Source organism: Sphaeramia orbicularis, chromosome 3 (genome assembly GCF_902148855.1).
Source record: "Sphaeramia orbicularis chromosome 3, fSphaOr1.1, whole genome shotgun sequence".
Classification (NCBI taxonomy): domain Eukaryota; kingdom Metazoa; phylum Chordata; class Actinopteri; order Kurtiformes; family Apogonidae; genus Sphaeramia; species Sphaeramia orbicularis.
The window spans coordinates 17391794-17463882 of NC_043959.1; the positions used below are offsets into that span (position 1 = coordinate 17391794).

A 72089-nucleotide genomic window follows, 5' to 3' on the forward strand; every position below is an offset into this window, starting at 1 on the left:
ATCCACTGTTAGTACTTGTATTTGTAGTAGTAGTATATCCACTGTTAGTACTTGTATTTGTAGTAGTAGTATTTCCACTGTTAGTACTTGTATTTGTAGTTGTAGTATATCCACTGTTAGTACTTGTTTTTGTAGTAGTAGTATATCCACTGTTAGTACTTGTATTTGTAGTAGTAGTATATCCACTGTTAATACTTATATTTGTAGTAGTAGTATATCCACTGTTAGTACTTGTATTTGTAGTAGTAGTATATCCACTGTTAATACTTGTTTTTGTAGTTGTAGTATATCCACTGTTAGTACTTGTATTTGTAGTAGTAGTATATCCACTGTTAGTACTTGTATTTGTAGTAGTAGTATATCCACTGTTAATACTTGTTTTTGTAGTAGTAGTATATCCACTGTTAATACTTATATTTGTAGTAGTAGTATATCCACTGTTAGTACTTGTATTTGTGGTAGTAGTATATCCACTGTTAGTACTCGTATTTGTAGTAGTAGTATATCCACTGTTAATACTTGTATTTGTAGTAGTAGTATATCCACTGTTAGTACTAGTATTTGTAGTAGTAGTATATCCACTCTTAATACTAGTATTTGTAGTAGTAGTATATCCACTGTTAGTACTTGTATTTGTAGTAGTAGTATATCCACTGTTAATGCTAGTATTTGTAGTAGTAGTATATCCACTGTTAGTACTTGTATTTGTAGGAGTAGTATATCCACTGTTAGTACTTGTATTTGTAGTAGTAGTATATCCACTGTTAGTACTTGTATTTGTAGTAGTAGTATATCCACTGTTTGTACTAGTATTTGTAGTAGTAGTATATCCACTGTTAATGCTAGTATTTGTAGTAGTAGTATATCCACTGTTAATACTTGTATTTGTAGTAGTAGTATATCCACTGTTAATGCTAGTATTTGTAGTAGTAGTATATCCACTGTTTGTACTTGTATTTGTAGTAGTAGTATATCCACTGTTAGTACTTGTATTTGTAGTAGTAGTATATCCACTGTTAGTACTTGTATTTGTAGTAGTAGTATATCCACTGTTAGTACTTGTATTTGTAGTAGTAGTATATCCACTGTTAGTACTTGTATTTGTAGTAGTAGTATATCCACTGTTAATACTTGTTTTTGTAGGAGTAGTATATCCACTGTTAGTACTTGTATTTGTAGTAGTAGTATATCCACTGTTAGTACTTGTATTTGTAGTAGTAGTATATCCACTGTTAGTACTTGTATTTGTAGTAGTAGTATATCCACTGTTAATACTTGTTTTTGTAGTAGTAGTATATCCACTGTTAATACTTATATTTGTAGTAGTAGTATATCCACTGTTAGTACTTGTATTTGTAGTAGTAGTATATCCACTGTTAGTACTTGTATTTGTAGTAGTAGTATATCCACTGTTAATACTTGTATTTGTAGTAGTAGTATATCCACTGTTAGTACTTGTATTTGTAGTAGTAGTATATCCACTGTTAGTACTTGTATTTGTAGTAGTAGTATATCCACTGTTAGTACTTGTATTTGTAGTAGTAGTATTAACAGTCATGGACCTTTGTTCTGGTTTTTAGTACTTACACTAACACCATCTACTTCTGACAGTTCTAGTTCAGTTTTCTGTGCATCAGCTGCATCCATGTGTCTCCCCCTACTTCCCCCTTTCTCCCCCACTCTCTCTCTCTCTCTCCTCCTTTGCTCTCTCTCTTTAACTCTCTCTCTGCTCCTGTCAGTCGTCCATCCTCCTCAGTCTGGGTCTGCTCCAGGTTTCTGCTGTTAAAGGTACTTTTTCCTTCCACTGTCTCCACTCACTAGTGTTTACTCCTGGAGGATTCGGTTGGTTTCTGTAAATTGTAAATTGAGTGTGAATGTGAGAGCGAATGAATAATGGGTCAATAATGTGAAGCGCTTTGGGTGTCTAGAAAAGCGCTATATAAATCCAATCCATTAAATTGGCTTTAAACCAGTGGTTCCAACCTTTTTTGGTAAATTGACCCCATTTTAACATCACAAATTTCTGGCAACCCCCAGACATTCAAAGCAGAGACTTTTTTTTTTTTTTTGCCAAATTAACTTGTTTTTGATCATGTTATACTTTTCTATACTGTGTTGCAAATAAACACTAATTTTAGATGACATTTAGTCTATATAATGTATATTATTCTGGACGGAGGCAGAAAAGCCAGGTGTAGATTACTGCACAAAGGGAGCATTAGATTTTCCTTGGTCAGGATATGTACAGTCAGTCCAGCTGTGATTTACAAGGCTGACAATTAATACTGAACAAACAAGAACTCACACTATGAATTATGAAAGAGCTGCAGCATCTGAAACTGACCACAATGAACATTTGACAGATAAACAGAACCACAGTGCTTCAGTTTCAGGCTCAGTTTGTCATGTCTTTTATGCTTGTGATTGTCTCTTTCAAGTCACCATATATTTTGTATTAGTAAGTTGGTTTTTTTTTGTTTTTATTTTAATCAATCAGTAGAAATTTCAGGCGACCCCACGTGGGGTCCTGACCCCTAGGTTGAAAAACACTGGCTTAGAGTCTAGTTTTGACCAACCTGATATGTAAAGTGTCATGAGATAACTTTTGTTATGATTTGGCGCTATATAAATAAATAAATTTGATTGATTGTTAAAGGTTTAACAACTGTGGAATAATCTTGATCAAAACTTTAAAATGTCTTCTTCAATGTGTGCATTTAAAAGGATGTACAGGGTGGGGAAGCAAAATTTACAATGTTTTGAGGCAGGGATTGAAAGACAGTGTATGACCAATTAGTTTATTGAAAGTCATGAGAATTTAAATCTTCAAATCCTATTTTACTGCATTTCTAACGGTCTTGTTGTCTACCTCAAGTTCAATTGCCATTTTTCTCATGGATTTGGTTGGATCCTTTAGGATTTTGGATTTGAGAACTTTAATAAAAGCTTTGATACGTTTTTTGTTGCTTCCTCCACTTCCAGACTTTCTCGTAATAGTTTTGCTCATAGTCATTCTCTTCTTTCCATTATAAACAGTCTTTATGGACACTCCAACTATTTTTGAAATCTCCTTTGGTGTGACGAGTGCATTCAGCAAATCACACACTCTTTGACGTTTGCTTTCCTGATTACTCATATGGGCAAAAGTTTCAGAAAAGGTATGGATAACAGTGTTAGGTATGATTATGACATCAGTATATGTTTGGTTTCAAAACAATTGACGTAGTGTCTGCTGAGAAAAAAAACAACTAAATGTTCATTGTAAATTTTGCTTCCCCACCCTGTATAAATCCAGTACAATAACAAAATATAGAACATTATCCGAATAAGTGAAAATCTAGTTAATGGAGAATGCATAAAATAAGATATTATCCTGTATTGGCTACTTGGAATTAATTAATGAACACAATAATTAATAATTTGTGTCTTTTCTTGCTATAATACTGTCTTTTCCCACAGTGAACTGAAGCCCTGAACTGTCTTAAACCACTGTGCAGTTGTTGTATCTACGGTTCTAAATGGTTCATATGTTACTGCAGCTGTTTTTCTTCTGCCCACACATGAGTCTGGAGGAAACGTCTTCAGTTCGACCTCATCAGGAAATGAATGAGTCTGGGCAGATTCTAACTGAAGGACAGGTCGACTCAACACGTCCAGTCACAGACATTAACACCGACTGAGTTTCATGACGTAAACTGGTGCTAAATACTCATCATCAGGTGAGACCGTTCCAAAAAGATTCCCAAACAGGAAGTGGTGAGTTGAGCTGTTTCCACCAATCAAATGCAGCTTTTACATAATTGTCTATTTTTATGAGAATTATCAACATTATTGATGCGTTTCATCATTGAACTGATGCAGAATCACTGCGCCACCGTACTGCTACATTCCATTTCTCTGTACAATTAACTCCTGCCTGATGTTTAAACCCAGTCATAAACCTAATTCCATTATGCACTTTTCTGTTATTTATCCAACGGGAAAATCACATTTTAATTTGCACAGTTTATTATCACACCTTATTGATAAATTACACAGCTTTCTTACCCAGTTCTGTTTGTACTTACTTCTAATTTATCGTGCATAGTGTGTTTGCTCTTGTGTACTATGTTTGTTTGTTTTCTTTAATCTTGTATCCTGTTTATACTGTGTCACATGTTGCTACTGCACTGGGATTAAGTTCAATAAAGTCTGTTTTCTTCCATTATTTTGACCAATTGTATTAATTTTGTTGATTATTTTGTTGTTTCTGTTATTTCTATATATTTTTGTTCATTTTCCCTATTTTTCTATTTTCATCTATCTATCTATCTATCTATCTATCTATCTATCTATCTATCTATCTATCTATCTATCTATCTATCTATCTATCTATCTATCTATCTATCTATCTATCTATCTATCTATCTATCTATCTATCTATCATTGTGCTACTTATTTATGTTTATTTTTCTTGCCTATATTTTTCTCTTTTTTTGTCTGATTTTGTTAATTTTATCATAGTTTTTGTTGCATTTTTGTCTTCATTCATTTTGATGCTTATGTTTATCCATTTTGTTCCTCATTTTGTTCTTTTTTTCCACTCCTTTTGTTGCTTATACTTGCAATTTTTATTCATTTGGTTCATTATCTATCAAGCTGACATTTTTTTTCCCTATTACTTTGTCCATTTCTATTAATTTTGTTGATTACACTGGTCTACAAGGAAAATGCTTCCAGAATAAAAGTAACGAAATTTTACCACATGAGAGTCACTGATAAAAAAAAATCAAGTCAAAAATGCTGGTTGGCTGAACTTTCCAAGATACAGCCTTGGATCAAAATGTGAAATTCAAGAATTAACGAGAGAATGGGTTTGACTCAAAAAGGAATATTTGTCTCAGAGCTACAAGATCTACTTCAAAACACTGTCTGCACATTAGAATACATTCACTTTACAGGTTCTATTTAGTGGAAGATTTATAAAACTATTATATAAATGTACATAAACCAATATATACGTGGAATAACACTTAATCATATACCTTGAAAACATCAGCAAACCGGCACTTTTGTCATTTATTTTCCAATTAATCTTATTAAAATATGTAACATTTAGCACATTTAATCTCTGAAGCAAATCATTTCAAAAAAATTGTAGACCAGTGTTACTATGCTCATTTTGTTGCCTATTTCTGTTCATTTTTGTTCATTTTGTTGCTTATTTTGTTCAATTTTTGCTTTTTTTTTTTTTTTTTTTAAATTATCTATCTATGAAGAGTCTGAATTTTGACAAAAAATAATACAATTTCTATAAACTGGAGCACGAACTAAATTGAAAATTGAATAAACCTGAAGTTCAAAAAGTGATATTAATTTTAACTCATAAACTTTATCATTTCAAATTAACGTTCAGTCTTTGTCAGACATTTTGCTTTGAAGTGCACAGGTGTGGGTGTGTAGAGGTCAAAGGTCAGCAGTGGGAATGTGGATCATTCAGTCGAACAAAACTACGAACGACTACGACCTGTTCAACAACAACAACAACAACAACAACAACACACACCCTCCTGTCAGACAACGTCCACCTGAACAGAGCCGCTGAATGTCATCAGGACGGGATTTGAACCTGAAACCCTTCATGCCCTGCTCGTGTGCGTGTGTGTGTGTGTGTGTTCCCTGCGGCTCAGCTGGGCCTTTTTTCCATTCATAACTCTGTGAGAGTCTGGAAAGTGTCAGACGGGAGGACAGATGAGCGCTGTGTTTGAGGGAAACATTCCTTTAACAGTCAGTTCTCCCCTGAGGCGGCAGAGAAGTTCATCTGCCCTCAGATCTTATCTACGTCTGCTGCACAGCACAACAGATGATGACCTCTGACAGAAAGGGGATTTCTCTGCTCCCTAAATCCAAACATATTTTTAAACATCTTATTATTTTCTTATTTATATTTGACTGTTACTCATCGTCATGTTGTTGCAGCTATCCAAACTGTTCGGTCCACAGTAGTCGCTTTTCTATTTGACCCTAAAATTGGATGAATATAACTCGCGCATAAGAATTTGCCTGATTGAAAATGACAATTTCACCCAAACTCTCGTTTTTCGATGAAAATTTTTTGCGCTTGCACGATGTGGCTTATCGGGTGAAGTGAAATGGGTGTATAGTGCAAAACTGCAATGGAAAGTAGTCACATAAAAAAAAAAAAACAAAACAATGATGTTAATGGTTGTTTCCAGGGTGTGATTTGTCCAAAAAACAGAGGGGGTGGGGGTGTGGGGTGATGTTTTTTTGTTTGTTTTTTTTTTGTCACAAGAACATGAAGTAATCAATAAAATGAACAAAAATGAAGAAAACATAAGAAAAAAGGCAAGAAAATGAACAAAAACAAACAAAATCTTAATTAAAAATGAACAAAAATTAAATTCATCAAATAATAAACAAGGAGAAAATCAGCACAAAAATGAACAAAAATAGAGGAAAAATAATTAAATAGCCACCAAAATGAACAATAGTAAAACCCACGGAGTTGGATCAATGACAGTGGATGAACACACTGGGTTTATGTTCAGTTAATGAGAGATGTTACTGAAAAAGACACTTTTTCTTCAGTTTTCTCTCTTTTCATTATAACAACCCTCAAATGTCATCTCAGCATGATGATTAAGTACATGATCAGTAAATTAAATATAGGAAAATACCTGATTTTCACTGAAAAAAAAGCAAAATACAGAAAATAATATTACAATAAATGGCGATAAAACACTTAACCCTTAAGGGTCTAAGCCTATTTTGGCCATTTTTGAGTACTTTTGATTTTGCCTTTATATACTATATAAAGAAATGTATACTATACCCATGTTTGGTATCTATTTTTTCAGCACAACTTCTATTATTTTTTTCACTTTAACCTACTATATCGACACAAAAAGACAAAAACACACAAAATATATAAAATCGATTTGAAAAATGTGTATAATTTATTGCATAAATAACACAAAGATGCTTAATGAACCTTTTCAAAGACTTTAAAAATGAATATTGGTTCCAAATATTAAGTATATAAAATCAAAATTGTAATAAATTAAAACTATACTCAAATATTTGACATAAAAGCAGATCTTTACAAAGGTGTGTTCTCTTTTGTATTTGCTCTATCAACATCAAATAAAAGGGGCTGTGACCGTAGAGAGAAACATTCATTTGGGAACTGAAACCAAAGTATCGCTGGTTCTTTATGGGTTAATGCATCTTCTCTTATACCTGTCTTATATCTTGTTTTGTTTTTTTTTTTTTTTAAATTTATACTTCATTCAGAACAGCACAGTTTACATTACAAATATAGACTTATACTTACACCTGTCTTGGATGTACGTCTGATCGTCTCCTTCACTGTGACACAAATACAAGAAAAAGTCTCTAAACTTGTGTCTGTGAGTGTGACCTTCTTCTGTCATGTTTGGTTAATTACATGAGCATCGCTGCGTTCTGAGCATCGCGACGCTCAGAATGCCGCGGGGGTTCATGGGTTTGGCTGAGGTCTGGGAGCAGACGTTCCCTGGTGACGCTCTCACAGGTTCCACTGCCAACACTTTCAGGCCTTCAGCTTCAGCTGAAGCTAAGACTTGTCACTTCAATGTACTATTTAGGATGCAGACTATAGGCTATATTTCTTTACCTACGTTCAACGATGCTATATATTCAGCAGCGACACATTCTGCCACGTAGACTGAAGCCTCCACAGATGGTAAAAAGTCTGAGTTACGCTAGTGTTTCATGAAGAAGTGCAGAGACAGAATGGAGCTGGACACAGATATGGACAATACGCTGTAGGATGAATTCACTGCTGATGTTGGATATTCTGGCAGGGCCGTCTAAACAGCATTATGGGCCCCTGGGCAAAGCAGTGAACTGGGGCCCCTCCCACATTTACTACAGGAATTATTATTGGCTGGAAGTCAGTGGTCTTCAGGATGTCATTTTCCATGAACATATGTCAAAGTCAGTTCAAACCCACTGTTTTTTATAAGTTTCAGTGTGTTGGTCACCATCACACACATGAACACTATGAGTGACATTTCAACATTCAGGAATACAGATTTAAAATGGTTAGAAATTAGTTTTCTGTGCAAATTCTAGTACAAAATTTAAAAAATTATGGAACATTTTTAGAATATAAAAAAAAAAAAAAAATGTGTGTGAAATGATTAAAAAAAGTCCCAGTACAAAATTTAAAAGCACAATCTATTTAAAAATAATGGAAAAATTCAAGTACAAAATATAAAAAAAATACTTACAAACAGTTCAGGACCTCACATGTTCACTTCATCGTGAATTTGAAACCCCCCCTAATGAAGACGATAAAGGGTACCCTCAGACAGCCCTGTGTTCTCTGACTGCGTTCTGTGACTACGTTCTCTGACTGCATTCTATGACTATGTTCTTTGCGTTCTGTGACTGCATTCTGTAAATACGTTCTCTGCCTGCATTCTGTGACTATGTTCTGTGACATTTTGTGACTGCGTTCTCTGACTGCGTTTATGTAACTGCGTTCTGTGACTGTGTTCTGTGACTACGTTGTGTGACTGCATTGTGTGACTGCGTTCTTTGACTGCGTTCTCTGACTGCGTTCTCCGACTGCATTCTGTGACTACGTTCTCTGACTGTGTTATGTAACTGCGTTCTGTGATTACGTTATCTAACTGCATTCTATGACTATGTTCTTTGCGCTCTGTGACTGCGTTCTGTAAATACTTTCTCTGCCTGCATTCTGTGACTATGTTCTGTGACATTTTGTGACTGCGTTCTCTGACTGCGTTTATGTAACTGCGTTCTGTGACTGTGTTCTGTGACTGCGTTGTGTGACTGCGTTCTCTGACAACGTTCTTTGACTGCGTTCTCTGACTGCGTTCTCTGACTGTGTTCTCTGACTGTGTTCTCTGACTGCGTTCTTTGACTGCGTTCTTTGACTGCTTTCTCTGACTGTGTTCTCTGACTGTGTTCTCTGACTGCGTTCTTTGACTGCGTTCTTTGACTGCTTTCTCTGACTGTGTTCTCTGACTACGTTCTTTGACTGCGTTCTTTGACTGCTTTCTCTGACTGTGTTCTCTGACTACGTTCTTTGACTGCGTTCTTTGACTGCTTTCTCTGACTGCGTTCTTTGACTGCTTTCTCTGACTGTGTTCTCTGACTGCGTTCTTTGACTGCTTTCTCTGACTGTGTTCTCTGACTGCGTTCTTTGACTGCGTTCTCTGACTGTGTTCTCTGACTACGTTCTTTGACTACGTTCTTTGACTGCGTTCTCTGACTGTGTTCTCTGACTACGTTCTTTGACTGTGTTCTGCAACTGTGTTCTACGGCTGTGTTCTCTGACTGCATTATGTAACTGCGTTTTCTGACAGCGTTCTGCGACTGCATTCTCTGACTACGTTCTCTGACTACGTTTTGCGATGGCGTTCTGTGCGACTTTTTGACACTGATGTGACTGACGTGTGATTTGAAAATCATCAGACTTGTTCTGTTTTGGGGGTTTGGGTTCTGTAGGGTTCATCTGATCCGTTTGTGGTCTGATGTTTTCCTCTTTATAAAATCTGACCCTCTGACTTGACATTTCACACACACTGTGAATAAGTGTGTTCTTGTCTTTGCTCAGATGAGGTCGGTGTGCGTTGGTGAGGTCAGGATGATGAATGAGGAGGAGGCCAAGCTCTGCGTGAGCTCAGTCTCATGATGCTCAGCTCCACATTCACTGGATTCCCTCCAATATTCTACCCCCCCGCCCTGCCTCCATCTATGACTCCAGAATTACACCCCCCAAACAGAATGACCCAGAGGCAGGGCTGTCTTAACGCATGAGCCTGATGGGCCCCACGAGCACAGGGGCCCCATGTGTATGTTAACCCTTCAATGACCCTTGTGTCATATATGATACATACCCATTAAAGGACTATGGTTACTTCACTTATTACTAATCTAAGTTATTTTCTGTGTTTTCCATTTCTTTTCAAATTTTTTTTTTTATTTTTTATTTTGTACTCTAATTTTTCTATTACTTTTTGTATATATTTGCTTTATTTTGTACTTGAATGTTTCCTCTTTTTTTTTTTTTTTTAATAGATTTTGTAATTTTGTGCTGGAATTCTTCAATCGTTTTATAAAGACTGTATTATTTTGTACTGGAATTTTTGGATAATTTTACAGATTTTTTTTTTCAAATTCAAGTCAAAGTCAACTTTATTGTCAGTTTTTGTCATATGTGCATTGCATACAGAAAACCACAAGACTCTAAGGCCCCACAGTGTAAAGGTAACATAGTAGAAAAAAATTTAAAATATAACCGTAACCTATAAACACTAAACAATTTAACTATAAACATAGTATATATCAATAAACATTTTATTTTGTACTAAAAATTTTCAATCATTTTTCACAGATTTTTTCGATTTTGTACAACAATTTCTGTCATTATATGTAAATTTTATTTTGTACTGAAATGTTTTAATTATTTTACAGATTTTATTTTTAGATTGTACTGAAAATGTCCCATCATTTTTTCATTCTGTACAGGAATTTGTACAGGAAAATAATATCTGACTATTTGAAATTGGTATTCCTGAATGTTCAAATGTTGCTCACAGTGTTCATGTTTGTAATGCTGACCAACTGTACAGGAGAACGTTGTTTTTCAAGACTGAAACTTTTTTTAAATATATTTTTTATTTATTTTATTTTTATTTAATGAATATTTAAAATCAAAAATCCAAAACCAGCTTCATAGCACAATGGGGCAGCATGCTTTAAACTGACTTTGACTTATTTGACATCCTGAAGACCACTGACTTCCATCCAATAATAATTCCTGTGAGTAGCTGTGGGAGGGGCCCCAGTTCACTGCTTTACCCATAATACTGTTAACACGGCCCTGTCCAGAGTTGGTCATGTGTCTGTTGAGTCACTGCAGGTCTTTCATGTGTCGTACCTGAGTATGTCTGACTCTGATCACATGATGCACAACCACTATCAGGTTGTTCCAGGGAGGAGGAGGAGGAGGAGGAGGAGGAAGAGGGAGGGAGAAGGTAAGATACAAAACAGACCCTCCACATGATTATAGAGTTTATCTAAAGCCTCTGGAAACTTGGCTTAAAATAGAAAAAATTCATAAATATTAGTAGGTTTGTTAAAGTTGAGCGCCTCATTAAACCTGTAAAGTCTGAACCATTAAAACATTGACAGAAAATTCCAGTTCTTTGAAACTGGAGCCTTTATTGGTCCTTCTGAACAACTCCCCAAATTTATTTATTTATTTATTTTCAAATTTCAATTTCGTATCATATTTGATCCATCAGGTCTCAATGTTCAAATATTATTATTTTTGAACAAACTAAAAGATAATATAACGCAAACATGTCTAACAAATTGTTGATTCCTCTTCTAAGTGGTCAGAGTTCTTCGTCTTTCCTCATTAATGACAGTCTTGTAGTAAACTGACTTTCTTCTGTGACGTCCATCAGTACTCCACACACCAGTCAGGGGACAGACGTTTCCTGTTGCCTGCCTGTAGGACGAATCAAATACAGGGAAGCGTGCAATATAGGGCAATGGTGGCATGGAATACACCGCCACAAGTTTTAATTTCAGAAATTCAAGCAGTTCGTTTTTCTAAAAGGTTGAGAATTTTCCTCTTTACCTAAGAGTGACTGAGCTATTGCACATCCTATAGTGACATCATCTAGACCAGGGGTGTCAAACTCATTTTCTTTTGGGGGCCACATTCAACCCAATTTGATCTAAAGTGGGCCAGACCAGTAAAATAATAGCATAATAGCCAATAAATAATGACAACTCCAAATTGTTTTAGTGCAAAAAATGACATTCAATTATGCCAATCATTATTTTTACAAACTATCCAAAAAAAAGGGTGTGAATAACCTGAAAAAAAAAAAAAGAAATTTGTTAAGAAATATAAGTACAATTTTATCAATATTATGCCTCGACTTATCATTTATACATATGCATTCCAGATCAGATCTACAAAGGCACAAAACACTTAGTAACAGGCAGAATATTGCTAAAATTGCACTTAATTTTCTTTAGACATTTCAGGTTGTTCATAGTTGTTCAGGTTATTCACATTTTATTGTTAAATGATAGTTTGTTAATGTAAACGTTTTCATAATTTAAGTTTTTTTGCACTAAATCAAAGAGAAAAAAATTGGTGTTGTCATTATTTATAGGTTATTGTGGTATTATTTTTGAGTTTGATGCCCTAACTTGCACTTTGCAAATTCATCCTGCGGGCCGGATTGGAACCTTTGGCGGGCCGGTTTTGGTCCCCGGGCCGCATGTTTGACACCTGTGATCTAGACGGTTTGTTTTTCTTTTGTTTGTTGTGGAGCTGCTTTTTGTTTTTTGTTTCTGTTTTTTTGGTTTATTTATTTATTCTTTTTTTGTCTGTTGTTGTTGTTGTTGTTGGTGGTGGTGGTGGTATTATTATTGTTAATGTAACTGTTTTAGATTGTGTGCTTGTGGTTGAATTTTGGTTTTCATGTTGTTGTGTTGAGTGTATGTACATCCTGTTTGAGTGAGTTGTGGAAAATTGTGGTGCTTTTTTTTTTTAATATATTGTTAATGACTCCAGGAAGAAGAGCTGCTGTGTAAATCAATCCTGTAGTGTCACTGGAAAGGCCTCCTCCCCCCCTTGCTTATCTGTGTATTGCATGTATCTAATTGTATACATCAGGTTTTTCAAGACAAAAAAATATCACACTGATCATGTAGAGGACTTCAGAACTCATGTATCAAATATGATACGTTTGGTGTTATAAGGTTAAGCATCTAGAACAACCTCCGTCCTGGAACTCACTGTTTCTCTGCGTGGCGCTGGTGTTACCTGTTTTCATTTCACTGCTCGTGTCGACAGATCGGAACAGCCGCTCCGGCTTTGAATGAGATGAGCACGTCAGGCATCACTGAACAGTGCGACACTTAGTAAATAGAAGAGATACGTGTTTGACCTGTAAGGTAATCGGTTCGGTGCAAAAAAAGAACAGCTCTACTGATAGTCAAATTCACAAACACCTTTCACATAAAAATACATTCTGTCTTTGTTTCTGTGCTGAGGTCGAATGCTGATGCAAAACTGTTTCAACGTGGAGTTATGTAACATTCACAATAATACAACTATAACAGTTCAGACTGAGGTTGTGTTGCAAAAATAAAGGCACTGACTTCTGACTGAACCCATTTTTACCCACAGTCTGAACAGTATGGATCTGTAAACCTTTGAAGCTTCAGTGTATGATGGTTGTTTTGGTAAAATGACCTGTCAGTATTCTGTAACGGCAGTAGTTTGACAAGAAACAAGACTCCTGCATGTACTCTAAGGCTACGTTCACACAGCAGGTCTTAATGCACAGTCACGATTTTTGGGTAAAATCTGATTTTTTTTCTGTGCTTGTTCATATTCCACCTTAAATACGACTTCTATCAGTTTTGAATCTGAACTGAATGTGACCCTGAAGTGACCCACATGCACTAAAGAGGTCCTGATGGAATACATGACCACGCAGACACACACTGTGTTTACAGAAGGAAATAGGTTTTTCCTCTGCTCCTCCTCCTGGGACGCAGAATTGTGACGTTTGTCGTATTTCAATTAAATAAAGGTCGGATAAATGCAACCTAGCCATTCAGACTGAAGTCACATTGTAAAATATCAGATACGTTTCAGATTTAGGACCACACATGAAAGTGGTCTGGGTCAGATTAGTGCTGTTCAAACTGTCTTGAACAGATCAGATACAGGTCACATATGAGCGAAAAAATCCGATTTGGTCCACATTTTCCTGCAGTCTGACGGTAGCCTTAGCTGTGTTTTTAACCTGAGGAAAATCGATCCTATTCTTTCAGAGGTAGAGGGGTTAGAAATGTGAAAAGTAGCTTCACTATTTTATAGTAACAAGAAACAAAGCGGAGTCATGTATCTTTACACTGATTTGGACACAGAAGAGAAAGCTGCAGCTTGTATTTCTGTAATTAGATAAATCATCCAAAAGCTTAGATATTGGACCCGTTAAATCATGTGTCTATAATATCATTAGCTTCACAGCATAACTCTCTAACTCATCCACAAATGGACAAAAGTATGTGGACATGTTGAATCCTGGTGTTTCTTTTCTAACAGAGGTCTGGGATACAAAACAATAATGACTAATGTCAGAATATAGTTTTATATTATGGGATTAATATCATTGCATTGGTTAGTTTGGGTTAAATTATTATCTTTACTTCCAAAATGCCTCAGATGTTTGTTTGTTTTGTTTTTTTTTTATCCCTGACTCTGATTTTAAATGCTCTTCATCTAAATTTCTCAAATATTTTTCCTGCTCTGACTGTAAATAATAATTTCCATCTACTTTCATCACATCTGACTGAGGACGAAAAATCTACAATTAAACTATAGTAAAATATTGATGTTTCTAAACTATATGGACATAAATATGTGGACACATTATGTTTCCAGCTGTCAGATGTCCTGTTCATGAGGATTGGACACAGATACATCAACATTAACAATCAATATTATATTCATCCCATAATATAAAACTATATTCTGACATTAGTCATTATTGTTTTGGATCCCAGACCCCTGTTAGAAAAGAAACACCTGGATTCAACGCATCCACAGACTTTTGTCCATTTTTGTTTGATGCTAACGATATGCAATAATCTCATTCAGAGAGCTTTTACCTTTGTTGTATTTTCACTTTTTGCTTATTTTTGGTTGAAAACTGTGCGTGTGAGATCTAAACTGGTCCGTCTGCAGCAGTGGTTCTGTCTGGGAGGTTCTGGTTATCGCGGCCCCCCCACCGGGCCCTAGAGACTCACTCAGTGAAGTGAGGTGTAGGTCCACGGTACTGACTGTGACAGCCTGTCATTTAGAACAGTCCCTGCTCTGAGAACGACCCCCCCGCTGCCCGGTAATCTCCTAGAATTCCAATAATTTCAGCAATTGTGGCCTGTCATCAGCCGCCAGCGCCGAGCCGCAGACCGGTCGGTCCGGCTGACTGTCGATGTGGACGCTGAGCGCATTGTTCTCTGTATTTACTCACGGCGCTGCAGCTCTCACAGTCGCTGTGTGGCCACGCTGCTGCCTCCTTAAAAAGCAGCAGAAATGGTCTAAAAATAGTTTGTCTTTAAAAATAGTCGAGCATGGTTTTGGAGTTTGGAGGCTCCACTGAAACCAGAACCAGTGTTTGAGTTGGATCGGAGTGTGGGATCGCTGTCTCGCTCTCTGGACATCCTCCTCAGACGCCCACGTGTGCTTATCCAGCATTCACATCCACGAGTATGAGTGTTTGTGCATGTACAAGCAGGTATGTGGATGAAAGAGTCAGCAGTATGTGCATGTGTGTGAGGCTGCATGTACAAACGTGCATCTGCTAATGACATGTACGTGTGTATAATGACTGTATGTGCACGGCTGCATTCATTCACCACAGTGTGTGCATCAACATGAATGTGTTTGTAATGACAGACCAGAGTGTGGAACCGTGTGTACTTGTGTGTGTTCAAATGTGCAGTGTGTGCATTGTCTTTAAATGCATGTATATAGTTTATGAGGTGATGATAGAGGAGGACAGGTGGAGCAGGATTTGGCAGATTTCTAAAGTTATCTGAAGGCAAAGTGTCTTCATGGAAACTATGCTCTTTTACTTTTTCACCTTTTTTCAAACTTGTTTTCATTGGTAGGTTGGATAATTCCCTTTGGAGAGTAAATTTAAACCAAAATATAGTTTAATATTTTATGAAATGGCTACTTGATTTCCTGCAGGTATGTAGGGTAGATGTTACACGGTCCAACATTGCATTACAACTAAAACTGAAAAATGGGCAGTCTATCTTTGACATCTACAGCAATTTTGTGTTTTGTGCATAGTTAGTCAAAATTTAGTCTGATATGTGTAGGATTTTTTGAGTTACTTATGGGATCTGAAAGGAATTTAAGGGAGGTAGAAGGATGGGGTAGTTGTACTGTACATTGTACTGTTTGTTCATTTTAATGCCTGGTCCAACTAAAGGGCCATTTATTTGGACAAATATAATGAAAACAACAAAAAATAGCTCATAGTAGTTTAATTTCAAAGCTGATATCTATCCATTTAATATGTTTTCTTGATAAAAACCAAAATCCCCTTAGTTCTTCCATCCATATCTATGACATTGTACTGACAAAAACAGTGCTTTTAGAGATTCCATGTTTTCTTTTCTGTCTGTTTTAGTCACATGATACACACAGGAGTTAGTACTGGATTGCATAGCCATTGTTTTTGATGACTTTTGATGGTCTAATAATTGTTCTCCGCAACGTCTGTGCACTTTGAGATTTGGTGCAAAGTGCGTTACAAATAAAATAATAGTAATAATAATAATAAAAAAAATAAAAAATAAAATAATAATAATAATAATAATAATAATAATAATAATAATAATTATTATTATTATTATTATTATTATTAAAAGCTAACACTCATAACTAAAACCCAGACCAAATACTTGGACTGACGCCTGAAATGACGCCTCGCTATAAATCTATAAGTGAATATTCAGTTCTCACCTGCATACGGACCTGTTTCCACGTCAGTCTACTCTCCGACTCTAACCTTCATAAAATTTATAGACTGAGATTTATCACTGAATTTGATATGTGTACTCATAAATCTTTCCCACCGCTGACAACCGTACAGGTAGCCTACAGGTAAGTGAAGCCAGGACGTGCTGACGCAAACAAATGCACAGTTTTATTGTAGTTATTGTAGCTTCAGATCTATGAGAGCAGGCACAATAGTAATCCAACAGGTTCTGTCATCTGAAAAATCTCATATAAACATGTTCCTCGGAGATTAGTCGGATAAATATTGGTGAAGACGAGGCCTGATTGACCGTATGGACTTAACCTTTTACAGGTCACTCATTGAAATACTTGGATATTTAAATTTTCAACCTTAGTGTGTAACTGGAAATCGTCATCTACCTCCTCGTCAGTTGCCGTGACAACAGTCTCCCTCCTCTTAACATAAAACATCTGAGCAGTACTTGCTAAAAAGTAAACACATGCAATAAAACAACAGTTATAAGGTCATAAACTGACAGAAATCCCTCATATTCACTATTTACAGCTTCAAAATATCTATAAAATCTCTCTGAATCATTGTATATTGTTATAAAAACCAACATTATTCTGGACCTCACTGAGGTACGGGACTGGACCCATATTTATTGTTTGCAGAAATTACCAAAAATAGTCACTTGCCCAATAAAGGGTTAGATAGTGCCAGTAGTATTGTTTTGGATGTCAATATATGTGTGTAGTATTAACAGGTACAATTATGGCTCTGTTATAAGCAATTCAGACCAGTTTACATGTCTTTAAAGTGGTTATCAATCAGTTTTTCTTCAATTATGCCTTGTTTCCCTGACAACTGTCTTATAAAAACTTTTAACAAAAGTGTCAAAGGCTGGCTAAAGCAAAATCACAGATGCAAGCATTTTTAATCATTCTGATTTTACTGTAATTTTATGTAACTTTTATGTGACTTCAGATATTTACATATGTTGTATTCCTGTTTATGTGAGTATATGTATGTATAGATGCACGTATGTACGTATGTATGTATGTACGTATGTATGTACCGTGGTGTGCAAAAATATTAGAATACTTGTCAAATCTTAAGAAACTGGTGGTTTATTTGTTCCCAGAGCCTGAACTTCAATTTTTTGCCATTGCAAAAGGTATAGGCAAAGGTACTGAGAATATTTCACCTACACATTTATCAGTCCAGTCCTTTTTTTACATTTTACTCTAATATTTAGTGCCCCCCCCCCCTTGGCAACAATCACAGCAGTGCATCTTTCTGGCATTGTGTCGATGTATTTTCTGAGACTTTCAACCCCAGTATCATTCCCCGTTCTCAGAAGCTCATTCCAGAGAGTTTCCTTAGAGTTTCCTTAGATTGTTGCCAAGGGGGGCCACACTAAATATTAGAGTAAAATGTAAAAAAAACGGACTGGACTGATAAATGTGTAGGTGAAATATTCTCAGTACATTTGCCTTTACCTTTTGCAGTGGCAAAAAAGTGAAATTCAGGCTCTGGGAACAAATAAACCACCAGTTTCTTAAAGGTGCTGTGTGTAGGATTGTGGCCAAAACTGGTACTGCAATCACATTCAAAACACTGTAGAGCGTGGTATCCTCTCTGCCTCCCCCCAGACTACCCAGACTAGGGTTTGCCAGATCCAGCATGAGTGTCTACTACTAGCATTAATCCTTGCCACCACACCATGAATTTCATACAAAAAAATCATCACCAGACTTATTGTACATAAGTATAATATATAATAGGCCAGGACAAACGTCCTGCTCACTCAAATGAAAGTTTGCGAAGAATTAGGAGATAAGGAAAAGGGAAATGAGCCAAGCAGCACAGATTGCTACCGTGTGCCCCCCCCCCCGCCATAGTATTATAAGAAACCATCCGACCCCTGAACTAAACAGAGTTTGACATCCCTGCTCTACATAGACAAAATCAAATATAAGTCCAGTTTTGTTTTGTTTCTTTTTTTGCTTTAACACACTGTTTTAAGCATTTAGTATATAAAATAATATTAATTAATAGCCACATATTGAAAGTTAAGTTCTTTCTGCAAAAAAGTGCAGAAGAATTGGCCAAAAAAACCCATTTTCTAACACTTTTATTGCAAAAAAACCCATAAATAAATCTAGGTGGCCTCTTATAATGGTAGTCCTTTACGGGTTAAACTACTTACCATGAAACTGAGAGCCATAAAAATAGAAAGCATCATTACATACTTGCACCGTGTGACCGAACTGAAATAAGTGAGATGTTTCCTGCATTATTTGTCACAATCTGAGTGTTTCTAGGCCTAAATTATGACATTTACGAGCACAGAGGAAAAACTGTCCCAAGTGTGTAAACTGGGCAACGAGAGGTTTACTGAAACTACAGGCTTAGGTCTGTGGGGAGCCCAGCTCTGGTCAGGAGTTCAACCACAGGGAGGTTTTAATGATACGCTGTCCAGGAGTCCAGCATGTACAGATAGCATGAGAGGGAAGGGGAGGTGTGGGGGGGGAGAGAGAGAGAGAGAGAGAGAGAGAGAGAGAGAGAGGGGAAAAGGACAGAGAAACAGAGGTATAATACACCTGTACTGAGAGGAAGAACTGAAAAAAGAGAATCAGAACACTATTAATCCCAGGGGGAAATTATTGTGTGTTATAGTCACTCCATTCAAGTAGAATAAAAAGGAGCAGGAAAGAAATTATTAATACACACTGCAAAAAAGGCCTGTACAACTAGAAAAGCACTCGGAGAGCGCAGACCTCCACCAAGGCAGATCAGTCCCCCCCCTCCCTGATCACCACCAAAATTTAATCATCTGTTCCTTGTGCCAGTATCAACAGTTCCTGAAAATTTCCATAACTTTTTGTTATCTTGCTAACAAACAAACACAGATGAAAACATAACCTCCACGGTAAAAAAACAAAAATTAAACTCATTATTGGGTTAAAACATCTTATTCCAAGTAAAATTATCTGCCAGTGCAGTAAGAAAACTGCACTTATCAGGTTTTCCTAAAATAAGACAATATAATCTAAGGATCATAAAAATGCTAAAATTCTTATTTTAAGCAGAATATATGTTTCAAGTCTTCATTGTAAGATATTTTTAACTATGATATATATATATATATATATATATATATATATATATATATATATATATATATATATATATATATATGTGTGTGTGTGTGTGTGTGTGTGTGTGTGTGTGTGTGTGTAAACTTTTTAAAGATAAATATTCCAAGTCAGTTTATCTAAGTCAGATAGTCAGATATTCATTTTTTGCAGTGCAACAAAAAAGGAAAAGTTCTAAATATACAAACATATATATATAGCTCTGAAAACATATATACCAAATATACATATTCAAACACTCTATTACAACAGCAATTTGTATAATATGTATAAGACAATATTTTATCAATATGAAAATTAAAGAAATATACATAATAAGTGTACAAAAACATCACTGTGTAATTATAATTATGTGGTTATAAGGTGGAGCTGTTGAAGAGTAGAACGTCTGTTTTTATGACACTAATGTGAGGGCGACGTTTGTTTATAGACGTCTAGTTCATACCTGAAGCTGCACCTTCACAGTTTTTGATCACTAGTCGCACAAAGCTGTGCATATTTTCAGCTGCTTCCTTGTGATATGATGCATCTTTGTCACCTTAAGGAAATAACACTGCATTCCCTCCTAGTTTTTACAAAGCTTTTCAGTCATGTGAAAACTGAGACAGAACAATGTTCAGATGTGGATGTCCTACGTCCTGCTGCAGGAGTTCAACAAACAGACAAACACCAACATGGATGCATTCACTGTACCACGGAAACTCGGAAATCTGAGTCATTTTGAACAGATAAGTATACACCTCTTAAATTCAGAAATCTGTTTTGAAATATCCATGACTTTGTTTAAAACAGTAAAGATTATACTTTTTTCTTATTTTATCCCCAAAAATGGAGTTTCTGGGATATAATGGTTCTACCCTGAATGCTGCCACCACCAGATCTGCTGACGGATTCGCCACCACCGGATCTCCTTGGTTTTTTGGCGATAGTTAGGACAGATTTGGTTGGATTTCTTCTCCTTGATAACCAATAAATGGGACTTCTAGTGGAAGAACCCTATGGATTTCAGCTTTGCTTTTCCACTGGATAACTGCGCAAAACTTTACCATTATTTACTGAATATCTAAAAAACAGAAGTATGTAATGCCATTTTTTCCATTAAATCACAAATGCAATGGTTTATTCATTATCGCAAGATGACACGAGAAGTCATTCAATAAAGATGGCGACGAACGTAACTATGGTGTTGATTTACAGATATATTCATTATTATTATATATTACCCCTCTATCCCATACTAAATTAAAAATGATTGGGTTTCCTGTCCACACATACCTCGACATGTTTATTTTCAAACTCTTCTTCTTCTCTTGTTGTAACATCCATCAACATCCATTTTTTTTATTCACATGATATTAGTTGCAGAAAAAAGGTCTTTCCATTGCAGTTTTGTGTGATATACCAAATACGCTACGCCCGAAAAACCACCTCTTGCCAGTGCAAAAATTTTTAATCGAAGAACGAGAGTTTTGGCAAAATTGTCGTTTTTCCATTAGATATATATCACATTAATAAGGCTCAGTTCTCCAGATCCATAACATCAACATCTGAGTTAAAGAATTGAAAATGTATTATAAAACATTAGCCTTAGCAAAAAATCGCAAATGTGAACGTACCCTCAATCTGTTCGATAATTTATTTTTTGTTAATACTTGATAACTTTTGTTTATTGTATTGTGCGCTTTTGTATTGTTATGTTTACCTGCTTATTGTTTGTATCAATACTTAAATTTATATGTGATGATTATTTCTGTTAAATGTTGCATCTTTCTACTTGATTTTTTTTCCAACTATGAATGAGATTTTTGTTTTTCTCCCTTTTATTTTTCTTTAGAAAATGAACAAAGAAATAACATTACCCTTATCCTGGCAGAAAAATCAAAATTCAAATCCACGCATACAAACTGAGAATATTCTAGGTAAACAGAAATAGTTAATAAAATAAATGAAAAAATAAATAAATGAAATACAATAAAATGACAATACAATTTTAAAAAATTATAAAATCAGACCATAGTTGTGTACAATTGTACCACAGAATAGGAAATGAAGTCATACAGAGCTGTGATTTTTTGAGAAGTCTTTCTACTTGTTAATTATCAATAAAGGTTTAATAAAAAAACAAAAAAACTGAAACAACTTTGGCTCGGTGGCCAAAAAGCAGTACTGCAATAACACGGCACTGTTTTCACAGACAAAACAATAGTAAAGAAGCGTCCACAGACTGGTGTAGGAGGCAGAAAACATCCTTAAAACGTCCTGTTGTCGAACATATGACAGTGTTTTTCAGCCTCATTCACCAGTGGACACATTTCATACGTAATACAGATGAGAAAAATCTGTGTGTGTCTGTTGATGGCCATTGCCATGGCGACTGGAGACAGCGGGAGGCAGGGTGTTGACGTACGTCTGTGGAGATGAATTCATCACAACTTTTAAAAAGCGGCTCATCTCTGAAAATGTCTGTTTCTGACTACAATAAAGAAGAAAAATGTGAGAATAATGACTGGAAGGTGATGTCAGACTGTCAGAAATCGTCTTTAAAAGCTGGTTTTTAACTTTAGCTCTTGGTTCACTGACAATAGCTCCTCAGTTGTTAAATACCAAAGTCACCAGAGTCAAACTGATTTAAACTTTATCTTCATCTTTGCTGTTATATAACACCTAAATCATGACTAAAAACTACCCCAGAGAGCTTGTATCTTTTCTTATAAATTGTGAGGAATGCTGACTGTGTGTTTAATGGCCAAACTCCCAGAAAGTCCCACCGCGGACAGAAACTCAAACCAAACACACCTACAGAGTTTGGCTTTGTTGCAGAAAAAAAAAAAAAAAAAACAAGTATGAAGAGGTCTAACTGCACATACAGCGTCCGTCAGGCCTGAACTAACCCCAACATCAAGCATAATACTGAAACTGCTGACATAAGTTCATCTAAAAAAAAACAAAAAACACATTCAGGTCACTGTAAACATGCAGATCAGGGCAAATAGGTGGAAAAACAAATTTCTAATTCAGTTAATTAACCTTTTGATGACAGAAATAACTACATTTTGCACTTTACACCTTTCAAATTACTGTAACTCCTGAACCATTTGTGCTATCAACAAAATTCATGGCATCAGAAAACTGAGATTCTGAGCTTTCCAACACTATATGACACTTTATGGCAGAGGAGAGAGAGCAGGCAGAGCGAAGCACAGGACGAGAGAGTTTGTTTAGTTTTAGCTGTGTTTTAGCTAGGTTTTAGCTGTGTTTAAGCTAAGTTTTAGCAGAAAGCTGTGTTTTAGGTAGGTTTTAGCGGTGTTTTTTGGTAGGTTTTAGCTAGGTTTTAGCAGTGTTTTGGCTGTGTTTTACCCATGTTTTGGCCGTGTTTAAGCCGTGTTTTAGCAGTTATTGTACACAATTCATTTATTAAGACGGGGTAGTTGTTTGTTTACTACCCCTGTTTACTACCCCTGTCTTGATAAATGAATTATCTACAATAATTGTATGTGGAAGGCAGTATGAAACTCTACCAGAGGGTTTAGCAGTGTTTAAGCTGTGTTTTAGCTATGTTTTAGTGGGTTTTTAGCTAGGTTTTAGCAATGTTTTAGCTAGATTTTAGCAGTGTTTTAGCTAGGTTTTAGTGGTGTTTTAGCAGTGTTTTAGCTAGGTTTTAGTGGTGTTTTAGCGGTGTTTTAGCTAGGTTTTAGCAATGTTTTTGCTAGATTTTAGCGGTGTTGTAGCTAGGTTTTAGTGGTGCTTTAGTTAGGTTTTTAGCAATGTTTTAGCTAGATTTTAGCGGTGTTTTAGCTAGGTTTTAGCAGTGTTTTAGCAATGTTTTAGCTAGATTTTAGCGGTGTTTTAGCTAGGTTTTAGTGGTGCTTTAGTTAGGTTTTAGCAATGTTTTAGCTAGATTTTAGCGGTGTTTTAGCTAGGTTTTAGTGGTGTTTTAGGTAGGTTTTAGCAGTGTTTTAGCTACATTTTATCTACCTTTTGGCTGTGTTTTAGCTAGATTTTAGCTTTTTTTAGTAGTATTTTGACTAGGTTTTAGCTACGTTTTATCTAGGTTTTAACTGTGTTTATCCAGGTTTTAGCAGTGTTTTAGCTAGGTTTTAGCAGTGTTTTAGTGGGGATTTAGCAGTGATTTGTTAGAAACAGCTATAGTGAAAGTGCTGTTTATGAGTGTTCTAACTGTGGTTTGATGTAAAATAGTTGAAAGTTTACTTCTGCAATCTTAAAAGTTTCGTTATGAACATTTAGAGTTGTTTCTGATAATAAATATGCTATGTCTGTTTTTTTTTTTTTTCTTTTATACTACAACACACTGTTTTAAGCATTTATTATTATTGGCCAGATACTGAAGTTCTTCCTGAAAAGTATTGACAAAAAAGACATTTTCTGACACTTTCATTGCAAAGAAAACCTGAAGACATCTAGACGGCCTGATACAATGGCAGTCAACAGACAACATAAAGTACAGCATCACAAAGTCAACATTAACAGAGAGAATGTGATCAGAATGAATGAATTAACGTTTAAATAAAGAAGTGTTGAGTTGAGGACGATAAGATACGAGCGCATGTGTGTGCATTTGTGAAAGGTGGCGCTGCTTTTATCAGATACAGTTTAGTCGACGCACGTTCCACTGTTTGCAACCCGGTTATTCACGCAAACACGTCGGAACCCTTTGTTTCTTACTGTGAAACAAAGGCAGTGACGGATGAATATTTCAGTCTGACAAGAGGAAGAGGAACTGCACAAAAATGTAAAAGAGGAAAAAGAAAAGGTGAAAGTAAAGACTCGAAGGGAGAGAAAGAAAGAGGGGATTTTATCTGTTACTTTCAACACTAAACTCTCTGTGAACCATACAAACGACGATAGAGATCTGAACTCAACAACCAACCTTGTGTGTGTGTTTCTGCTGAGTTGTAAAGCTCCATTTTTATCTATCAGTCTAATCACAACAACAGCCAATGCGCAGGTTTCACAGTGTGTCACCATGAGTCAAGCCTAAAGTACTCTTGTATGTGTTTGTTTGAATAAGTCACAGTCCTCACACTTTCACCCTTTAACCCCTGAGACAGTATTTTACCTACTCCATAACAGTCCTACAGCACCACTCTTGTGAAAATATGGTCACTTCTGGCCCCAAAAAGCCAAAACTTCCCTGGCTGAAATGAGGTAATCGAGGGTGGGACTCCTGATGTGAAGATGGAGGTCAGTGGATGAGGAGGTAGATGGTCCAAACAGGTCACAGCTCTGGACCTCAGCAGCAAAAATTGGATCATTTATCTTCAAAAACTGATCCAGATGCCTCAAAACATCCCAAATATTAACCCATAATGACCCAGTGCTGCTTTTGTGTCAATCAAGCTCCACGATTGTGGAACCACCTCCCTGCCTCGGTCCAGGAGGCAGACACCCTCTCTATGTTTAAGAGTAGGTTAAAAACGTTCCTTTTTGATGAATCCTATAGTTCGGGCAGCTCAGGCTGCTCTTAGTTCTGCTGCTATAGGCTTAGACTGATGGACACTCATCTGGATACACTGAGCTCTTCTCTGCTCTTCCTCCTCCTCTATGACCTCCTCTCTGCTCCTCTTTCTCCCTGACCTTTTCTCTCCTAATTTTCTCTTCTATTTACGCCCCAGTGAATACATGGTACTGAGTTGACCTCTTCCCTGGAGTCTCTGTGCTTTATCGCCTCACAGGTTTTCCCAGGATCATCACAGGTTTTCCCTGGATCATCTCTGGACCTGCTGCTGTGGTCCTGCCTCTCTCCTCCTTCATCGTTATCACTCACTTATCCATGTAGTTATGATAGTGTTTATTATACAGTTCCATAGATGTTCTAGTTCAGTTATCTGTGCATCAACTGCATCCATGTGTCTCCCCCTACTTCCCCCCTTCTCCCCCTCTCCCCCAGTCTCTCTCTATCTCTATCGCTCTCTCTTTTTCTCTTTCTTTACCCTTTCTCTTTAACCCCAACTGGTCAAGGCAGTCATCCATCCTCCAGGACTCAGGGTCTGCTCCAGGTTTCTGCTGTTAAAGGTAGTTTTTCCTTTCAGTGTCTGCACTCCCTAGTGTTTGCTCCTGGAGGATTCAGTTGGGTTTCTGTAAATTGGCTTAGAGTCTGGTTTTGACCAACTCTATATGCAAAGTGTCATGAGATAACTTTTGTTATGATTTGGAGCTATATAAATAAAATTTGATTTGATTTGATTTGTGTCAGTTCCCAATTTATTTTTTTCTCTCTATTTAACCTTTCATAAGTGAGTCATTACCATTTATCATAATATTATCCTTTGTATTTTGCATTTTATCAGTGAAAATCTGGGATTTTCCTATATTCAATTTACTGATCATGTACTTAAATCATCATGCTGAGTTGGCATTTGAGTTGTTATAACATTAACTGAACATACGTAACCTCCTGCACATGCTCAGTGCATTCTTCTGTGGTTTGAGTGTATCCTGCCATGGGCTCTGTCTGTGTTTGTGTACAGCGCCACATATAGGTGTGGCATACGTATTGCACCGTTTAACCCAGTTGTCATGTCGGCTATTGGACTTTGTCTGTCTTGTCTGTTTTGTTTGTCATTTCCTGTTTTATTTTGTTAAGTTTCCCTCATGTGTCTTGTCTGTTGTCTTTACTTCCTCTCCCTGATCGTGTTCACCTTTTCCCTGATTACCTGACTCCTCCCTGATTATCTCCACCTGTGTCCAATTGTCTTCCCGCCTTCCTGTGTATTTAAACCCTCAGTCTTCCCCTGTTTAGTTGCCAGTTTGTGCTCTACAACTTGTTGTGTTCACTTACCAGCGTTTTGGATGCTGTTTGTTTGTCTGCCGTGTTTGACCCGTTTTCGTCCTTCGACCACTGATTCAGCCTGTTCCTATCCTGCCTGCTCGTTATCGACCTGGTTCGCTACCCGACTCTGTCTCTGCCTACTCCCTTTATCACCTCAGCCTCCACCGATTACCTGTGCTTCGACCTTCGCCTGGATTACTACCGTGAGTTTGCCTGTCCCCCATGTACCGTTGCTTGTGTGACTGCTTTCCCGTGTATGACCTGGCTTGTTTTTTGACCACCCTCTGTTTGTCCCCAGTGGGGATTCCGTTGGGGTTTTCCCGGCTCGGCCAAGCTGGTCGTCTGCCGTATCCACCCGCAGCCCAGACGTTTTTCCCCGGATCCGGTGGCTTCACAGAAGTTGTACTATCTCTGTGTTGTATTCTTACCCCTGTTAAAGTGTTTAATAAAAACACTAAACCTTACTGGATTTTTGTGGTCTTGCTTTTGGGTTCAGCCTTTGTACTTAGCCTATCACACCAGTTTCCCGTTTCCACCTGGATGCAGATATTTATGGAAACAATACGTGTATGGACGCAAAACTTTTAGAATCTGCAAAAGAAAAATACCACGAGCATTGTCGTCTGGACGTAGCCTTGGTAACTGGTCCTCCATCCTTTTCCTGTACCCTGATAGGCCCATGACATGTGTGATGGTTTTGTCCACAGTCCTGTGTCAGCAGGGGGACAGGTGACCAGTCTACATGATACTCTATTGGCAGTGTTGTATACCACATTTCATGTTCTGTTTAAATGTGCCAGTTTGTTCTGTACATTTCATGAATAAAAAAAATAAATAAATAAAATGTGGTGCTATTCCCTCCTCCTCCAGTCCCAGCCTCTCCATTTCTGTGGAAATTTTAAAAATAAATGGCTCATATTCCCTCTGTGCTCCTCACTCACAGGTATTAACTAACCTTTGTTTAGCTGGTAAACATTCCATATGTCTCTAGGCCTTTGCATGTGCAGTGCTGCTGATAACACGAAATGGCCTCTTATATGCCCTGGAATACAATTAAGCTTAAGCATGTCAAATAGGACATAAAGTATTATGTAATCAGCTGCATTTTTTGTTGTGTTCATTGAATTCTTCAGGTAATATACCTTTAGTGGTACCAGGCATTAAAATGAACAAGAAATTGGAAAAAAAAAAAAAAAAAGATTACCAGTCTACACAGGATAGAACCAGGGCAGCTGTGGATACATCTGTAGTTTACCACCACCAGAGTGTGAATGTGTGAGTGAATGAATAATGGATCCACTGTACGTGCTTTGAGTATGCATTCATAGAAAAGCGCTATACTGTATAAATCTAATCCATTATTATTATTATTATTATTATTATTATAGAACCAGGGTGCTGATTGGCTCTGTGGTAATAGACACAAGAGAAAGGTAGTCCCACTGGACCGGGGACAGAGACAGTTAAAAAAAATATCCTTGAATTATAAAAAACAAACAAAAAAAAAAAAAAACATGCACGCTTGGCAAAAAAAAATCTCCTCCGAAAAAAGAAAAGTCCTCACTTTGCAGAAGAATCAGTTTCCATAAATGCTGTACTTTGTCAAAACAGTTGATTCTTCACTGATTGTTTCCCTCCTTCAAAAAAAAGTGTCATCCCTTTTGCAAAAACATGTCTACGCTGACCAGCGATGCCTTCACTTTCCTCATTTATTGATGACTGTACTTTCCAGTAAACACTTCGAGCTGTAAGAGTTTCCATTAAAGTTCCGTAGCTTCCCAAATACAAACATCAGACTGGATTCAATCTGACCTGGGATCAGATGTCACCTGTGATCTATATAAACCGTGACCCCAGCTTTCACAGAAATAGTAAGCATTGCTCACCACAGTGTTTTTGCTGACATGCAGATGTCCATCCACATCCCATAATGCCGTGCGATCCTGACTTCGACAGATGGTGAAAACCAGAAGTGAGAGCGTGCAGATGTTTCCATGTTTCCAGAGTCAGCACTTTGACTGGACACTGAGACAGACATGTCAACTGTCACTTCAGCTCCTTCTGATGCAGCTCAGATCTTCGCTGTGTCGACTTCATCCCCTTTAACGTGGACTGTTCGCTCTGACAAAGGACTGAATATGACCTGTAGTTTATCAACGTTCACAACACCATAATTATGCCTCTGTCGGGTTATTTTAGACAGAAGAACCCTGCAGAAACAGAACAGCTGTGCTTGATCACTGAATACACATAGGTACAACTTTACTGTCACTGATAATTCCATGTATTGGACAAAATAATGCAGTTTAACATCTACCAGAAGAGTAGATAGGAGCAGAGTACGAGTTAATAAAGAGCATGCTTAATGTGTAATTACATCTACAGAAAATAAAATATCTTCCATGAGGATTCCATGCAGTAATCAAAGCCAAAGTCTGGCCAATGAAATATTAAAGTGTGGGACTGTTCTTTTTGACAGTGAAAAATGTATGTAAGTAATTAATGATGCACTTGATGCCAAGTGTTTCTGTCACTGCCTTTTGCAGGAATATTAAATCATAAACACCACAGGTATTCTCCTCCAATCAAACACAATCATAAGTAGATGCATGCAGCTTTTGAAAACAGGTTGGATGGACCTTCTTAAAGCTGCGTATGACTTTTGTTACCAATCCTCAAATCTGTAAAAGCCGAGACATAGCCTAAGTATCACGAATTGATGTCGCCGCTACAGTGATCACATGGTTCATGCAAGTCTCAATAGTTCCAAACAAACAGTGCGCTGTCATGTTCTTCTATGGGGCAGACAGCAACGAGTGCGTTATTGCAGGTAAATATACAAATAAACCACACACAAGACTATTTCCAACTGTTGTGTCACTACTGTCTGTATGTTTGTGTCAGTTCTGCTTTTGAGTAGTGGGGTTGAACACTGAAAGGACTGACTTTAGTACTGCGGAAAGTTTTAAATGTATTCGTAGGTTTACGAAACAAGCGCAGGACAAATAAAACTACTTATGGGCATCACATGAAACCAATATGAAATGTTAACAAATGACAAATAGGATAAAATAACTGTCAAAGTGGACCCGTATTTGTACCTGCAGTAAATGACAGTAATGATCACATGACCTCAGCTGACAAACTGAACCCAACACCGCCAGGTTCAACAGAACAGCTCCAATAAAACCCACAGAACCACATTTGGACTAATGGTACCTTACCTTAGAAACTCCATCATTTATAGTTATAGTGGTTGAATCTCAACAGCTGGACAAGTCAAACTAGCTACAGGACTACAGCTGAAAATCCAACAGAGCGGTTGTATAAGATATAAATGTATACAAACGCTAACACATACCAAAGAAAACAGAATTTACAACATAAATGTCGCTAATACAGGAAATACACTTGATAATTTGACAGATGATGATATCTTATTAACTTAGCCCTGGAGTTGATAGATCAGCAGAAATAGAAATGAAAGTGTTCCTACACCGCCATACTCAATGTTTGGAACTACTGACCCCACCTCCAGAACCCGGAAGTAGGTCCATGTTTTGTCCGCCATTTTTTTACAATGGGAGTGTGGTAACTCTGTTTTCTCTACTGCTCTGGACTCCAGTGAATGCCACTGTCAGATCATCACATCAGGCAGCTTGAGACTTAAGTTTCCTCTCCAGAGCTCATGTAAATAAGCCACTTGAAAATATGAAAATTACAGTAAATGTTTAAGTAAAAACATAATAAGCTGATAATACACTGTGTGACAAATGCAGAGCTATTTAACAACACATAGACGACTTTAAAATGAAGTGTTTTAATTGGATCGGCAGCAGAAGTTTTATCTGACTCGACATTTTTGTTCCTGAAAACCAGTTGTTGCTGTGGCCGTGCAGGCGAAAACAGCAGTCAGCATGTCTGCGCTGTGTCGTTGGCTGTGTTTACAGTGAATGGCAGCAGGCTATTTAAAGCGGCTGAGTGTATTTATGTCAGATGTATACAGCATTGAGGAGCCGGCGGGACTCGCTGAGACGCTGTGGTTCACTTTGGGTCATTTTGGGCTCCAGGAGTTTGTCAGAAAAAGCAAAAAAAAAGGAAAAACAGGTTGTTGTTGTTGTCATCTTCAGAGCTGAGGTGACGTCTGGGTCGACCGAGGCCGCCACAGTTCTCTTGAGGTCACCGACAGAGGAGTGATCAAGGACAGTTTGTAGAAATAAATGTTTTTTTTAATCATTTTTGTTGTCAAAACTTCCCCATTGTGAATATTTTGTGTTTTCTATCGTTGTAAACTGACTCTGTCTGAACTTTTGGGTTGTTGGTTGGACAGAATAAACAGTTTGACAATGTCAGATCACAGAAATGCCATCAATTCATTATCATTTTTCACATTTTATAGACTAAACAACAACAAAAACAACACTAAACACTATCTGAAATTCCTTGCGACCTCAGAAACAGCCATTTATCAAAGGATGCAGTAAATAAGATTCCTGCAATTTCTTATGGCTTGCGTGCAAATAATCCTTTTTACTTCTTAACTGAATGAAAGGACTCTGAAGCATCTAAATGTCAGCGGTGATAAGAGCTGTCTGACCATCATTTACCAAAGGAAAAGGAGAAGATGCCATCCTACATGTCGTTGAAGTAACATCTAAGGTGTCACATCATCCAAGCCTTCAAGAAAATATCCAACCAGATCATATAAGCTCCCACTGCTTATTAAAGATTTTCCATCTTATGTTGTGACATATATAAATACTATACATCTATGTTATGAATTTTCAGTACTTTAAACCATAATCACCACCTACACCACTGCTGTGGTAAAATTATGGTGTAGAATATCTGCTTCCATTAGTGATTTCCTCATTTGAATTATATTTTAGTACCATTCTCTGGGAATATCATGAGTTTTACAAAGACTGTTCCTACCCACTTGTTTTTATTCACATTTCCAGCCCCCCGAAAAGTTTTAACTGTTTGAAGCAGTGGAAAAGTTTTGATATTTATTGTTTATACGGATCCCCATTAACTTCCACCATAGTGGTAGCTACTCTTCCTGGGGTCCGTTAAAATACAAATACAGTTACAAAATACATACATAAATCAAGACAAGTTTACAGCAAGTTGAACATTTCATCTTAGCACATATACCGAAAAACATTTAAACTTTTATCTTTACAGCAACTTGTATTGCGAGTGTCGAAACAATCATTTGCATTCCTGTATTTCCTTCAGTAGTTCCTGTTTGTGTTTTTTTGAATGAATGTAAGCTTTTAGTGTGTTTGATGTATAAAGGTAATTTATTCCATTGACTGGGGGCCCTGTAAATGACAGAATTTTTCAATTGATTCGTTTTTGGTTTGGGAAGTACTGACGTTAACCTTTAAAAACCTAAACATCTACTGGTAACCAAAACCATCTAATGATATAAAAAGTTCTTCTGATCCACTAATCCTATCAATCCATGTCAATAATTGGTGTAAAATACAGTTCTTCATCTTTTCATGGTCATCAGATATGACCCATTTGGACGTTCAGAGGCTCCGTAGTTACAGTGGAAACACCGTCATCTTCTACAACATTGATTCACCAGTAAAACCCATGGAGTTGGATCAATGACAGTGGATGGACACACTGGGTTTTTGTTCAGTTAATGACAGATTGGACTGAAAAAGACACTTTTTCTTCATTTTTCCTTTTTTGATACAAACACTTGAATTTACTTTGAGTTTTCATGAGTATTAATTTCTTAAGCTACGTTCAAACTGCAGGTAAATGTGGCCCAAATCGAATTTATTTTGCCCATATGTGACCTGGATCTGATCTGTTAAAGACAGTTTGAACAGCACTAATCTGACCCAGACCACTTTCATATGTGGTCCTAAATCCGACCCAGACCACTTTCATATGTGGTCCTAAATCCGACCCGGACCACTTTCATACGTGGTCCTAAATCCGACCCGGACCACTTTCATACGTGGTCCTAAATCTGATACATATCTGATATTTTCAAATGCAACTTCAGTCTGAACTACCAGGTCGCATTTATCCAATCTTTACGTCATTGAAATGCGACAAAGGCCACAATTCTGCATCTCAGGAGGAGGAGCGGTGGGAAAATATATTTCCGTCTGTAAACACAGTGTGTGTGTCTGAGTGGTCTCGTATTCCATCAGGACCTTTTTAGTGCATGTGGGTCACTTCTGGGTCACATTCAGTTCAGACTCAAAACTGATAGAAGTCGCATTTAATGTGGAATATGAACCAACACACACACAAAAAAAAGATTTCACCCAAAAATCCAAATTGTGCATTAAGACCTGCTGTGTGAACGCAGCCTATGACATTGTATTATTCTTATATTTATTAATTAAATATTTCAGTCCTCAGTGTTTGTAACATCTCATCCAAACCCCGCCCACACAGATTTATGACATTGAGCTTGATTAGACCTGCCCTCGCGTCTGTGCAGGAATACTGATATCTGCACTTCACTGCCAATCAGTCACCACATGAAAAACGCAGGTGTAATTTATTACAAGAAAAACAAATACACAGTGTAGGTGTTCCAGGTTCAGGCTGTTATGCTGTTCATTCTGGCCAACTGTCAAACCCAAGTCTTACTGGAAACCTCATGTTTGTGTTATTTTTTGCATAATTATACCTTCACATCTGGCTTTGTCTGTCATTTTTTGCTATTGTTGTCATTGGACGGCTGCAGTGTAAAAGTTAGTCTTCCCAAATCGTTCAGGTATGCTGTGCTGTCCTCGAATCCCCTTCAAATCCTGTACATTTTAAAGGTACAATGTTTTAAAAGGAAAAAAAAAAAAAACACCTGTGGATGCTTAAGGCTCATATATGCTCGCTTTACATATGTAAATAGGTCCTGCCCGTTTCTACTGTTGTCATGGAGATTGATCTCAATAAACGGCATTGTAGGTCACGCCAGTTCTTATGGAATTTGTCGTGCCACTCATATGCATTTTCCACCTTTCGCATGTTACTCAACGCCATTTGATCGCATGTCAATTTACGCCAGGATCTCCAGTTCACATATCCGTAACCGCTAACCCTAACCCTAACCCTCAGTGCGTGGTATTTGACGCAGTGTGAACATACACGCGGAAAGCTTATAATGCATACAGATAACAATTAAAAGTGCTGTGTATATTTACACAATTTCATGACATCACGTTGGATATTGAGATGGGTAGTTGTCATAAATATGTCAGTAGTTTTTCAATAACTCACACAGTTGCTCCTTGAAAAGTTCCGCTATTTATAGAAATTATTCTCTCCAAATCTCACCACTGCCCCCTGTGGTTCCCAGTGGTACTGCTCTGTATTCTCCATTTGGGTTTGCATCCAAAAGCTCCCGGAAAACGTACAGAATTATGCACAGAATGTACGCAGAGGACGGAGCGAACGCTGCATCCGTATCCGTCTGCGTCTTTAATGTAGAGCATACACAAACCCTTATTCCACCTCCGTTTCAGTCGACTTCAACCAGCTCATTTCTTCCACGAACACCAACAAAATCCTTAGAAAAATGTCAATCTGGTTTCCAGTCCCTGCTCAGCACTGGGACTGAACTGGCCCAGGTCACTACTGATCTACTATTTACAGCCCACTGAGGTACATGTTGGTTTTAATTCTGTTTGACCTCCAAACCTGAGCTGTTGAAGTAAAAGCATAAGTCAGTGTGGCATATGTTTGTACCAGGTCAAGTGGAAGGCAGTTCTATGGAAAGGTTGAGGGTTTGATGAGGAAAATCATAATTTAATGCACTGTACACTGTCAACAGTTTGTAACACTAGGAACCATTAAAAAAAAAAACACTAGGAACCATAAAAAACCCCACTAGGAACCATTTAAAAAAACAAACACTAGGAACCATAAAAAAAAACACTAGGAACCATTTAAAAACAAACACTAGGAACCAGTAACAAAACCAAACAATAAAAAAGCAGCAGGAGGTTGAATCCATTTAATTTAGTCATGAACAAAAAACTCTGAACAAAAAACACAGGCTGGGTTCTGTCTACCATCCATCCATTCATCCATCCATCCATCCATGTATCCATCCATCCATCTTTCATCCATCCATCCTTGTATCAATCCATCCATCCATCCATCTTTCATCCATCCATCCATGTATCGATCTGTCTTTCATTCATCCATCATTCCATCCATTGATCCATCCATCCATCCATTCATCCATCCATCCATCCATCCATCCATCTTTCATCATCTTTCATCATCTTTCATCCATCCATCCATCCATCCATCCATGTATCTATCCATCCATGTATCTATCCATCCATCCTTGTGTCAATCCATCCATCCTTGCATCCTTGTATCAGTCGATCCATCCATCTTTCATCCATCTTTCATCCATCCATCCTTGTATCAATCCATCCATCCATCCATCTTTCATCCATCTTTCATCCATCCATGTATCGATCCATCCATCGATTCATCCATCCATCCATCCATCCATCCATCCATCCATCCATCCATCCATCCATCCATCCAATACTGGATTCAAACCCAGGACCTTCTTTCTGACTGCTGCACCACCATGTTTCTCCTGTTCCAAACCAAACTGTAGTGATATTTTTGGTCATGAATAAAACACACTGTTTGCACATGCACAGTGAGGGAACCACTGATGTGGTCTAGTTACCAGATTATTTTAGTTTGACCATCTCACAGTGTGACTGCTGCTCCAACCTTTGTTTACTAACAACACGTGGGAAATCAGCATGAAATAATCTATTGATCAACACAGCACAAAGATCAACGCCGCTTAAAATACTACTCTCAACTATCTCCGAAGAGTTGTTTTCCTGAGCCTCAACCAGCATATTAATAATAATAATAATAATAATAATAATAATAAACTTTATTTGTATAGCACCTTTCATACAGAAATTGTAGCCCAAAGTGCTTCACATTGATTGAAAAAAAATACAATATTAAAACACATTTAGATTTGATTAGAAATACAATAAAATAAAAATAAATATAAAAACAGCGCACATTAAAATATTTGATTATGCATAGAATTTTTGAAGTGCAAGAAATAAGATGAAATGTGAGAGAAATACAATAAAATAAAAATAAAAGCAGCGCTATATTGACTAAATACCACATGCATGTTGTGTTCTTTACCTACATCAGGGTCTGACACTTGGTAAATGTTATCATCTGACATTCTACATACAAGTCACACCCACATTACCCATGTCACACACTGTGGCTGAGGAAAAACTTGTAAGACTGTGGAAATCTCAAAGCCTATTGGGGTTTCACACAAAAATAAACAACAGTTGACTTCAGTAATGGAAGGTTATGGCTGAGACAGGTGGCTGTTGTCGATCGCTGTGTTGAAGGATCTTTCAGGTCGACTGGAAGAACGAGGTGCAACAGAGATTACAGCTTTAAGAAAATCATGACAAAGAGCATGTTCAACAATGACACATGACATCCGTAAAAAGTGCTTCAAATAACCATTATTTAATAAAACATCGTTAAATAACAATAAATAAGATAACCAACACTAAAGAAAACCAAAAAACCAAAATGAACCTCTGCCATATCTGTATTTGAATAAATACCTAAAAATATCGAAGCAGTACTTTTTGATATTGATACAGTATTGTGAAATGAAATATCGTAATATATTGAAGAACCGATATTTTCTAACATCCCTAGTTATAAATGTAACAAATTAAAGGTGCAGTATGTAGGAATTATGTTCTAAGTAATTATAAAATGGCCTTGACTGTCACCAGACATTAAGGAATCATTTCAAATACTGATCTCACTGACAGTAGGAGTCCAGCCAGAATATTTGCATTTGTAAAGCTCAGTGTCAGCCTCGAAATGATGTTTATGTTGACATTGTGTGTTTTGGTCTGAGGCTCCGCCCATCACCTGTCTGCCAATCACAGAGTCAGAAGCCTTTGTTCATCCAGGTTGCCAGTTCCACTGAGCTGCAGCTGGAACATTTCTGATCATAAATGTCTGACGTTAATAAACCTACAAGGACTCTGATTATTCCCAAATACATCGTGACAAAGTGAGAAACAAAACAAGGAGATGTACAGGAGATGATTCTGAAACATGGAGACAGATGAAAGCAGAGAAGAATTTGAAGACCAACGCCGGCTAGTCTGACCACCCGGTAAGAACCACTGAGAGCTGGGGCCGCGGCCTCTTCACCTGGTCCCAGACTGTTGGTGTCCCGGGGCCAGGTTGCAGTCTCTTCTCCTGGCCCTGGTGAAAAGAACGGGTACCGGTGTAGGACTTATCACTTGCCATGGTAGCTCCTTGTAGTTCAGTGTTTTCTGTGGAAGTGACCTCTTCATGTAGCGGTGTGTAATACGAAGGCGGGGGGGGTACAGTAGTGATCCGTGCCACTTGTACTTCGCGGAAGTAAAAGTGAAACTTAAGTCTCATTTACCTTTTCCCTATCTCCTGAATCTTCGCAAACTTTCATTAGAGTGTACAGGACGTTTGTCCCGGCCTGTTATAAGACTTATGTATAAAAAGTCTGGTGATGATTTTTTTGCATGAAATTTATGTTGTGGTGGTAAGGATTAGTGGAAACGCTAGTGGTAGATGCTCATGCTGGATCTGGCGGAAGGGATACTTCCCTTGGACCCTACTTACCATACTTGGACCATACTTGGACCCTAGGCAGAAGGGATACCACACTCTACAGCAGGGGTGTCAAACTCCGGTCCTCGAGGGCCGGTATCCTGCATGTTTTAGATGTTTCCCTCCTCCAGCCACACCTGGTTCAATTAATGATCAGCGCATCATCATGTTCTGCAGAAGTCTGATAATGATGTAATGGCTTCCAGGTGTGATGGAAGAGGGAAACATCTAAAACATGCAGGATACCGGCCCTCGAGGATCTGAGTTTGACACCCCTGCTCTACAGTATTTTGAATGTGATTGCAGTACCAGTTTTGGCCACAATCCTACGTACACCACCTTTAAGAAGGAATTCAAACAGGTTGTAGAAATCCACTGAATTTTTGTCCAAATGAATATAAAGATAGTTTTGCAGCAGCTGGAGGGTTCAAATTCAAACTGTATGAACTATTAGAGTCCAAATACACAAATAAATGAACCACAGACTAATAAAAGAGGGTTTAGACAAATAAGTTATTAATGAAATAAACCCAAAAAAGCAGTTTATTTGACACCAGAACAGTGAGGTTGTTCAAACTGATGATGTATTCTTCTAACTCTGTTGATGTTATTTTGATGCTCATTTTAGTTTGTACACACACACACACGCACGCACACACACACACACACACCTGACCACAGCCAATCACCTGCTTCCCTTCTTTACTTCCTCCTGCAGGCGCTCAGAGCTGAGTGCGGCTTACATAAGAAAATAAAAGAACCATTGAGCGGTGTTTATTCCACACATCCTTCATACAGACTTTATATAACAGTCAGCTCAAAGGGCTGAGACGCCGACGGAGAGCCTGAGCGGGGTAAAGTCCAAACCTGACCCAGTAAGCAGGATTTATCAGGGCAGACTTTAAACCGGCCTGTTGTTTTATGGTCGAGTTACTGATCAACCTGCAGCCCCGGGCCTGGGAACGCTGCACAGACGCAAAACCCAGGTGACCTCTGACCCCTGACCTTCATCAGGATAACAAACCAACACCTGAAATGGAACAGCACACAATCCACGTAGCGACCGCAGACGGCAAAAAAATATACTGCACGCTTTTTCAAACTGGTTCTGTCAGAGCTCAGCTTCAGTTTGAGTCATTTACTAAAGGGTCTTAACCTGGGGGGGCAAACATGGAGCCTGGGGGCCAAAACCTGTCCACGGGATGAGTTTAGAAAGTGCAGCAATTACACTGAAGCTATTCACAGTCAAGGGTGTCGAACTCATTTTAGTTCAGGCTCCACACTGCAAAAATGTAAATCTTACCAAGTGTATTTTTCTCATTTCTAGTCCAAATATCTCATCACACTTAAAATAAGACAGAATCACCTAAAGAGGAACTTTTCAGTGAGATAAAAGAACTGATTTATAGACAATAGATCTGGAAAATCTGATTTCAAGAAATCTTACCAAGATAATTTTCATTTGTTCCATTGGCAGATTTTTTTGTTTGTTTGTTTTTTCTTAATTCAAGAGTTTTTTTTTTTTTTTTTTTGCTTAATTCAAGGGGAAAAAATCCAGGGAAAATTCCAGTGGGAGGAACCTTGTATTGATCAGGTAGTAAACAATAAACTCAGTCCCAATAGTCAAAGTCAAAAAGTCAAAGTCAGCTTTTATTGTTAGTTTTGCCGTGTGTACATCACATACAGAAAACTGAAAACGTAAACTGAAAATCTGAAAACTGAAAATCTAAATCTCCACAGTGCAAAATGAACATAGTAGGAAAAAAATAGAATAGAATAGATAAACAACAGGGGGTTGAAGAGACAATAAATACACAATAAAGGTGCAACAGTAACAATAGTTATTATTAATTGTATGTTTATAAGAAGAGATGAACTGGTGTTATGCAGCATGATGGTGTGATGAGAAACAAAGGCGGCATTTTCAGGCTGAAAAAAAAAAAATACTACAGGAAATATCATTGCAAAGTGGGAGGGCCCATTTCAGGTGTTCCAGGTATAGACAGTATTAGTGACTGATGTTATCAAGTATGGATCAACATGAACCTGTCAGTGAAATGTCAAAACAAATGAAAAGAAACAATTAGATTCTTTAAAAATCCATTGTGAAATTGAACATGTACTTAAGTACAAAAAAGGAAAGTTAAAAAAAGGTAAGGTACTGATTGAACTTCCTTAAATAAAAGTAGAAAAGTACAAGCTCTTACTTATAGAATGAAAACAAAGGAAAATAAAAGTACATGTTCTCTGTGGGAAACACTGGGGTTTCTGTAGTATTTCACCTCTGGGCCAAAACAATGGAAAATAATGTTTCTTCAAAATGATCCAACAAAGTCCAGAGTCCAGAGTTTGGACCCTAAAATAATAATCAGACTAATAGTATAATGAGAATAAAACTGCTTCATAAAACCGACATAATCAGAAGAGACTGTTCCAATCAGGAGGAATGTTCAGTCAGGACCTGAGCGGTGGAGTAAACCTTTGATAATCTGTTCAGCAGGGAAGAATTAAACACTGAGAAGCACATAGAAACTACATCTACACAGGTACATCTGCTGTTTCTGTGGATGTTTTACCCATGTGTGAATAATGTTAGATGGGATGATGAGTTTACAGAAGGTTTTAGATTTAGTGATTTATTCCAAACATGTAATGAAATTTAACATACATGCGAACAAGGAAAACATACATAATAATACAAATAACAACAATCAAAGCAATCTTAGACAGAAGAACAGCACAATAGTTCCATGTACATGCCTGAAAAGGGGTGGGAAGAAGTGCAACTTATGGACACAAAGGTGGAAAAACTAAACTAGTCAAAAGATGAAGGTGATGAGACATTTTTTAACAGATATTTAACCACATATATGTATATATATATATATATATATATATATATATATATATATATATATATATATATATATATATATATATATACACACACACACACACACACATATATATATATATATATATATATGTATATATATATATATAAATATAAATATATATATATATATATATATATATATATATATATATATATATATATATATATATATACATATATACAGGGTGACCCAAAAAAAACGGGAGTTTTTGAAGTGCGTATTGGCAGACATGAGCAAGTGGCAGCACTGCGAGACAGTGACCTTGAGCAAGTAAACACACCCCCATTTTAGTAACCACTGGCGGCTGTGCGAGAATTGTTCGGTAACCGTGTGATCTCAAGATTCGGTAACGTTCCCTGGCCCCCTAGATCGCCAGATTTGTCCGTTTGTGTTTTTTTCTCGTGGGGCTATCTCAAGAGTAAAGTGTACATGACTCGACCAAGAACTCTGGATGAGTTAAAACAGTGAATTCAGGATGAAATTCACAGTATTCCAGCTGAGATGTTGCAGCGGTCAATGAGGAATCTCAACAGCAGATTTCAAGAATGCATTTGTACAGGAGGACGCCATCTACAGGAAGTAATTTTTAAAAAATGAAAATTCCATCATTGTTTCTTAAACGGCATGTTTTAAGGTTTCAGTTACTATGAATAAAATATTTTTCTTCCATCACTCTTAGTTTTATTGGATTCTTAAAAAGTTCCCGTTTTTTTTGTGTCACCCTGTACACACACACACATATATATATATATATATATATATATATATATATATATATATATATATATATATATATATATATATATATGAAAGCATTCTGTCTTTCCGTCATTGTGTTAAACTATTATTAGTGTGGAATGCATGAATTTTTCACCCAGGGTGTCAAATATCTGGCCCATGGGCCAAAACCAGCCCGCCAAAGGGTCCAATCACACCCGTGGGATGATATTAACAGGTCAAGGTTATCAAACTCATTTTAGTTCAGGTTTCACATACAGACCAACGTGATCGCAAGTAAAATAATAACATAACATTTAAATAATGACAACTACAGATTTTCTTCTTGAAAAATTATGTGGAAAAAAACAAATAACCTTACACTATTAAAATATTAACATGTACAAACTATTCTTTCACAATAAAATGCAAATAAATGCATAAATAAAGATATATGAACAATGTGAAATATGCAATTTGACCAATATTCTGCCTGTTTCTAAATGTTTAATGCATGTGTAAGACAAGGCAAGTTTATTTGTGTAGCACATTTCATGTACAGGACAATTCAAAGTGCTTTAGATAAAACACAAAAGCAACACAGGAGAGGCATAAAAATACATTTAAGATGAGACAAAGTTAAAATATAAAAGCATTAAAATTAAGATTAAAATAGACATTAAAATGATCAGCGAGAAAATGTGATTTTAAAGTTCATTTAAAAGACATTATTTAAGAGTTTAAGTGAAAGCTGCAGTAAACAATAATGTGTTCAGGCCTGATTTAAATGTGCTGACAGCTGGAGCAGACCTCAGGTATTCAGGAAGTTTGTTCCACAGGTGAAGAGCAGAACAACTGAATGATGCTTCACTTTGTTTGGTTCTAATTTTGGGAACACACAGTAGATCCACTGTGACCTGTAAGTTGTGTTAATAATAAGCTGAGATGTACTATTGTAGAAACCGCTCTTATTTTAGTTCCAAACTCCAAAATTCTAACAACATTCTGCTTGATACCAAATGTTTGTGTAACATTGTGTGTAATATACATGTATAAATAATAAGTTGATTCATAATGTTGTTAAAATTGCAAACATTTTGTAATGAAATGTAATTTTTTTCAGGTTACTCACATTTTTTTTTTGTAAAATAGAAATATTTTCATAATTCAGTGGGTTTTTTTTGTACTAAAACACAGAGGAAAAACATGGGTTTGTTGTTATCTAAATATTATGTTTTTATTTTACTGGTCCAGCCTGCTTGAGATTAAATTGGGCTGAATGTGTAACCTGAACCAAAATGAGTTTGACAGCCCTTTTCTAGAGCAAACAAAAAGTTTTAAAAGTTGTCAAAGTTGTCAAAAAGGGGCAACCAGTCACCTTTCGCTTTTGTCTAATGATGTGTTTTCATGGAAGGTTGCTTCGGTTTCCAGTAGAAACACAAAAAATTAGGGAAAACATCAAAAAACTGTAACAACAAAAAGGTGCAAAAGTTGTATTAATAAAAGTTAAATGTGAATAATCCATCCATCCGTAATGATGATAAGCCACTACTTATACTTGTATTTTCATTTGCCTATTTGTAACTTTATTGTTGAAAACCTTACAAGATTTAATTAATTGCTCCAACACCTTGATGGTTAAATGCTCAAAATAATAAATTGGTCAAAAAGTATTTTCAACAAATAATTGACCTCAACAAAAAGTCCTGGAAACGTTTACAAATGTCCTTTAATTATACAGTTATATTTCCAGACCTTTCAGTGCAGGTGGAACTACTTCATACTTGGTAAAAACTCCTATTCTGATTAAATGTTTTGGAGCTTGTAAACTCATATTAGGTCACTTTATTTACTGTAACTGTAAACACTTTAATTATAATCAGAATCTTAATCAGTTTGGGGAAACACTGTCTATGTTCCCACAGTAAAAGAAGTCCGTTGCATGTGTCATGTGGTTTTTGTGATAGAATCAGTCTAGTGTATATGATGACAGTGTTTAACCTGCAGGTCAAACATGAACTGACCATTAGTGACTTGGGTGAAGCTCAAACCAGGCGGCTGTTTGTTAACACAGTCCAACCGCTGTTACTGTTCAAACTGCATGTGTTTCAGGAAGTGTTTCTACTGCAGGACGTTCACTTTGTGCAGGTGTAACCGCTTAAAGTATTCCTGCTTCAACGGATGCAAAATATTCACAGAAGGTTTGCACTTTAGAAAATACAAATACATTTAATCATAGATTTAATTCTGTGTATGTTAACTTATCTTATAACTTAACTGATCATATCTTTACTTATCTTATTGTATCTTATCTTATCTTAACTTGTCTCATCTTATTCTATCTTATTGTATCATATCTTAACTTATGTTATTGTATCTTATTGTATTGTATCTTAACTTGTCTTATCTTATTGTATCTCATCTTTTTGTATCTTATTGTATCATATCTTAACTTATCTTATTGTATCTTATCTTATTGTATCGTAACTTAACTCATGTTATTGAATCTTATTGTATCTTATCTTATTGTATCGTAACTTAACTCATGTTATTGAATCTTATTGTATCTTATCTTAACTTGTCTTATCTTATTGTATCTCATCTTTTTGTATCTTATTGTATCATATCTTAACTTATCTTATTGTATCTTATCTTATTGTATCGTAACTTAACTCATGTTACTGAATCTTATTGTATCTTATCTTATTGTATCGTATCTTAACTTGTCACATCTTATTGTATCTTATCTTACTGTATCGTATCTGAACTTATCTGATTGTATCTTTTCTTAACATGTCTTATCTTATTGTATCTTACTTTATCTTATCTTATAATATCTTACCGTATCTATCTTAACTTATCTTATTGTATCTTATCTTATGTTATCATATCTTAACTTATCTCATCTTATTGTTTCATATCGTATCTTATTGTATCTTATCTTATTGTATCGTATCTTGACTTATCTTATGTATATTATCTTATCTTATGTTATCATGTCTTAACTTATCTTATCTTATTGTATCATATCATTATCTTATCTTAACATGCCACAAATTTGGCCAAAAATTGAGCCACATCTTATCTTATCTTATCTTATCTTATCTTATCTTATCTTATCTTAATATCCTGCATATTTGGTCACACCATGAGCTCCATCTGGACACAAACCTGACCACTTGCGGTTTAATTTACTCATAAAGATGAATATGTTTCACAGCTACAATGGTAAAAATGGATTCTATGGAAACAAGAATCAGCCTTAAGACAGACAACCCCCCTTAGATAACAACCCTTAGCTTTGACCACAAAATACAAAGTGTCCCAAAGAGGACAGAGACAGAGACGTTGAATGTGTCGTAACAGTAAATGACAGCAGTCTGCTCCGGCTGACAGAAATAAAGGCCGCCTGTCTGTCAGATTCCTGTGTTTACTGAGGCACTATGTGGAGCACAGACTGGTCAGGCATCACTTCCTGGGTAAATACATGATAACATTTACTGCATGAAAATATTCAAAGTCAGTCATGCCCTGTTTAAGAGCAAAATGTGCTTGCTGCTCTCAGAAATAGACATTTATTTATCCCCTGGTGTTTACCCAGCAAGACCACAAACTGTGCAGCACTTGAGGGTAAAGTAAGAGTTTTTGGAGTTCTGATGGAAGCTGTAAAGCGAGCCTGCGATGGGAGAGCGGGGGGGGATGTGGCAGGGAATCGGAGCGTGGACGTTTCTGGAGGGCCCCCGTCAGCCTCTGGAGCCGCTCCGCTCAGAACATTCAATCATTAACATTGTTCATACAACACATACCGCTGAAATCTAACCAAGAAAAATACCCGCTGTTTGTCAGATTTGCACGTCCGAGGGGTAGAAGTTTACCACGGCCCAGGAGGGATCAAAGGTCACAGAAAACAGAAATGAAGTCCAGTTACGAGTCTGCTTTGTTGTTTTTTGTTTTTTTTTTTTACTCACAATGCGATGCGGGGTTCCAGATTTGATTTTACGCTCACTCTAAGCCAATTTTAACAATCCACTTCAGGCTCTCCATGTGCACACAAACACTAAAACACCAACAGATCCAGATCCTTCAGCTCCTGGAGAGACCATCTGGACTGGAAACTGGACTGGATTCTGCAGGACTACGTGATCACAGTCATCTCATCTGACAATGAGTGTGTTTACATGCACACCAATACTCCCATCATTATCCTATTTCTGCAGTTATCAGATGATTTCAGTGATCATGTAAACAGGATAATCTGATCGTCTTTATCCAATAATGGAAGTAATCAGATTATGAGAAATCAGATTAACACACCTAGATTTCGCCCCAATACTCTGATTTCTTCACACATGCAAACAGGTTAATCTGATTTATTTATTTATTTTATTTTATTTATTTTGTTTTTACATCCCCACATGTGTAAAAACAAAAAGGAAAAGGAAGTTACCAGCGACACCATGAGCCTAAGGAAAAAGGTAAACAGACAATGGTTAGAAAAGAAACACCTGAATTCAACGCGTCCACATACTTTTGTCCATATAGTGGATGAGTTAGGCAGTTATGATATGAGGATAACCATGTTGCGCTTGAGGTCAGAAACACTTAAAGAGGGAATCAAGAATTTCAAGGTGCTATTTTTGCATAAGGACTGAAATGTATTTATTTATAATTAATTGATTAATTTATTTATTAGGGACAGTGCATATTAATGAACATCTACAACAATTGCAGCTGTAAATATGCCAGATTGTAGCAGCAGTGCTAATTTCCATCTGTATACCATGTCCTTCATTCTAAGAGGACCATCATGTCCAGTTGCAGCTGATTATTTCATCCTCCGTACTCATGAGTGTCTGTGGTTCTTCTACTTCTGACAGTCTGGACATCATCCTTTGTGGAGTTTTGCTCAGATGAGGCATTAGTGTCTAAAACATACCTGTCAACCCTCCCAGTTTTCCCACATATTTTACCCATGTCTCCCACTGTCCTCCCGTTTAAATAATGGCCTGTAAATCTTTTGTGTTTATAAAGGAAACACACTGTAAAAAAAAATGTGGTTTTCATTTCTTTTTCTTTTATAAAAACAGTGTGAAGATTCTAAAAATAATGTCTCTGAAAGCATCGACTTGACATAGAAATACACACAGTCTGTCTTCATAGAACCAGGTCATGAAATAAACAGGGTTCCTACAGGTTTCTACAAGATAATTTTAAGACTTTTTATGACCTTTTTAAGACTACTTAGAACAGAGTTTAATACCCATTTCACAGCCTATTTCACGGCCATATTGGCCAAAATTTTTGACGTCAAAATTGCAACCACTGCACACTTTTCTTCTCACTTGGTTTCTCTGCCATTTTCCACACCCACGTTTTGTTGGTTTGTTTATTTTTCTGCTTCTGACCTGGATCAACCTGGTGACGTCCACTCATGTCCTCACGGTTCACTTAGAAAAAACAAGTTTTACTCGGTGCCCATTGGGAACCAAATTTTGGGTTCCAGAACACTGTGACTTTTGGTGTGAACACGTCGGCCAGTTTGAGATTAGGTGCAGGAACCAGCATGGTGCTGTGACGGTCTGAAAACAGCATTAGTGATACAATTTAGACTTTCTTTTTTTTTTTTTTTTTTTTTTTTAAGTTTTTCAGTTTATTGATAAAATGCTTGTCTCTCGGTAGCTGTGGCCTAGAAGGCTGGAGTCAGCTTATGACCAAAGGGTCGCCGGTTTGATTCCCCTGATGTGCCCTTGCTGTAAAACAGCTCCTCAACCCATTTTGGGTTCTGACTCTAAGTTTGGGAAACACAAACACACACAAACACAAACACAAACTGTAGCTGAAACAGGGTTGAATCCATCTGTTCCTCATGTTATGACTAAATTTAAAGGTGAGAACCAGTGCTAATTTTGTAGCAGTTCTCTCTACTTAAATTTTCTTAAATGATTTATCACCATTTATTATAACGTTATCCTCAGTATTTTGCATTTTTCACTGTAAATCCTGTATTTTCCAATATTTAATTTCCTATATTTAAGTTAGATGTTCATGAAAACTCAGAGTAAATTCAAAGGTTACATCAAAACACAGAAAACTGAACAAAACCTGAGTTTTTCAGCAAGTACATCAATAACAGAATGTGGAAACAAGCATGTCCATCCACTGTCATTGATCCAACTCCATGGGTTTTTACTGGTAAATCAATGTCGGAAAAGATGATGGCGTTTCCATGGTAACAACAGAGCCTCTTGAATGTCCAAATGGGTCATATCTGATGACCATGAAAAGATGAATAACTGTATTTCACACCAATTATTTCAACAGATTAATAGGTTTAGTGGTTCAGAAGGTTTTGAACATTTTACATCAGTAGATGATTGTGCTCGCTGGGGGATGCTTGGGTCTTTACGGGTTAAACCATTTTAAATGAATTAATCCGTAAAACTGTTTTCACTAGTTGTTTTTCCATTGACCCTCAAATTCCATGAATATAACTTGTGCATAATAATTTGTCTAATGGAAAAAACAACAATTTCACCCAAACTGTTGTTTTTCGACTAAAAGTTTTTGCGTTTGCGATAGATGGTTTTTCAGGCATAGTGGAATTGGTATATCACACAAAACTGCAATGGAAAGACTTTTTTCTGCAACTAGAGCCATGTGATTAAAAAAAATGGATGTTGACGGACGTTACAACAAGAGAAGAAGAAGAGTTTTAACAGGAACATGTCACGGTATGTGTGGACGCACCAGGAAACAATCCTTTTTTTTTTTTTTTCAATTTAGCATGGGATAGAGGGATAATATATAATAATAATGAATATATTTGTAAATCAATGCAATATTTACGTTCATCACCATGTTTTTGTAATGACTTCTCCTGTCATCTCGCAATAATAAATAAATAAATCATTGCATTTGTGATTTACTAGAAAAAATGACATTATGCACTTTTTTTTTTTTTTTTTTTCGAAAATTTAGTAAATATCTGAAAAGTTTTGCACATATGACCATGAAAATAGGCAGACAGCCATCCTCCAGGAGTCTGGGTCTGCTCGAGGTTTCTGCCTGTTAAAGGGAAGTTTTTCCTCGCCACTGTCACAAGTGTTTGCTCCTGGAGGATTCTATTGGGTTTCTGTAAATTGGCTTAGAGTCTGGTTTTGACCAACTCTATATATAAAGTGTCATGAGATAACTTTTTTGTTGCGATCTGGCGCTATATAAATAAAATTTGATTGATTAAGTGATTTAATTGGTTTTCCCCTGTAAGTCACTTTGGAAAAAAGCGTCTGCCAAATGCATAAACATAAACATAAACATAAAATTGACTACTGACGTCCAGTCTGAGTCTGAGTCACCTTTTCTCATTGTAAGTGTATGTGAAAACAGTGCTGATGGTCTGAAATATGCAGAGTTTTTACCAGGAATAGATCCAGATCTTTTGAAGCTGAATTTTCTTTCCTGTAAATATTGTAAATTCACACATACGTGACTTTCCTGCGCTCCAAATATGCAGTAATTCATCATTGCCTCAAAGTTTGGACGTGTTGCGTGGTGTATTGACTGAAGCCTTTAGGGGAACCGCAGATGCTCTGAAATAAAGCACCAGCCCCTTTTTTTGATTTCCTTCCCCCAGGTTTAACATCTTTCTCTTGAACACCTTTGTGGATCCCAGAAGCTGAGAGCAGAAGGAAGTCCAGCAGAGAAGGAGATGCTATCAGCGGCTGCAGACGCTGAGCAGGAAACCACAGCTCCATCCAGGACCAGAGACCAGGCCAGGAGGAAGAGTCGCTGTGTAACCGAAGGGCGGATGTGATAGTGGTTTTCACCCCGTCTGTCTGGGTTACATATCTGTTATCTAACTTACATAAGGACGCTATTACCTCAACACACACATGCATGGGAGGCTGAGCATGATAACACCCCTACAAAGACACGCAACAGTGGTTACACATGGTCTTTGTTCCATCGTCACAGTATTTTTAACACCAGTGGATAAAGAGGCAGGACTCACTTCAGCTCTAAGGATAACTGATAACTGCTAACAGGAAACCCGGGCCTTGTACCTGCATGTTTGACATTTATCACTCACGTTACTTATTACAACCACTTTCTGAATGTGATTTGAATACAAGTGCAGTCATTACAATGCAAACAGTGAAAAAAAGGAATATCTGACTTATATAAACTGACGTAAATGTGGAATATTTATCTTGAAAGATCATTTTTTAGATATACTTACTGAGACACAATCTTGGTAAGACTGACTTGTTTGAAGAATTTACATCTTGAGGTACCCCACTTAGATATTACAACTAATTCTAAGCAATATTTATAACAAAATAAGCTCCATTGTTGGGGGATGAGTATGGCAGACACACTAATTGTTTTGTATAATTTTTACTTGTTTTATGTAGATTTGCCTCTACATTTCTATTAAGTCTTATTAGGAAGACTTGGAACATGTATATTCTGCTATAATCCTTATATAATATTTTTTTTATTTTAAGAAAACTTGATAAATGCAATTTTCTTACTGCACTGGCAGATACTTTAACTTGAAATAAGACATTTTAACCCAATAATGAGTTTTGGTTTTTTTTGTATCGGCCTTTTTTGCAGTTAAAGGACCTAAGAATTCACCCATTATGGTTTGACTCTGTAGTCTGATATGACACAAAGGAGCTTTACCTCATTTAACCATATGTTTTGCGTAATTTATTTATTTATGGAAATAAAGAACCAAGAAAGAAAGACATTAAGCTAATGATAAATGCGCCGACCTGAACCACCATCCAGCTCATTTGTCTCCAGTAGAGTCTATTGTGGTGTTTCTTGTGCTGATTTCTTTCCCTTGTGCACATAACCATACACTGAAGGATGTATTATCTTACTGTATACACACCAAAAATTTATAATCTAATAATAAATGTAAGTCTCTGATTGAATCAGTGATTTTGTGGGTGAATGGATTCACTGCAGTGTGTCCATTCTGGAAACTAGGGTTTGATTCCAGCTTGATTTCTGCACCAAATCTACTTTGTTACGCACCAAAAATATACTTGAAGAGAAAAAGAATAAAAATCATTGTTTGGGTTGAAATAGAATATCAGAATATTAACTATGCACTAAAAGGCCTTTCTCCCAGATGGCTTTGCAATCAATTGCAATCATTATATACACTGACCTGAGTGTAAATAGCATTTTATTTAATATTATTAACATTTAAAATTATTATGCTTTTGTCATCAGTAACATGTAATTGTTTTATTCACAATTTACTAATATATCCATGATTTAAAAAAAAATAATAATAAAAATCTTTGACAATAGAGCTGGTCCAGTGTTCCGCGACCGGGACGAAAACCGCATTGTTCCTCCTGGATCCGAGGTTCGACTATCGGTCGGATCCTCCTCTCCAGTACCCTGGAATAGACTTTCCCCAGGAGGCTGAGGAGTGTATGACCGAAGCAGGAGCCTGGTTCACATTGCTGGCAGTAAGTCAGACCTGTTGCAGTAAGGGCAGTAAGGGCAGTAAGGGCTGCCCTTTGTCACCGGTTCAGTTCATAATTTTTATGGACAGAATTTCTAGGCGTAGCCAGGGGCCGGAGGGGGTCCGGTTTGGGGACCACAGGATTTCGTCTCTGCTTTTTGCAGATGACGTTGTCCTGTTGGCCTCATCGAACCTGGACCTTCAGCGTGCCCTGGGGCGGTTTGCAGCCGAGTGTGAAGCGAGTGGGATGAGGATCAGCACCTCCAAATCCGAGGCCATGGTTCTCGACCGGAAAAAGGTGGTCTGCCCTCTCCAGGTCGGTGGGGAGTCTTTGCCCCAAGTGGAGGAGTTTAAGTATCTTGGGGTCTTGCTCACGAGTGAGGAAAGGATGGAGTGCGAGACTGACAGACGGATCGGTGCAGCGTCTGTAGTGATGCAGTCGCTGTATCGGTCTGTTGTGGTGAAGAAGGAGCTGAGCCGAGAGGCAAAGCTCTCGATTTACTGGTCAATCTACGTTCCTACCCCCACCTATGGTCATGAGCTTTGGGTCATGACTGAAAGGACAAGATTTCGGATACAAGCGATCGAAATGAGTTTCCTCCGTCGGGTGGCTGGGCGCACCCTTAAGGATAGGGTGAGGAGCTCAGCCACCAGGGAGGAGCTCAGAGTAGAGCCGCTGCTCCTCCGCATTGAAAGGGGCCAGCTGAGGTGGCTCAGGCATCTGTTTCGGATGCCTCCTGGACGCCTCCCTGGAGAGGTGTTCCAGGCATGTCCCACTGGGAGGAGACCTCGGGGAAGACCCAGGACACGTTGGAGAGACTATGTCTCTCAGCTGGCCTGGGAACGCCTTGGGGTCCCCCCAGAAGAGCTGGAAGAGGTGTCTGGGGAGAGGGAAGTCTGGGCATCCCTGCTTAGACTGTTACCCCCGCGACCCAGTCCTGAAAGAAGCGGAAGATAATGGATGGATGGATGGATGGATCTTTGACAGTATAAACTGGTCCCTGCTTGTCTGCTGCCAGTTTAGTTCAGGATGATGATGATGATGATGATGATGAAGATGATGATGAAGTCAATCTCACCCTAAGGCATGTTTAAATGGGGCTGCTGTAAATGTGGAGATATAGTGGGTTTTCCAAAATGTCTTTTTTTGTCACCTATCTGTATTTACTGGCATATGTAAAGATAAAAGTTAAATATGAATTAGTAGTAAACACAGGAGGTTACGATGCTTATGTAAGAATCTCAACTGAAATTGTTTTGTTTTTTTAAACTAATTTTGTTAATCGTCACATACAATCATGAACACTCTGACACCAAAGCTCATTTAACATTGTTAGTTACTGTATCAGTTTATTTCAAAGTAGGAAAGGTAGAAAATTAATTGCACGAGCCAAAGCTAAAGAGGGGAAGAAAAAAAACAAAACAAAGAAAAACACCCCCTCCCCCCAAAAAAATCTGCTATCTAGACATTCTCCTACTCCAACAGCTAACAGATGTCGCATTGCAGATGTCCACCTATGCAGAAAAATGTCCTTTTTCAATTGCAATTGTCCCGTCATTTCTTCCATTATGTCCATTTGTCTCCGTCTTTCAGTCCATTGTTGATTCGTCATCCAAGAAACAGTTATCGTTGTCTTTGCAATTAACAATAATACCCTTTAAACATACAGATTGTCTCCATACAACATACCTTTTGGTATGCATCCCAACATATAATACAGTGGATTCAAGGGTAAATCAATATCTAGAATGACTGATATGTCTATTTTTGCGATCAAATTTTTATTTTCATTTTCATTTAACAAATTAAATCAAACAGAGACATTTCAGGTTATACAATATTACTGGAATGGATTCTCAGAGCAAGAATACTGACAGTGAGTCCAAGACATAAGAACGTGTCATGGGATACCAAAGAAGTGAACACAGTGATAGTATAAAGATAAAAAAGTAAAAGTAAGGTTAATTACACACACATAAAATAAAATAAAATAAATAAATAAAAATGCATACATAACCGACAAGAATACACACAACATACACAAAACATACGGAAACACAAGCATATATAGACAAGACAGAAGGGACTTGACATCTAGAGGCACTAAGGTGAGAGAGCTAGTGGCAAAATCAACTTCCAGCATGTTTTTCAGAGTCAACAGTGCTACGCCAAATGTTTAAAGTGCCTTCATTAGCCATTGAAAGCTCCATGTATATGACTTCCAAAAAGGAGAGTATCCAAGATTGGATAACTGATATCTCTTTTTTAATATTTTCCCACTCAGCTGAAATTTGAGGCAACATAAAAACAAAAAACAAAAAACAAAAGCCCAGTGTAATTACACTGTAGAGCATTACTAAATAAAGAAGAAAGTGCATTGAAGGCAGACTGAGGATAGGACTACCTACAGAAGTGATTATACACTGGCTGGAGCGCCGTAAAGATGCCCATGCAGCCGTTTTTACTCTGTGGCAGCCTGGTGGCTCCAGACTCTGACAGTGAATGATGTGTGTGTGAAACCTGTATGTGTGTGAAAGAGGGGTTTTTTTCCTATTCTCCTTTCACGAAAACCAAAATGAAGGAGGCCTCGAAGCCAGAAGCGGACCCGGAGGAATTCCTGAAAGCTCCATTTTTTGGTCTGAAATGGTGTGTGACAGCTCGACAGCCAGCGCTCCCATTGTTCTGTGTTCTCCCAAAAACGGTTTAGGGAGCCCAAATATATGGGCTGATAGAATAATGTTTGTTGTTCCAGCGGGAAAAAAAATGACAGGAAAGGCCTAAACAAACCAGCAGTTGCTTCACATGCCGCAAAAGCCTCGTCTGGCTTCGGATTTACAAAGCCACAGAATTAGGAACGTTAGCGTCGGTAGCTGAGCGGGCGGCACGACGCCGCGGCCGCGTAAAACCTGGATTGTCCTTGAGGCTTAAGGAGACACCGCGGAGTGTTATCCACGTCTGGAAGGTGTGTGTTATCATGTGAGGGATGAGTCATGTAGATGGATTTGTGGTTCGTCTGCGAGGCGGAGGAGGTGGTGTTAGCGTCTTAGCCTTTGTCATGGTGATACTGTGTGAGCTGATGGAGGGATCAGCTGTGTGTGTGTGTGTGTGCGTGTGTGTCCGTGTGTGTGTGTGTTCGTGTGTGTGTGTGGTTGGATGGAAACAGGCCTCCTATGCAGCGGTCAGATCATCTGCCAAGACAGTCCTCATAAAAATGTCCAGAAATGAGCAGAAAACACAAATTATGAGCTGTGATCGTGATGAATGCACAGATTAGGTTTTTTCCTACAATAAAAGTGTTATATATGTGACACAGCAGGGATACAGCGTGTCAGTGTTTGCATTTGTGTGTGCGGTCCAAAGGTACACATGATGGATGTTCAGCCATACTGGAATTCAACACAGTATCAGCATGTCTGAACTTATTTTATTTACTTATTTTTTATGGACCACATTGTTTGGTTCAAAATTACCTGCTGTCGACTAATGATGAGCTGATTTAGTTAAAATTATGCAACAAATTTCATCAATCTATTAATCTAAAGTCTAAACTGGACATATTTCTCAGTATGATATATAATTATAATTGCATTCATCAATGCATTTGCACCACCTGATGCTGGAGTTTAGTTTACAGTTTACTATGTACATACAGTACCATGCAAAAGTCCTAGTCCAGCGTTATGACGGTTCTCTTATCCTGCCTTCACGTGCTATGGGAATACTAGTTACAAACTCCCAAATAGGACATGAACACCCCCTCATGTCGTATTTTCTGTCTTTTTATTTTAACCTTTGACCTTTCCAACATGGTGGAGAGCAATGAGGGATTCATGGCTAATGATAAACTTTGCTTTTATTAACGTTCTGCTGCTGTTAGCTGATCATTTAGCACATTATAGCATATACAATTAAAAAAAAAAAGGAAAAATCAATAATATACAGCAGGGTTACAATGTGTCAGTGATTGCATTTGTGTGTGTGGTCCAGAGGTAGAGCAGGGCTCTCCATGATGGATGTTCAACCATACTGGAATTCAACACAGTATCAGTATGTCTGTACTTATTTTTATTCATCTTTTTATGAATCACATTGTTTGGTTCAAAATTACCTGCTGTCAACTAATGATGAGCTGATTTAGTTAAAAAAATGCAACGAACTTCATCAGTCTATCAATCCAGAGTCTATACTGGATGTGTTTCTCAGTATGATATATAATTATAATAATATACAGTCTACTCTTGTTAAACCGCCCGCCATTATACTGCCATTTTCGCTCACCGCCGACCAAAACCATTGCACAAAAATCCCTAATGCATTATTCCATTAGCTACCGCCATTTCTGCCTATCGCCATCCGCCAGCCCAGTTCCATGCACAAACAACACTTATACCATTGATTTCCCGACCATTATACCGCCAGCGTGATTGCCATCGAGTACACATAAATTGTAACAATGCACTGAAACAAACATGCCAGACGCTGATCGCGACAAGCTACAAGTAGGTCTACGGAACGGCCACCGTTCATTTATCGCAGAACACTCAGTAGGTCAGGATGTCGGGAAGAGGACGTGGGATTAAGCCAAAGCCTCAAGATGATGGGGTGTCATTTCCCGACACGGTATAATAATGCTTAAAATGTTTCCCCACTTTAAATGATCCCTTACAACATAACAGAATCAAGATTTATTTAGAAACGCAATTAGAACGGGTTAACGGAGGCAGCATAGACATCATATAGTAAAGACATGCACATTATGGACGCAACCCGTTGTAACGCCATTTTCGCTATACCGCCAATTTGGCCGTGAATGGAAGTTGGCGGTATAACGAGAGTAGACTGTAATAAGCAAGCAAATGATATCATATGGCTGCAACAAACATGACACGGAAACGACTGGAGTTCCACTTCCCACAATGCACGTTACGACAAAATTCCAAAGATGCCCACGTTACAAACTGGCTCTGTTTGTAAACAAAGGGTTTGTTTATGGTGGAGTACACTTCCAAATTGTTCATTGTGAAGGAAGAGATTCAGGTGAGTAATCACAGAAAGACTTATGGACTCATTATAGTTTGACTGCATCTCGAGTTTTACAGATTTGATGAAAAATTGGTGACTAAAGTCTCCCGCAGCTTTAAGAAAACTTAAAATATAGACAAAAAAATTAATTCAGGAAGTGCCACAAAAGTAGCACTGGGTCTGTATGGATTAATAGTGAATTACATTGAATGTTTTTCAGTGTTATCTTTTCTATGATTCAGTTAAAGTTGACATAAATCACTGTTTTGCAAATTGATTTAAATCACTTTAAATCACTGTTTCACTTTAAATCTCTGTGCCCTGAAATGTGTAAATACTGTACATTGACAATACATTTAGTTTTTCTACAGATTTTAAAATTAGAAGTCTTTGTTTATAGTATTGTACAGGAAGTTTTTTTTAGAGTAAGTTCTTTAGCAAGTTTTTTTAGAGTCTATACTAACCTTAATGTCATCCTGGTTACTAACCTGCCTCTTTTGTTCTGTCTGTTTTTTGTCTTTTGTGCTGTATGCAAAGCTGCTGAATACTTGAATTTCCCTTTGGATTAATAAAGTATCTATCTATCTACAGCATGGGGAAGCAAAATTTACAATGAACATTTAGTTGTTTTTTCTCAGCAGACACTACGTCAATTGTTTTGAAACCAAACAAATATTGATGTCATAATCATACCTAACACTATTATCCATACCTTTTCAGAAACTTTTGCCCATATGAGTAATCTGGAAAGCAAACGTCAAAGAGTGTGTGATTTGCTGAATGCACTCGTCACACCAAAGGAGATTTCAAAAATAGTTGGAGTGTCCATAAAGACTGTTTATAATGGAAAGAAGAGAATGACTATGAGCAAAACTATTACGAGAAAGTCTGGAAGTGGAGGAAGCAACAAAAAAACGTACCAAAGCTTTTATTAAAGCTCTCAAATCCAAAATCCTAAAGGATCCAACCAAATCCATGAGAAAAATGGCAATTGAACTTGAGGTAGACAACAAGACCGTTAGAAATGCAGTAAAATATGATTTGAAGATTTAAATTCTCATGACTTTCAGTAAACTAACTGGTCATACACTGTCTTTCAATCCCTGCCTCAAAATATTGTAAATTTTGCTTCCCCACCATCTATCTATCTATCTATCTATCTATCTATCTATCTATCTATCTATCTATCTATCTATCTATCTATCTATCTATCCATCCATCCATCCATCCATCCATCCATCCATCCATCCATCCACCCATCCATCCATGACATACACATACAGAATCATTTACTGTAGTTTATAAATGTGTTTGCCTGAATCCTGCACATTCTAGTTGAACTCCATCTGATATAAATATTATGTTTATGTTTACATATTATGTTTTACATGCAACTGATGCAGCTGTTATTAATTAGCTGAACATCATAATAAGCCTTTTCTGTCTCCACTGTGTAAAAGGAAAAGCATCTGACAGCAGAGTCTTACACTGAGCACGTGTTTAACCACTCTGACCTTATACTTTACAAAGAACATGTACCAATTTGTCAATTACAAACATTGAGTGCATGTCTTTTAGTAGGTTAGTAGTGGTTAAATGCATTCTCAAACCTCTAACTACTGGACTTGTAACCAGGCCGGTATCCACCATGAGGTCTCTGAGGTCTGGACCTCTGTCATTTTCTTCCCTTGCACACTGACTTTTTGGGTTCTAAGTGTGTGAAAGGGCAGGACCAATCCAACCAGCAGTCAGACTGAGTTGTACGTCTGTATCTTATGTATTTATTTATTTCAGAGAATATTTAAGATGAGCATGTTTTCCAGAGTATGTTCTGTTTCTGTTCCACTATAATGTGATTATTAGGTTTTAGGTTACACTGTTATTCCCATGCATTGACATTTCACAGGAAAGTACAAATGTAGAATGTGAAATAAATATTTTTTCTCTGCTTGTATAGACATTTTAACCCATAAAGACTTAGTAAGACTTTTTTTTTTTTTTTTTTTTGGTGAAAGGTTCATTTAGTAATTAATGACAAATTTATTTATTTTTCTTCTCAATGACAGACGGCACTTTTCAGTTTATACTTTGCACAAAATTTACTTCAAAAAATGTGTTATTTCTTAGATATTACACTTAAATATATGTTGTTTGTTTACAAAGTTTTGAAAATATAAACAGACACCTTTGGCACAGGAACAAATGCTGCCAAATTTTTTCAATCAAAAATACTGAAGCGACAGTTGCGGGCAGGTGGATAAAAAAGCATATTTCAGGGGGTACGCCACTGTAAAAAGTTGAAGAACCACTGTAGTACGGGATAAAAGGGTAACGAGCATTCTAGATTCAAAACAACAGAGAAATGCAAGTATTTTTCAGGACCTAGAGGGTGCTTTGAGAGAAATATGAATATATCTGTAAATCAATATTTATGTTCATTGCCATGTTTATGGAATGACTTCTCGTGACATCTCGCTATAATAAATAAACAAATCATTGCATTTGTGATTTAATGTAAAAACTGACATACTGTTTTTTTGACATTTAGTAAATATCAGTAAAGTTTTGCACATATGTCCGATGGAAAAGCAACTAATTTTATAGCATTAGTCAAGTCTTAAAAGTCTCACAAGGGCAAAAAACTCCCTTGTTCCCTGTCCCTTTACAGACTGGACGGTGGCTGATGCTCTTCACCTTTTACCCTTTATCAGCCAAGTGACTATTTTTGGTAATTTCCACATACATTACAAGACAGTAGTCACTCTTCTATTGGACATATGCACAAAACTTTACCAATATTTACTTAATGTAAAAAAAAACAGAAGCGCATAATGTCAGTTTTTTGCATTAAATCACAAATGCGATGATTTGTTTATCGCAATATGGCACCAGAAGTCATTCCATAAACATGGCGATGAACATAAATATCTGTTGTTTTGAATCTAGAATGCCCCTCTATCCTGTACTAAATTAAAAAATTATTTGGTTTCCTTGTGTGTCTGCAACATCCATCAACATCTGTTTTGTTTGTTTGTTTTTTCACTCTAGTTGCCCAGAAAGGTCTTTCCATTCCGGTTTTGTGTGACATACTAATTTCGCTACACCTGAAAAACCACCTCTTTCAAGCACAAAAACTTTTCAGTGAAAAAACAAGAGTTTTGTCTTGTGTTGTTTTTTGAGTAAACCTGCATCTGTTTGTCCCTCCTCCATTTTTGACTTCAATCAAATTAAATTAACTGGAAATGTTTTCTTTAACCCTGTACGTATCGGTTACAGTGTCACAACCACGCATGCACGCATCCATGTGTGTTTTCCTTCAGTTTCTATGCAACAGTGGCTTTTGCTGTGACAACGGGCCATGCTGGTGAGACTCGTCATCCTGTTTGATGCACTGCAGGCCGGGGCTAAACCTGCCCCATGAGACTACAAAAACACTTACAATAGCTGTTGATTTTCACCAGTGATGAAAATTCCTGTGCACATGGTGCCAGTATGAAAGCTGAGATGCCACCCGTATCATTTATCATTTCTATGGAATCTAGAGATAATACGTCTGTGGTGTCAGCTAAACAACACTTTCCAAAAGTCCTGGTATGAAGTTTTATCTCACTGTAATATCATATTGTGAAAATGTTGTGCTTATTTTGGGCTGGAGTGTTGAACTTGGCCGGTACCTGCAAGTTGCTGATTGTTAAACTCTTGCAGGGAGAACGATGCTGGAGAGCAGCCATGGGAGTTTGATAGGGGAGAGCGGGGTCAGAGGCACCAGAAACCAAAGATTTGACTGTTTTACTGCACTTTTACAAAACCCACGTTTTATACACTAAAGAAATTCAACCTCTCTGTTTCTGTCTAATCAGAATAAATGAGTGATGAGTTTGATTAATGACTTCATTTTAACTAAAGATAGTGAAGCAGCATCTGCCTGTTATGACGCAAACCACTTTTGTGACTGTTCCCAAATTAATTTTTTCAGCAAATTCTTAATTGATTTTTCACCATTATTATAGTACTATCCTCAGTATTTTGAGTTTTTTCATTGAAAATCATGTATTTTCTTATATTTAATTCACTGATCATGTAGATGTTCATAAAACCTCAGAGTAAATTAAAAAATTATTAAATCAAAAACAGGGGCGACACAGTGGTGCGGTGGTTAGCACTCGTGCCTCACAGCAAGAAGGTCCTGGGTTCGATTCCAACACCAGTCGACGGGGGGGGGTGGGACCTTTCTGTGTGGAGTTTGCATGTTCTCCCCGTGTCTGCGTGGGTTCTCTCCGGGTACTCCGGCTTCCTCCCACCGTCTAAAGACATGCACTAATAGGTTAATTGGTTAATCTAAATTGCCCATAGGTGTGAATGTGAGAGTGATTGTTTGTCTCTATATGTTCAGCCCTGCGATGAACTGGCGACTTGTCCTGGGTGTACCCCGCCTTCGCCCCTGTGTAGCTGGGATAGGCTCCAAGCGACCCCTGTGACCCTCATGAGGATAAAGCGGGTTCAGAAAATGAATGAATAAATCAAAAACAGAGAAAACTGAAGAAAAAGTGACTTTTTCAGCAAAGATATCAACAAGTGGTTCCAGGCACAACAAACCCCGCCCCTTGCACATATTGTAGCTTATTTTGGCATCAACCCAGCTGATGTCATCATGTCTATGCATGTGCTGATGTCAGCATATCAATTACCTCTATATTTTTTTGCAAAAATCTAAATATTACCACATGTATTTTTCTGATTTCTAATCCAAATATCTTATCACACTTAAAATAAGACAGAATCAAATAAAGAGTAACTTTTCAGTGAGATATAAGAATTGATTTTTAGACAATAGATCTGGAAAATCTTATTTCATGGAATCTTATCAAGATAATTTCCACTTGTTCCATTGGCAGATTTTTTTTTTTTTTTTTTTTTGCTTGATTCAAGATTTTTTTTTTTTGCTTAATTCAAGAAAAAAAAAACAACAACAAAAACAACAACAAAAAAACAAAAAAAACAATGGTACTCCACTGCAAAACGTTTGAGAACCACTGCACTAATATGTGTTCTGATCCATGCTTTGGTTTTTCTTCTGATCAGATCTCAGGTCAAACTGATGTCTGCTGCATTGGGCTTTGATTGACAGGTTTATGTGACAGTTTGTTTTCCTGCTGAGTCAGAATTCTCGAGTTTCTTTCACTTCAATAAAACACATTTAGCCCAAAATGGCCCAATTGCGGACACCAGACTCATAACAAAAACATTCAGAAAGGCACACGTTCCACCAGCGTTGGCCGACGTACACCGGTTACTCACTCTTGGGTCGGACCCACATTACATTTCAGATTTACTATGTCCCTAAGATCACTACGATCTCCTGACCAAGGCCTGTGGACTCTGCCAAGGCCCAGGCTCAGAACCAGAGGTGACGGAGCCTCTGCAGTTGGAGTTACTCCACCCTTTGGATCCGGCTTCTCTGTAAAAATGCAGAGTCAGTAGAGAGTTTCAAGAATCTTTTACAAAATCACATTGTATTGTACAGTTTTTTGTACGTTTGGTTTCAAAACAAGTTACTTAGTTTTATTCATTTTCTTGTTTAATCACTATAACTCTGTTCATGTAAAATGCATTGAGCTACATTTGCAAATTTACCTTTAGCTTTTAAATACTATTTAATCTTTTTCTTAAAGAATGAGGTAAAATATACTGAAGTATCATCAGGTTTGCATTGGTGACAACGGAAGATTTCGCACAAAAGCAGGATGTTGCTTTACAATCTTTACCACAAACTGTGATATTCTTAAAATGACCTTTTAAATAGATAAACATCATATGTATAAATGGTGACACAATTCAAACAGGATGGAAAAGTTATTTGTCTCTTGTTTCCCGTTGAAATACATGATATTTGTTGCAAAGAGGGCACACCAGGGCTCTCTATGAATCCGTAGTATATGAATCACATCGTTCATTGAACTTCATGTCTAATAGATGAGGTAACTGTCATAGTGGAAAAGATCATTCCAATCAGCTGTTGTAGTTGTAGTTGCTACAGTAGATAATGTCATATAAAAAGTTTTCTGTAAACAGAGCCGACCCATGCCCTCAGGTGGGTGCAGTAAAGTGGGGGTCCATGAAATGACATTTTCACAGGTGGAGGTGAAACATTAGTCATTTTTCCATTGGACATCTGTGAAAATTTTACTGATATTTACTAAATGTCAAAAAAACAGAAGTGCATAATGTCAGTTTTTCCATTAAATCACATATTCAGTGATTTGTTTATTTATTATCGCAAGATGACACAATAAGTCATTCCATAAACATGTCCATGAACATAAATATCTGTTGTTTTGACTCTAGAATGCTTGTTACCCCTCTATCTCGTACTAAATTAAAAAAATAGGATCAATGGCCCTGTAGCTTACCGGCCAAATTAAAAGCTTTGGGAAATGTATCCAGATGCCATTTATTATCACCCAGTTATGTGTATTTATTATATTACAGAAATAGTCCATGTTTTGGTCATATTCCAATCAGATCTGTAAAAAAATTCAAATTCCAACTTGATATCATTGATATTTACTGATTTATTGGATCAATCCACTTCCTATCTGTTATAATGGGAAGATTTTTCAAAGTCGCACCAAATCCAGAATCAGATCCGGATCGAAATAATTGCAATACCTGGTGTTGACATCATCATACAGAAGCTGTATACCAAGTTGAAGTCAATCGGAATTGTAGTTTTGGAGAAGAAGACGATTGAAAATTTTGTAATGGACAACAGACGACGACGACAGACGAAGACGACAAACGCTGCCGCCGGATGCTGCATGACAACAATAGCTTACGGCCTGTCCTTACTGCCATGTTTGTTTCAAAACTCTTCTTCTTCTCTTGTTTTAACATCCATCAAAATCCTTTTTTTTTGTTCATGTGACTCTAGTTGTGCAAAAAAGTCTTTCCATTGCAGTTGTGTGATATACCAATTTCACTACACCGGAAAAAAAACACCTCTTGCAAGTGCAAAAACTTAATTGAAAAGTGAGAGTTTCTGCGAAATTGTCGTTTTTCCATTTTATGCACAAGTTATATTCGCACAACTTGAGGGTCAATGGAAAAGAGACAACTGACAGCAACAGTTCCAGTGAGGACAGTGAGTCCCCAATCTCAGGTCCAATGTGGTCTCCAGGGTCTGTAAGGTCCAGTGTGGTCTCCAGGGTCTGTAAGGTCCACCTATGAGGTCCAATGTGGTCTCCAGGGTCTGTAAGGTCCAATGTGGTCTCCAGGGTCTGTAAGGTCCAATGTGGTCTCCAGGGTCTCTAAGGTCCAATGTGATCTACAGGGTCTGTAAGGTCCAATGTGATCTCCAGGGTCTGTAAAGTCCAATGTGGTCTCCAGGGTCTGTAAAGTCCAATGTGGTCTCCAGGGTCTGTAAGGTCCACCTGTGCATGAACAGTGAGTGGACCTGCTTTGTTCGGTTCCATGAAGTACTGGAACTAATGTAAGGAATGATGCTCAAAGGGATCATGTGGATGTGGACAGGGGTCTGGACCAGCACGTATGGGGGTCTGATGTTAGAAAAGTCATGTCCTTTTCACCTTATGTGTTTTTCTTATAGGGTCAAAACACACTAATGTCCCATCAGAGAGTGAACTTTAACTGACTGACATTCCAACATTTATTTCAATATAAAGTAGCTCCTTGTTTTGGATAATCCCTTATAATCCAACTAAAGCAAAAATTGATTTAAAAGTAAAAATGTGGGTCATTTAGCAACATTAACCTGTTAAATTGTCTCTAAAATGTCCTGTCAGAGAGATTTCAGATAATGTGTTTTGACCCTTTATGTTTTTTTTATATATAGTTCTTGGATTTTTCTTTTTTGCCACTTATGGGTAAGGAACCAAACACGGTAACTTCCTTTACCTGGATTATTACATAATAATTTTTTTTTTTTTAAATTTCCAAAAGTAATTAAGTCTTATGTTCTCCAATAAAAAACAGAGTTTTGGTGAAATTGTCATTTTTCAATTAAGCAAATTTTCATGCGCAAGTTATATTCACGCAATTCGAGGGTCAATGAAAAAGCAACTATTAAGGCTTAGAGTTTGAACTTGTGCTGCCGCTGAGCGTCCACAGACACACGGAGCTCAGAGACGATACATGAAACTTATTAAAGCTGCTTCAGTTTTCAGTCCTGGGGGTTTCACACGCTGATGCATTTCTTCTCTCTGCAGGGTTACACTTAACACGTTGGAACTGGTGAAACCAGTGCAAAATGCCAGTTTCACAGGGAAGAAGTCTGTTCACAGGTACAGAGAACATCAGCTCTGTTCTGCATTGGAGGAACCTTAAAGGGACAGTCGCTCATGTTTCTGGTTTTTTAATCATGTTCCTTTAAAGCAGCTCAGTTTCTGGCACCCTGTCTAACACTGTGTTTATACAGAGGCTCACTATATTACAGTCTGACTTTCTCAGGGCCTATAAAGTAGCTCAGTATTTGGCAGGCGGTTTCATTATGGGTTTATAATACAGCTCATTATATAACATTTTTCCAGGTGATGAGTTATTGTTCAAGTCATTATTTGGCATCCTGTGTGTTTGTTGGGGTTACATTTGAGACATGTTGAAGCTGATCTAGTGTGGGTTGTGTTTCAGCCACATGTTGTTTAACAGATTGAGATGTTAAAGGATAAACCTGCTCAGTTTTTGGCTAATGACATGTAAAACTCACTGTCCAGCAGTAATGTACAGGGGTGTGAGAAAATATCAGTTCTGCAATATATTGTGATATTTAATTTCACAATACTGCATTGGTCCTAAAAAGTACTGTATTGATATTTTTAGGTATGTATTCAAAAGCAGATATGGCGGAGGTTCATTTTTGTTTTTTTGTTTTTCTTTATTGTTTATGTTTTATTTATTGTTATTTAACACTGTTTTATTAAATAATGGTTATTTGAAGCATCCTAAAAGCACTTTTTACTGTCAGAAAGAGGCAGATGTTAGTTCCTTTGCTGAGATTGCACAAAAATAATGTTATGATGTTAGTTATGAACAAATAGAAAATTAACATTTGAGCAGGATTTTAAACTGTTAAGTCTGTAAAATATAATGTAAGTTTTAACACAGGAACATTTTGTGATATAGCATTAGATCCTGTTGTGATTAAATAAAAATTAGTTTAGTATGTGTGCATATTTGTGGTGTAATTCAATTCTTCCAGGAAATAATCTTTTAAAAAAGAAACAAAACCAATTAAAAATTGCCTTTTTAACAGTATCGTGATATATTGTGATCCTAGTATTGTGATATGTATCGCCAGATTCTTGCCAATACAAACCCCTATTAATGTAGCCACTGATGTCCCTGTCCACAGCTCTGTAAAGGAGCTCACTGTTTGGCATCCTTCATTCCCCCCTTTCCTTTCCTTTCTGTCCCTTTCCTTTTCCTTCTTTTCATCCTTTCCCTTTATTTCCAGACTGATCTCATGAAAATATGTTGTATTTGACGCCAGTTTATTGCATTTGGCGTGCTATGCATACGCATTTTCATCCTTCCGTGTGTTATTTAACAACATTTGATGGCATGTCAATGCGCTAGCCGCTAATTGCACTAATCGCTAACTGCTAACCCTGGCCGCTAATTGCACTAGCCACTAATCACTACCCCTAAATCTAACCCTAACCCAGTGTCTTTCAACCTTGGGGTCAGGACCCCACGTGGGGTTGCCTGAAAATCAAATGGGCTTGCCTGAAGTTCCTAGTAATTGATAAAAAATAAAAACTTACTAATAAAAAATATATGGTGAGTTGAGAGAGGCGGTCCCAATCCATAACAGACATGACAAACTGTGAGTGTGAAACTGCAGCACTGTGGTTCTGTTTATCTGTCAAATGTTCACTGTGGTCAGTTTCAGATGCTGCAGCTCTTTCATAATTCATAGTTTCAGTTCTTGTTTGTTCAGTATTAATTGTCAGCCTTGTAAATCCAAGCTGGACTGACTGTACATATCCTGACCAAGGAAAATCAAATTTTTCCTTTGTGCAGTAATCTACACCTGGCTTTTCTGCCTCCGCCCATTATAATACATTATATAGACTAAGTGTCATCTAAAATTAAACTTTATTTGAAACATAGTATAGAAAATTACTACATGATCAAAAACAAAATAATTTTGGCAAAAAAAAAGTCTCTGTTTCGAATCTCTGGGGTCTCCAGATATTTGTAATGTTAAAATGAGGTCACGAGACAAAAAAGGTTGAGAACCACTAACCCTAAACCTAACCCTAACCGCTAATCGTGCTAGCCACTAATCGCGCTAATGGCGTGCTATTTTATGCGGCGTAAATATACACGCTGAAAGCTTATGATGCGTACAGATAACACGCCAGTTAAAAGTGGCATGCTATTGGTACGTAATTCATGATACCACGTTATTTCCCTTCCTCTCCCTTCTCTCTTCCTCATCTTATTTCCTTGCTAAGAGGAAGAACAGAAGATGAAGGAGGAGGAAAAGGGCAGGGGAGGGGAGGGGTGTTGGATCAGAGATTCGTCCTCCTTGTCCAAAGAAAAGAAACTTTAGCTTCTCTCTCTCTGCTCTCTTTCAGCAGGACCAGGGTAATTGTTGTTGTATCTTTGCAGTCACAGCTCCAGCAAAGAGGAGGAGGAGGAGGAGGAGGAGGAGGAGGAGGAGGAGGAGGAGGAGGAGGAGGAGGAGAGTGGATTCTTTCTGATAACCAGATCTGCTTTTCTCAGACTTTTTCATGTTTTATAGGTTTATTCTGGAGGTGGACATTTCCCACAGTCTCCTCCAAATCATACCTCCTTCTTCTTCTGCTCCTTCTCTAATTATTTTCACACGTTTTTCATAAACTCCTCTGCATATCATCTCGTCGTCCTCCTCTTTCTCTTATTTTTAGCTGTATACTCAAAATGTCTCTTCCTCTTTTTCTGTTTTTCCTTTTCCTCCTCACCTTTCCTTTCTGTCACTTTGGCTGTAATTTTATAGCATTAGTCAAGTGTTAAAATTCTAACAAGAGCTAAAAACTCCCTTGTCACATTTAAAACTTTACAGACTGGACGGTGGTTGATGTTCTTCACCTTTTACCCTTTATCAGCCAAGTGACTATTTTGGTCATTTCCACATACATTACAAGACAGTAGTAATTTTTCCATTGGACATATGCACAAAACTTTACCAATATTTACTAAATGTCAAAAAAACTGAAGTGTGTAATGTTGGCTTTTCCATTAAATCACAATTGCGATGATTTGTTTATTTATCACGAAAAGTCATTCCATAAACATGTTGACGAACATAAATAGCTTTTGTTTTGAATCTAAAATGCTCGTTACCCCTTTATCCCGTACTAAATTCAAAAATGATTCCATTTTCTCGTGTGTCTAACATCAATCAACATCTGTTTTTTTTGTTCCTGTGACTCTAGTTGTCCACAAAGGGCTTTCCATTGTATTTTTGCACAATATGCCAGTTTCACTACACCTGAAAAACCACCTGTTTCAAGCACAAAAACTTTTCATCAAAAATCGAGAGTTTGGGCAAAATTGATGTTTTTCCATTGGGCAAATTTTTACGTGCAAGTTATATTCATCCGTATCCATCCTCTTCTCAATTGTATTTTCTTTCCTTTCTCCTGTGCTAAAAAAAAAAAAAAACACTTTACTTTCTGGTCTGTTATGAAAATAATGCGTGTTTCTCTGTCTCCTCTTCATATTTTTTACACTCAACTTTGAACTGTTGTGTTTCCTCACCTCTTCTCCACACTTTCCTTTCCTCTCATTACCACTTCTCCTTATTTCCTCTCTTTTGTTGATCTCCTTCTTCATCCTCAATGCTTTTTGTCTTCACTCCTTCAGTTTCTCTCGTCTCCTCTCAGTTTGTTCTATTAAATTCCTTCATTGTTTCCTTTCCTTTCCTTCCCATCCTTTCCTTTCCTTCTACATGTTGTCCAGTACTCCACCCCCCCCATCCTCCTCCTCCTCCTCTTTTCTGCTTCATGTTTAATATCTCCTCCTCCTGCCAAGAATCACTCAGCCTCCTGCCGCTCGGACGCTCAGCCAGTGGGATTTATGTGCGATGGGAGCTGATGTTGGATATGTGTGAGTTATGAGCTGTAGGTGCTGAGCTGGATCGGTTCTGTCGGAGGCGCTGCCTGCGGTTCCTCAGCCTGTCGTGGTCCTGAAACAAATATCCACCCACGTCCACCAGGAAGAGGTCGCCTTCTTATCGCAGAGTTTGGACGGACCCGAAATGAACACATTATCCAGAGAATTCACAGCGATATGATACGGGATGGTCTGATTTATAGGAACAGTCCGAGCCATGTGTCCAGAACAGAAATAGTTCCTTCATCCTTCATGTAATTACGTGGTTTGGGTCAAAAATGTAACTCCTGATTCTCACTGTTTTACAGTTTGTCTTGATGGCTAAGTAACATTTCTTTAAATTTAGGCTACGTTTCTGAGAACTTTGAACACCCATCATCATATACTTCAAGCCTCCCATGCCTTCACTCTAAACGGTGTTGTCTAACATGTAAACCAAAATGTACCTTCACACCAGTGGTGGCTGCTCGTCTTTCAAACAGGGGAAGCTCATTGTTGGCTTACATCAAAAAAAAAAAAAAATTGTCAAGTTATTTAAACATAAATTCAGCCCTTTTTAAGAAAATGCTCAGTGACCTTATTGTACCAAGTAGGCGTCTTTTCCAGGGACTGGACCAGTGTCCTCTCAATATCCAGTAGACCTAGGCTGCTTAGATTGCCTTGGCCCATTGTGTTGTGGGTGTAAGACTTCAGCCTTTTTAAACTACAGATGCTCCTTTCACTGCGACCTAGCCGACAGTTTGATTGATTTAACTATCTACAAAACGATATTAAACTCGAACAAGACATGATTAAATTATGAAACTGAAACAAGAAAACACTGAAATTATGTTAAATTGAAACAAGGAAGTCCAATGAGTGTGTTTTATTTACAGTGCAAGAAATGAACGAGTAATTTCGTAGTGGTTTCTGTCTTGATTTCACAGCAGAATGTGCGACGGTATTAAACTGAACTGTGTCAGTGAAGAAGTAGATCTGAAAATAGCTGTCAGTCAAACGGGATTCAGCCTTTCGACTGATCCTCCAATCAGCACGTGGGATTCTGGCGTCCAGCCCGGCCGAGCTCCATCCACAGCTCCATTCACCCCCAGAGACACCCGGCATCCGGGGGCGGGACAACATTGTGGCATTTATCCAATTACCGTCTAGTTTTGAGGCAATGAAAAAAACTGTTCCACTCAGTCCCATTGAAGCCCAGAGACGCCCTGCATCTATGGGCAAATGCACTGAGCAGAGATGGAGGAGAAAACAGCGCAACGGGAATGTATGAGAAGTGAACAACATCGTGTCCGTTGATTTGTGATAAAGCTGATTCTGAACGAACTCATCCTTGAGATGAACGTGTTCTAACACATTTATAGTCAATAAAATGTCAACACAACCGAACATATTTAACCATTTAATTTTCGTAATTTTAGGGGAACCCTTGCAGTCTATGAGAAATCGCCACTGCTTCACACGTTACATGAACACCATCAAAGACATAAAACTAGGGATGCACCGATACCGGTATCGGGTCCGATACTCAGCGTGTGTACTTGTACTTGTAAAAATACTCAGATACAACTGCACCGATACCACTTATAGCAGCGTGACATTCACAGTTCAGTGCAGCAGGTACGAGGAGGAGGAGTAATGTCAGCAGTGTGGAGATTTAATGAAATAAATGACGGTGACAAAAGTAACACTGACTGAAAGTAACGTTAAAGACACAGACAGATACGGACCGAGTGCTCTGTCCGTCCTCTGCGTACGCAATTCTGTCCATTTTCCAGGTGTTTGCAGATCCGTACCCAGACAGAGAATACCACCGGGAACCGTGGAGGTAGAGGATTTGTTCAAAGAGCGATTTAGTGAAAAACTACTGACATACTTAAGACAACTACCCAGGGCTCGGCAGGTTTCCGTCCTACTTGTCCTACATGTCCTTATGGTCATGTGGGCTGCTGTTCTGTCCTAACATTTGTCTGCAGGCAGAGTTATGGGCAGACCAGCGGACATGCGTGGCACGTCTGGGCCCGACGCACCACGTCTATTTATACCGGCGGGAAAGCGCTGCACTCTCTCCTTCACCCCTCAGGCCGACACCAGCGCCAGACCACCACCACCATACAACACTCACACGTATCACATTCACTCACCTCATTACTGATGCTACAGATGCCACATCACATACGAGTTATAATGTTTGCACATTTCTCTTTATTTATTGTAAATAAATCGCTTCATTCTTTATTGCACATTTTGTTATCGGCGTCCTTTTGTCATGCCTAGAGTCGGGCCATGACATTCTTATAATACTATGAGGGTACGGACCCCCAGTGGAAATGAAAACAAAACTTATCACTCGTTTATCTTTTCCCTACCTGCTGACGCTTCACTTTTAAACTTTACCAGCGGAAACCATGCAAAATTCGTATCCACATTAGTGTTACCTCTGTCATCTCCATATTTATTATTACTGACTTTCTTCTTCTTCTTCTCATAAAACTTTACTTTTCTTCGTGGTATTTGTCCAGTATGGTTAATTCAGAGCGGCGCCCTCTGGTGGATTGATTGACAAACGCTCATTCCAACACATTAAATGTCAGTAGCAGCACTTTGTTCCAGTCAGACTAATGACAACGACAATAAAGCACATTTACAAAAGGAACTAAGAATTGGAATGGGATTATTAAGTACTCATATCAGTACTCGGTATCGGCAAGTACTCAAATGGAAGTACTTGTACTTGTACTCAGTCTGGAAAAAAGTGGTATCGATGCATCCTACATAAAACCATTCAAAATACTGTCATAAAGACCTGTTACTACCATGAATAAGTTTACCCACTGTTTTCCTCCAACATCATCTCTTTACAGGAAGTAAAATGCAAAAAGATCATTTTCTCCACTAAGGTATAGATCAGGGGTGTCAAACTCATTTTAGTTCAGGGGCCACATTCAGCCCAATTTGATCTCCAGTGGGCCGGACCAGTAAAATAATATAAATAATAGGAATGATGGGATAAAAACTTAAAAATAATGTCAACGCTAAAGTTTTCTCTGTGTTTTTGAGTGAAAAAAGTAAAATTCTGCCATGAAAATGTTTACACCTACAAACTATAATTGAACATAACTTGAACAAATATGAACAACCTGAAAATACTCAAGAAAACTAAGTGCAATGTTAACAATATTACACCTTAGTTTATCATTTCTACATGTGCATCACAACTTACGGACCACAGTGGATCTACAAATACACACATCATTTAATAACAGGCAGAATATTGGTAAAAATTCCACATACTACTTTTAAGACATTTCAGGTTGTTCATATTTGTTCAGGTTATTCACATTTTTTGTATAAGGCTAGTCTGTAAATATAAACATTTTGATGCAATTTTACTTTTTCTTTTACACTAAAACAATGAGTTTTCATTATTTATAGGTTATTATGATAGTATTTTACTGATCTGACCCACTTTAGATTGAACAGACCTAAAATGATTTAAACATCCTTGATTGTTGATGTCTTCAGTGTAATTTTTGCAATTCACAAAATCATCCCGTGGGCCAGATTGGCCAGATTTGGCCCCCGGGCAGCATGTTTGACACCTGTGGTATATATAGTGAAAAAGTCAATCTACTGCAAAAAGATGCAAAAACCAACAACCTTGACCTCTGTCAAATGCAATGGTGGATTTACCAACTGTCGCCTTTGGAGCCACGCCCCCCTGGTTGAGAATCTGCAGAAAAAAGTGCTGCTTTGACTGGGAAGCCAAACCCAGTCTTCTGCTATTGATCTAAATGTCCGTTAGTCTAAAGGTCGACCTATTTTCTATCTGATTGTCTTGCTACTTTTCGGGATGTGACGTTTACATCTAAGCTTCAGAGTTATTAACATTAAAGTGTATATTGTGTTGTGAAATATGACCCTAATGCACAGTAGCCTATGTTCTGTAAACAAAGTGAGTAAGTAAGGTTTATTTATAAAGCGCTTTTCACAGATAAAAATCACAAAGTGCTGTACAAAAAAATGGGTGCAATAAAACAACATATCCATCAACAACATCCATCAACCAAAAGTTTTCCTAAATAAAAAACTCTTGAGCTGCTTTTTAAGAGTCCACGGAGTCGACCACACGGAGGGACAGGGGCAGGTCATTCCAGAGTCTGGGGGCTACAGCCTGAAAGGACAGGTCTAACTGGGTTTTAAGTTGAGTCTTTGGAACCTTCAGGAGGCTCTGGCCCGAAGACTTAAGGGTGTGCCCTGAGGAGTAGGGGCACTGCAAGTCGGCAATATAATGGAGGGCCCGGAAAGTCAGGAATATAAAATTTTAAAATCAATACGAGATTTGACTGGAAGCCAGAGGAAGAGAAGAGCTGAAAAAATGGGGGTGACGTGGACTGTTCTGGGCGTACCTGTCAAAAGTCTAGCGGCAGAATTTTCTACCATCTGAAGTCTGCTCAGAGTCACCTTATTGAAACAAGTGAACACAGAATTCCAAGCAGTCCTGCTGGGCGATATATATATATATATATATATATATATATATATATATATATATATATATATATATATATATATATATGATAATTTTAAGGATGTGACATATGTATGTATATATAGCGCCCTACCCTTCAACTTTT

The 72089-nt window shown here is 37.6% G+C and overlaps 1 long non-coding RNA gene across 1 annotated transcript; it reads left to right on the plus strand.

Annotated features, from left to right (window-relative positions):
• The first annotated feature begins 14315 nt into the window (after positions 1-14315).
• LOC115438620 (uncharacterized) lies at positions 14316-38660 on the plus strand. The gene is made up of 3 exons (XR_003938116.1): positions 14316-14436; positions 23272-23274; positions 38650-38660. It is a non-coding gene; the product is annotated as an uncharacterized LOC115438620 (long non-coding RNA).
• Positions 38661-72089: the final 33429 nt, after the last annotated feature.